The sequence below is a fragment of the Rhipicephalus microplus genome, chromosome 3 (assembly GCF_043290135.1).
Source record: "Rhipicephalus microplus isolate Deutch F79 chromosome 3, USDA_Rmic, whole genome shotgun sequence".
Classification (NCBI taxonomy): domain Eukaryota; kingdom Metazoa; phylum Arthropoda; class Arachnida; order Ixodida; family Ixodidae; genus Rhipicephalus; species Rhipicephalus microplus.
In genome coordinates, this window is record NC_134702.1 from 230,178,900 (window position 1) to 230,250,988 (window position 72,089).

Consider the following 72,089-nt stretch of genomic DNA (forward strand, 5'->3'; position numbering starts at 1 on the left):
CAAGTGATTTGTCTCCTGCACTGCTTTGCCATGCAGCCGCACATACTTTCTTCTTTGTCTCGCATGAATATCGTGCACATTTTTTTTTGTGTTTACAACTGCGCAAGCGGCGATAACAGCGTGCAGCCAAGAAGCGCGAAATCCTGATAGGTTTTATCGCTTAGTGCTGGTATTGTTCACGTGCACTTAAGAACTAAAGGGCGAGGAGCATGCCTCATTTGTACGAAAGAGAGGAGAAAATCACCCCCTCGCCTGTAAACGCGGGGTGGTGAATGGCATAGAGTTTCCTATTATACACAAAAAGGAACTCTGGCGCTATAGTGTCTATGGGAGCTGCAACGCACGGCGCTTCAGCGAGCATAGGAATGATGGGTAGTACACACATTTGTCTAATATTCGTACTTCTGGCCTGCTTTTGGCTCTGTGTGTGTTCGTTTGGCTTGGAGCTGTTTTTCCCCAAAACAAAAAGCACGAAATGTTCAGCGGTTGCGCTTCACCACCTTATTCTTTTAGACTTACCTTTCCAGATCTGGTCACGAAGTTCAAAAGGGTTGAATTTTTCTTTCAAAACAAAACCGAAACAGAGCAATAAACGAAGCCGCAAGTACGATTCGCCACCCGCAAGTACGAAGACTAAGCAAATGTGTGTACTACCGACCATTTCCATGGTCGCTGAACGATCGCAGCGACAGAGTTCCCTCCAGTTAATTTTAGGAAACTCGATGGTGAGTGGCCTTTAAGGCATGGGCTGAGCGTCCCGTCATAATCGTATGTAGCCACATCTCTTTAGTTTTTTAGTTTTTAAATCGGCCGTAGAGGGTGGTACTTGTACGTATAACGAAATGCATATACGCTGAAAAAGGCAAATGCACCATAATAGAGGACGTTACTAGTAGTATGATAAATAATAAAAGTCACAGCATCTCTACGGAGCGAATGATGATGAGCGGGCGAAGCGCCCTTCAGTCCGTCCACGCTTCCGTCCGTCCATTCGTTCGTGCTTCCGTCCATCCGTGCGTTCGTCTGTCCACGCGTCCGTCTGTTCTTCCGTGCGTCCGTCCATTCGTGCATTCGTCCATGCATCCGTACGTGCGTTCATCCGTTCATCCGTGGATGCGTTCATTCGGGCATCCATCTATGCGTCCACCTGTGCGTCCGTCTGTCTGCTTCGCCCCATTCCTCATCAATTACCTAATGGAAATACTGTGAATTTTTTTTTTACCCCGAATCGGAGCGAGATACGAGACTGTACTCGGTGGCAACTCTTCGTGGAACTGAAGGGAAAGCTACGGAGGTGGAGCTGCTGCACATGCAACATGCACTACGCGAAGCAGTCCAATGTGGCGCGTGTCTCGTAATGTCGTGGAAAGTTACGTGGGTGTATCACCAGCGTTTCATATAGACGCAGACGCCACTTAGCGTACGAGGTACATGTAGAAAAGCGAGACTTTCACGCGCGTTCAAGAACTTCAATTCTCTACAATAAATTGAAGGAAATACGAATATTTTACTAGTGTAAGGCGTATCCTGTCCCAAATAGCTCCACGTAGAAAACAAAGCAAGAAGAAGAAAATGAACTTTATTGCTGAATCAAGAAGATTCGTGTCCGGCGTCTTTTATGGGCCTAGGCACCCACCGCGGATGCGGTTCCGAGACCTTGTCTCGAAGCGGCTTCCTCGGCACGCTGGACAGCCCAGAGTTGTGCTGTTAGGTTCGAGCTTAGCAGTGCGGCCTTCCAACGCGAGCGGAGTCTGGTGGTATAAGAGTGAGACGATCGGCACTGTTCGAATTGTTTATTAGGCCCTGACACTCCCACAGCATGTGACTAAGGGTGGCAACCTCGCCACATGACGTGCATCTGTTTGTAGTGTATATGTCTGGATACATGGCGTGCATGAGTCTGGGGTTCTGTATGAATCTCTGTAATTGTCTGAAGTGTACCGCTTGCGCTCAGTTTAGCCTTTGGTGAGGGGATGGGTATATACGTCTCTGTAACTGGTAGTGTGTGGTGATATTGTGAAACATGGTCATATGATCCTCTAACGTCCTGTCGTTAGCAGTACCCCGCGGGGGCTCGTCGTCCTCCGGCGATGCTCGGTGTGTGATGTCTCGAGCAACGCGGTGAGCTGCTTCGTTGGGGGCATAGAGTTTCCTAAATTTAACTAGAGGGGACTCTGCCACTGCAATTGTTCAGCGACCATGGGAATGATGGGTAGTACACAGATTTGCCTAGTCTTCGTAATTACGCGCGGTGAATTGTACTTGCGGCTTCGTTTATTGCTGGGTTTTGGTTTTGTTTCGAAGAAAAAACGAACCTCTTTGAACTTCATGGTCCGATTTTAAATGGTAAGCCTAAAAGAATAAGGTGGGGAGGCAGAACTACTGAACACTTAATGATTTTTGTTTCGTGAGAAAGCAGTTTCAAGCCACATGAACACACACGGAGCCAGAAGCAGACCACAAGTACTAATTTGTGGGGGTGCTAATACCCCCTCTAAAGTTGTTTGCGCCGTTTGGCGCACAAGTCTCGCCCAAGGCCGCGTTTTAGGTGACGACCGCCGGGCAATAGATGGCGTTGTGCTCGCGTTGAGTACCACTGTTGGTATATTGGTAGCGCCGGCGGTGATCCCTGGCGGAAAGCAAGCCATAGTGGCAGGCGAGAGTTGAGGGAGTCTCTTCTGCGCGTGGCGGTTGCCGCGAACGGTTGTCTCTAGCGTGGGTCCTCGGCACGTGGCACCACGGGCCTGCGCTTCGGGGGGCCCTCGTGGTAAGCCAAGCATTGGCGCCGCCGCCTTGGGTGTGTTATTGTGTTTGCCATGATTTGGAGTGTATGAAAATTGTGTGTTAGAATGTCTGAGGGCGCTGATTCCGATTGATGTATCATTCAGCGGACAATATCATCGTCTTAGTTAGTTAAATAAATTTATGTTGTTTTGTTTGTACAGACCGCGTCTACTGTGTCCGTTCAATCCGAAAGCCCGGCTCTCGCAATTTCGAGACCCTACGAATTTTAGACAAATACGTGTACAAGTCATCATTCGCATGCTCGCTGAAGCGCCGTGCGTTGCAGCTCCCATAGACACTAGTGCCAGAGTTCCCCCTAGTTTATGTCAGGATAGTTGGGCGTGTGTGACGCGATCCATAGCTGGCGCCTTATGTTATTGAAATCGACCTTTCCTTAATGTATGAGATGACGCTGGAGTATGTGGAATGCCTCTTGCGCCAGTTGGCAAAATTGTGAATTCCTGTTTGCAAATCGCTAATCACGTATGTGGTCTTGGTCTGTGTCATAGCCAGTGCTATAGCTGCTTCCTCTGCCACTTCGGCGTACTGTGTTCACAGTGAGGCTTGTGAAATGTTCGCCACAATGGTTGGTAACTACCGCCACGAAACTTCTACGGTCGGTCTAACGCGGCGGTATCAGTAAAATCCGCTTCCGTGTTGTTGGAGTAGTATTCGATAATGTGTTGTGCCCTGGCTTTACACCGTCTCGCATGACATCGGGGGTGCAATTTGCGAGGCAATGGGCACGTATACTTGCTCGCGTACCATTCTTGAAATTGTGACCCTGATGCCGTGCTGCGTATGGTATGTGATGCCGAGTATTAGGGGCGCAGCTTTTTAGGGTCTAGTAATGTCACCTGTCCGTCGGCGTGATACGCTTGGCACATACCCGCTGTAGAGTGGGTATGTGCCACAGGAGATGCGAGATGGCAGTACATGGAGTGTTAACTAGATGGACGCACAGACGGGCGCACGAACGGACAGACAGACTAGCAGACGGATGGATGAATGGACGCATGAACAGATGGACAGACGGATGGACGTACGCAAGGACAGACGGACGGGCGCATGGACGTACGCACGGATGGTCGCAAAACCGAATGCAAAGCCGAACGGACAGACCGCTGACGGTCGGTTCGCCTCACTTATCATTAGCCCCGCCACGGTGGTCTAGTGGCTAAGGTACTCGGCTGCTGACCCGCAGGTCGTGGGATCAAATCCCGGCTGCGGCGGCTGCATTTCCGATGGAGGCGGAAATGTTGTAGGCCCGTGTACTCAGATTTGGGTGCATGTTAAAGAACCCCAGGTGGTCAAAATTTCCGGAGCCCTCCACTACGGCGTCTCTCATAATCATATTGTGGTTTTGGAACGTTAAACCCCACAGATCAATCAATCAATCATCACTTATCATTAATCACTCTGTGGATATCCGGTGATTTTTTTTCGAGCACCTGTCGGCCCGGGCGGTTCTTGTATAGCCACTGGAGCTGGGAAACTGGTCGCGCGTCCTCAAGTTCCTCGAGCGTGTTATGCAAATATAGCTCTGGGAGTTTGCTGGTGCTGACTCCGGGCGCCAGTACCAAAGTGAATTTGTATGTCTTGCGTATCAGGGAGTTAATCGAGTCTTTACCTGCAACCGTTCATTTGTGAAACGGTGCGATGTACGGTGTACGTTATTTTTTAAATGACAAATGTTTGTATGAAACGAGTGGCACTGTCTTCGCGCATGCACACACGTTTGTTTATGATGCGTCGTATGAGTTGCATCGTGCTGGTGGTCTAAGCTGTTATCTTGCGCAGTTCATCGCCATTGCCGCAGTTCTGTGCAATCAACATCCCCAGTAGGCGGATCTTCTTTACCATCGAAATTCGTTAGCCCTTTGGTGCTGTTGATATGATTTTTTGTTTTCCCGAAAGGACGTAGTTGTTAGGCGGGCGTCTCTATCTCATCAGCCTATATAGCAGCAATTTGGATTTTTTGACAGAGCAGATGAATCCTGTGTCCACGAGGTAGTGTTCCACGTATCTTATGGCTGCCCGTTAGTGGTCCTCGATCACTTCGTTACTGCCAGTTTTCGTCGAGATTGTTATATTATCCGTGTATTGCTTGTGCTGCAGTCCATCCCTTTAATTTAATCGTTCGGCTAACTCCGGCAGAACGAGGTTTGGAGAGCATCGGTGAGGTCAACGAGCCCTGCGGGGCGTCCCAGCTTCCAATGTTGATTTAAGTGGACTCTAGTTGTCCCACTCACATGCGTGCGGTTCTTCCAGTGAGGAAGCCTCGGCTGTAGTTAATTGTACACTCGCATTCCGGCATTCAGTATATTTGTCACAATATGGCACCGTGATGAACGTTATCGAAAGATCAGGTTCAGGCCAATGATAGCTCTCGTTCAGCGCTCAGAAATTTCTATGATTTGATGTTCCAGTTGCTGGAGGGCGTTTTGTGAGGAGGAAAAGATGTCTTCTGTGGTAATAGGTTGTTGACCATGAGCTAATCCGTGAGTCTATCGAGAAACGCATGCTCCTTCAGTTCATTCACACAAGAAGGGAGGGAGATAGGACGCAGCTTCTCCAGCTGCAATTTCTTGTCGGGTTTCGAACACACAGTATGACCTGTGTTCCTTTCATTGCTGGGTAACTTTCTACGCACCAAACACTCGTGAATAAAGTCTGTGAGTTCGTATAGTGATTTGTAATCGAGATTGCGCAGTCCCCTGTTGGATATTTTATCAAGGCCTGGGGCTGAATTGGTGTTAAGTTTGACGATCAGCTGCCTCGATTTCAGCAACAGACTAGGATGGCGTTGCTTTCTGCCTTGTAGTCCAAATGTGCTTGCAGTGGCTTTTGGGATATGTAACAGACTCCTAACGGACGCTTTCCGTAGGAAATGTTGCTACGTTCTCCCGTAAGTGCCTATGATTTTGCATATACCTTGCCTCTGTGTGGTTTTGGTGTTGGCGGGATCTATTACGTACTGCAGTATCTGCCACGTGCGACTTGTAATGAGTTGACCATCCATATCCAAGCATTTCTTTTCCAACTGCTGTTGTTGCAGGTTAAGCACGCACCTTTCTATTTCTCTGTTCAGCTGTTCTATGCGTTTCGCAGTCTCCGATTGTGTCACTGTTGTTTCGATCCGTGCTGCAGTTGGTTCTTCGTTTTTCACATGTGCAGTAACGGGGTGTCTATTCTCTCAAACCCAGCTGTAGCCGGCATTGTTTGCGTCGTTAACTCGATGTGCGGCCGAAGTTGCTCAGTCCACCGTTGTGTGTCTTTAACGTCCTCAGCCTGCCGCGTGTCTCAACTTTTGCGTCGTACTCCCCTATTGGTGGTCTTCATTTGATAATTGATATGTGGAGTTTAACGTCCCAGAACGACGATATTATTATGAGAGATGCCGTAGTGGAGGACTCTGAAAGTTTCGACCAACTAGGTTTCTTTAACGCGCACACAATTATGAGCACATGAGCTTACAGCATTTTCGCCTCCATCGAAAATGCAGCCGCCACAGCCGGGATTAGATTCCGTGACCTGTGGGTCAGCAGCTGAGTACCTTAGCCACTAGACCATCACGGCACGCACGGTGATCTTCATTTGGCGACTGGTATTGTGTTCATGTTGGCTGCCTTCTGCTTTTATAGAGATAGTGTAATGGTCACTGCCCAAGTCTTGCATGGTGTTTCTCCAAGCCACTTTTTGTGTATTGCTTGTAAGATAAGGTCCGGTGTAGTGTCGGTGCTGATGCTGTCGCCCTGCCTAGTTAAAGCCGCTGGGTCAGCGACGAGCTCGAGGCAGACATGTTGCGCCGCTGCCCGTAAATGCCTGCATTTCGTGTGATTGTGTTTCTAACCACACGCAATTTGCACTGCGTTGAAGTCGCCTCTAATGAATAGTTCTTGCCCCAGGGCAATATAGAGTGCTAGAGCGTTCGAGGAGGATGTGAGAGTGGTCTTTGTGGCAGCTGGGACTGCTGTAGACGTTGAGTACGAAGATGCAGTCGGCCATCTTGCGCGGTGGAATTAGCTCTACAAGGATGTCTTAAACATTCTTCACCTGGGTGTCGCGTTCGATAACCATGAGCTCTCTCTTCACCAGTGTCGTGACGTATATATTCTGCGCCTAGCCTGTTATAACTCGGTACCCTGAAAGTTTGGCAATGCCATCAGTTTCTTGCAGTATGATGACGTCTGGGCATTCGGGGTTGTTTCAAAGTATTGTTGTAAGTGCGTTCGTTCGTTTTGACAACTTTTGCAGTTCCACTGCCGTATCATGTGTTTTTTTTCGAAGACTGTTGAACGCCGCCCATGTGGGGCGCCGCTTCGCTATGCGACGTCACTAGCGCGCTATTGCCAGCTTCTAATCTGGACAACCTGAAATGGTGTCGCCTCTTGCTGCACGCGTACGCTTGGGACGTACTGCTTTTGTAAGCGAGATATTGAGTCTGCACTTAGTATCCAGGGCTGTTGAAAATATAATAAACGCAGCCAGCCAGTGAAGGCCAAGCAGAAGTAGTAGATCGCGTTCAAGCTCCGCCGCGGTGGTCTAGGGGCTAAGGTACTCGGCTGCTGACCCGCAGTTCGCGGGATCAAATCCCGGCTGCGGCGGCTGCATTTTCGATGGAGGCGGAAATGTTGTAGGCCCGTGCGCTCAGGTTTGGGTGCACGTTAAAGAACGCCAGGTGGTCGAAATTCCTGGAGCCCTTCACTACGGCATATCTCATAATCATATGGGTTTTGGGACGTTAAACCCCACTTACCAATCAAATTAGAGCCCTCATGGCGACGATGGCTTCTGCCTAGATTCTTTCGTGCCAGGTAATGTCATAGTATCCATGTATTTTGGTGTCGAAAACACACGCGTGGACAAGCCTCCCCTCTACGCGTGGCGCATAGGTCTCGTACTTCTGCTTCGCGTCGTGCGTGGTAAGGACTTGACGGATCGTGTATGCGAGGATCGGTGATGGTGTAACAACTTTAGCTAGCATCCGTGCTCTCCCAATGAATCGACTGAAAGTCAAGCAATCTGCACAACACGCACAGAACATGAAGATTATTCACAAAGCGCTTATTTTACTTGACTCAACTAGTGTCGACATCGCAAAGCTCACAGCCGTAAAGCAGCAACTCTTAACTCGCAATGATGAGCTATCGCAGAATAACGAGCAGTATGAGTAGTATATCCCGACCGAACGTATCAAAGAGGACTACACAGCTCTCGCGGAATATCAAGATGAAGTGATCTGCATGCTCGCCGAGATAGGTAGTAGAATGTCGCAAATGGAACGAGCTCAGGCCGGCCATGCGAAAGCTGCCAGTGGGGAAAAAACAGCAACGGCTTTCAGCCACTAGAGCTCAGCAATATTTATGACACCCCGGTTTCCACAGCTGCAGATACCAACACTCAAAGGTAACATCGCACTGTGAACAGGCTATTGAGAGCAATTTGAACAGCCTATTTATCTGAGCAACAACCTGACGCAGTCAACTAAAGTCTACTATCTAAGTCGTTTGCCGTGTGGTGACGCAGTATGTGTGCTAGCGGGTTTTCCCACGACTGAAGCTTGCAACGCTGATGCCATCGCTATGTTGAAGGAAAGGTTCGGTGAGAAAACTAAGATCATCAAGCACAATTTCACGGCACTGAAAAATCTACCGAACATGACATCAGCCAACGAATTCCGCAATTCGCGAAGACTGTATCATGCCACGCAACTGACTGCGCACTGCCTTGGAACCCTGAATGTACCAACAGGGGCATGTTCGGCTATGCTGGTCGGCATCTTTGAGCAGGCTTTGCCGTAAGACAACAGTCTGCGCTTCACTGGAGAACAACGGTGCCGCACCTTGACACGGCTTACTGATGTACGGGCTGCTCAACTTGCTTCGTCAGTTTCACCAACAGAACTGTTAGCAGCGTTCGACGCTGGGATGAACGAACTGCTGCTATTGGTACTACTCAAAGTTGAAAGTAGAGAGCAGCACGCTCTGCACCATAAGTGACATTCCTTCGATGATTGGCAGGATCGAAAAAACAACGATATCTCAATGGCATCAGTTTTGCACATCTTGTCTGACAGAATATTGACGTGCTTTTTCTGCCACACTGATAAGCACGGGACCAGCAGCTGCAACGCCGATATTCCTCTTGCGGTCAAAAAAGAGCAGCTGCAAAAATACAACTGGTGCTTCCGCTGCACGTCAAAGCGCCACCGAGCGAAATATTTTCACGTCAAGTTTATCTGCAATTCATGCCACGGAAAACATGCTTCAAGCATGTGCCACCCCGATTACCGGAAGGTTTTGACCACAGAACTTCAGGAAGTGCTACAGTGCCTGTTTCTTTGAACGCTCTTTAAGACTCATTGCACACCAAAAAAAAAAAAGCGGTGTATCTCGAGAAATTTCGCGTCGAGATCATCAGCAACAAAAGCAGCAAGTGCGTTCATAGTATTTTTGATGGCTGAAACCAAAGAAGCTTCATTTGTGTAAGCTTAACTTAAAGGTGGTCAGAGAAACCCGGTTAGCATTGAATATCTTCGGAAGCACTTGCTCTTCAGCTGCAGAAAAGTGGAACGTGGTTGAGATGCAGCTACGAAGCCGAGACGAAAAGGTTGACTTTCGTATAGAAGCTGTAGTCGTCCCTGACATCTGTCATGACGTAGCTCTGCCAACAGATAACTACGCATTCATTCAAGATTTAAGGAGACAAGGTAAGGTGTTCGCGAACGACTACTGGCATAAGGACACAGTCGACAACAAAATTGGTTTGCCAATAGGTTCAGACTAAATGTAGCAAGTAATCACCGGTGAAGTCGTCAAATGTATAGACGTACCAGGTCTAGTGGCAATGGACATTATCTTTGGTTGGACAGTACAAAAATCTATTAGTCAGAAAACTCTTTGTGATTGTGGATCTCATCTCCTCGTCAGCGCCTTGCACGTAGATGCACCAGAAGAGAAATTTGCAGCGGAAATCTTGCAATCTTTCCCGAAACGTCACTCGACGAACATCATCTGCAGCCAATGCCCTTCAGATAGGTCTATACAGCGCAAGCAGTGACACGCACGTTGTTCACATTGAAAACAAGCTCTTTTTAACAAGGTTACCATAATTTTAACAGGACGAGTGGCGAGGACAGACCGCATGTCCGAACGATGAAGCAGAGCATATCTGTCGACGACTTGTGGCGTGGAGCCGACACTATTGACGAAAGGCATGCGTACTAGGCCAAATGTGGAGAAATCCGAATTGAACCTTGAGAAATGGAAGGCAAGTCCTTCAAGGATATCCAGTTTTTCTCCTTTCTGCCCTGCAGTCCGGCTCGTCGGGAATTCAGTTTCTTTTCATCCAGATCCCAGCTCAAGTAATGCATCAACTGTGCCATTGTCTCCCAGGAATGATTCTCTCGGGAAGCTAAGGTACCGTCAGAGGCTACCGTATTGTCATTGAAAGGAATGGAAATAAACTAATGAAGAATGTAGGCCTCCTTACGAGTATCATCAAACTTCGAATCGAAGTGAAATCAAGACTATGTCATTGAGTGCAACACGATCGGAAGGGCCAATGTTTTGGGCTCTGTCTTCAGTGACACAAGTACATTCTGGTTATGGTGGACTAGTGCTTTCATGTTCTACCAGAAAAGAAGCCGGCACTGTATTTGAGAGGCCCGTCCATGGTGCATAGACCAGACGTCATCGTGCTTCTATGGTGAGGCAGAATCTTTCAAATATAATAAACGCCGTGAGCCAGAGAAGGCAAAGAAGAAAAAGTTGATCGTGTTCGATAATGGATTCTGGCCGAGTACTCATGGTGTAAATGGCTTCTGACTAAACTCTACCGTGTCAGTTAACGTCATAGCGTCTACATAGGCCTTCGACCTCATCGTCCTCTATGGTATCTGTTTCCTTCATTGCCGGTTGATCAGTCTGGCTGTTAGCGGCAGACTGGAGCTTTTTTATGAGTTCATCGCTTACATGAATGTGTGCCGGCATGTGTTCGAATCGGTTTTGCATCGTTTTCATCGTCCGTGTTAAATGAGCTATCTCCGTGTCTATCTTAGTGTGTGTTTTGCTGCCAGCATCCACGTTTGTTGTGCGTTTTCCTTTGACCAAATCTGCAAAGCTCACCGAATCATTTGCCTTGGCGTCCCTCGTTGAGGTCCGTCCAGGTGTGCGGCTGCGAGCCCGGCGTTCCTGCTGCTTTCGAGGTCCTGGTGTGCGGCTCCGAGATCGAGAGTGGCTTTGACTGGGGGCCTGCCAGCGGGATCGGTGGTGGCAGTGGCCTCCTCAGTGGCCCTGCGTCGTTCCCATTGCTTCTTCGTCACAATGTAGGGCGTCTTGTACTTCGCGTGGTAGTTCTGGTCTGGCGTCATGTGTGCGCCCCCACACAGCTTGCGACGGGGGGGGGGAGCAGTGGTGGTCGGGCTGGAGTTAGGGGCGTCACAACAATAGCACAATTTGCCCTGCGGCATTGGGCTCGCGTTCATGCGGCGATCAAATATTCCGCAGCAGTGATACATATTGACTAGCTTGCGATACAAGGTGCAGCGAAGGAAGGTACCACTTTACCGGACGTAGGCGGTACACTCGCAGTCCTTCAAACGCCACGATGATGGTCGAGGTGTTAGTGAACTGTTTGGCTGCTAGGGCTCTGGGGTTTCGTGCGTGTACAATGTTAGTGCGAATGGACTTGGCATCCTGTTCCAGCGTCATGACCTTGATTACTCTCTTCACCATGTCGTGGGGGGCCGTCTCGTGGGCACTAACTTCGTGGCGGCGGTCGCCGATTGTGATGGCTTGTAGTTGTCTGTACTTAGCAATGTGAAAGGCATGGGGTTCGCTCCCGACGATGATGTTTTGGTACTTGTTGGAGTCCACCGCGTCCTCCCCTGCTTTTTTCACCAGTACGTTGGCCGCGCGGTACGTCCACCATGCGAGGAGCACAGTTCCAGCGATGATCACGTCGAGGCTTCCTTAGGGTCGTATCGTGACCTCGAAATCGTTTCGCGGCAGTAGGGGCTTTTTGAAGTTCTTTGAGGCTTACTGTTTGATGTTATGTTGTAGTCAACGCGAACGCCGTCGGTGGCAATCCGCTCCCTCGCCGATGCAGGAGGGGGCTCCGTGTTGCTCTGCGCGTTCATGCGGTTAACTTGGGTCTTGAATGCGATAGTGTACCAGTCTGTGCTCTCTAGAAACTCCTCAGGAGAGATATCCTCTCGATTCACTTGAGGACTTCCATCGTTGATGGGCGAAGCAAGCGCCCGCGTGAGAGCGAAATCGCTCAGCGCATCTTCTTGGGTAGCTGGCTTGCGTGAGCGTCGGGTCAGTCGGGTGCGAGTAAAAAAAAAAAGGAAGCATATCCACGGGGTGATTGGTGGAGAGTGGGGCCCATTCGTGCGTCCATCCCAGCATCCGTCCATGCATCTGCTCCTGCGTCTGTCCACGCGTCCATCCGTCCGTGCAGCCATCCATGCGTCCATCCATGCATCTGTCTGTGTGTCCATTCGTCCATCTATGCAACAATACAAGTACCACCATTTCGCATATTTCATCATATATTCCCCACATAGAAGCACCGTCATCCAGCGGACATTCCAAGGACTAAACGAGAGGTGGCACACGCACACTTTCTTATGGCTGCGCTTCGTGCCTACTTCCCACCTCAAACCACCTCGACTTCATGGTATATACTAGTTCACTGTATTCATTGCACTGCGGCCCAACGTTCGCTAACCTTTTTAAAACCAGCGAGTATAACGTAGCAACCCTTTCTTGTCAGATAGTGTTCAATGTACATGCAAGTGGCTGTTAATGGTGAATGAGAGACAGGAAAATTCAGCTTTTAGTTAACGCGCACGCTACGAATTTTTTATTGTTCACCAAAGCACAGGAGAAATCTCCCACCGGCACCACCTTACAGGTCAAAGTGTAAGACATGTTATGCACTACTACGAGGAACGAAAGGGTGCGGCTTTGAAAAGCTTCGCACCTCTCAAGTTCGACAAATAAATCCTTTCCCACCTTGAGATTTGTTGTCAATGGGAACCTGGTGACATTCCACAGGCATTGTTGTAAAATTCATTGGCTGAATGATCAAAAACTATTACCAAATTAGTCTTGGAAGATGGAGCCGACGTGATGAAGGTCCGCTTCCTTCTGCGACCCGCGTGTTTCTCCAAAAAATGAGAAGGATAAATTCTGATAATTCACGGTTAAAAAAAAAGAAAATGGCAGATCCCACGTACAGCGGGAATCGATAATGTGCGAAGCATGAATGACAAATGTTGATTCAACCTTCACCGTCTATTCACGTCACGTGATGCCATATTTAGTATATGTGGTCCTTGCAAAAACGGCCGCGTACGCGTATGAGCACGGTGCGTTGTCATGTTCTCACATGACACGCGCGTCAGGATTATCATGTTTGCACCAGTCATATATTTCGTCATCCATTGACGTCACGTAACACCAAATTCGGTATATGTGGAGCTAGCGAAACGGCCGCAAGCGCATCATGAAAGGCCCAATATACTTCAATGTAGCGTTGACGCATGCGCACACTTGGCACAGCGACGCTACGTTAGCAAAACGCGAGCACTCGTATTCTTACGCCAGACAGGACATGCGTCCGTCAACACAGCCTGACGGCAAACGGCACGAAATGCGACGTGCTGCATTTCGCACCGATGCGTTACCCAAACAACACTGCGCCTGCTTTTCGTAACGGAGGGATGCCAGACGTGCTGAAACGCTCATGCGTCAAAGCAACACAACAGGCGCGTGCCTGGGAGTATATGTTAGGACCGGCGCCTGGCGTGGCAACGCCGTCGTGACGCGACAAAATGAACGCCGGCGAGCACGCGCACCACCTCATGTTGAAATGTATTGGCGCCTTGACTGTAGCATATAGTCATGGTCTTATATGACATACATCTCATGATTATTATGTCTGCACCAATCACATACCTTCTTCATCCACTGGCGTCACGTAATACAAAATTTGCCATATGTGAAGCTAGCGAAGTGGCGGTGAAGGCATCATCAATGTGGCATGTCGTCATGTTGTTACATGACACGCATGTCGTGATTATCATTTTCGGATTTGTCATTTACCTATGTCGTCCGTTCACTTTGTGTAATACCAAGTTTGGTACATGTGAAGCTAGTGAAACGGCCACGAGCACATCATAAGCGTTGCTTGTAGAACGTTGTTACATGTCACGCATCTCATCTTTATAACTTTTGCACCAGTATCATACCGGCGTTATCCAATCACGTGCCGTAATACCGAATTTGGTATAAGTGAAGCTAGCGAAACGGCCGCGAGCGCATCATGAGTGTGTCATGTAGTGATGTTACATGACACGCATCTCACGTTAATCATGTTTGCATCAGTATCATATCTTCGTCATCCACTCATATCCCGTAATACCAAATTTAGTGTAAGTGAAGTGAGCGAGACGGCCGCGAGCGCATCATGAGCGTAGCATGTAGTCATGTTCTTACATGAATACGTCTCATGATTATCATGTTTGCGCCCCGCCGTGGTGGTCTAGTGGCTAAGGTACTTGGCTGCTGACCCTCAGATCGCGGGATCAAATCCCGACTATGGCGGCTGCATTTCCGATGGAGGTGGAAATGCTGTATGCCCGTGTGCTCAGGTTTGGGTGCACGTTAAAGAACCCCAGGTGGTCGAAGTTTCTGGATCCTTCCACTACGGCGTCTCTCATAATCATATGGTTGTTTTGGGACGTTAAACCCCACATAATAATCAAATCAATTATCATGTTTGCACCAGTCACATACCTTCGTCATCCATTCACGTCCCGTAACACCGAAGTTGGTTCATGAGAAGCTAGCGAAATGGCCGTGAGCGCATCATGAGCATGGCATGTAGTCGTGTTGTTACATGACACACATTTCATGATTATTATGTTTGCACCAGTCACATACCTTCGTCATCCATTCACGTCCCGTAATACTAAATTCAGTATATGCAAAGCTAGTGAAACGGCCGCGAGCGCATCGTGAACGTGGCATGTCGTCATGTTGTTACATTGCACGCATATCATGATTTTCATGTTAGGGTCTGTCGCTTGTGTTCGCCATGCAATCATGTAATACCATACCATTTTTGCAATATGCCATGTGAACAAAACCGCCACGAAAGCTGCAGGGCCACCGAATGTAAATCATGACATTCATGACATACATGTCACGATTTTCATGTTATGACTTGCCAAATATGTTTTTCATACAGTCATGTTGTGCCATACCAAGATTGGTATTTATACCATTATCTAAACAGCCAGGAGAGCTAAAAGTCCTAGGCAGCTAGATAGATAGATAGATAGAGAGATAGATATAGATAGATAGAAAGAGAGAGATAGACAGATAGATAGATGATAGATAGATAGATATATAGATTGTAACGAAGAGCGGCGTGGCAGCTGTGGGCCATGGGCTAGAAAGCGAGGAAGAGGAGGCAGAATAGAACAGAATTCCTGACTTTACAGCTTGCCCTACGAATGGGTGTTGTGTCTGTCTCGCTTACTACAATGGCGCAGCCGTTTAATGAACCTGCGTGCGACGACCCGCGTGAAGAATTCGTCCTACGGAGCGGACGCACTCTCCAGCAGCCCGCAGCTCCTGCTACCGTGGCCATGGCATCCGACCTGGCCACCACGGGTACCGAAGCCAGCGCGCTGCCTGCAGGCGTCCTTGCCAAACCACAAGGTGACTTTACTGACTTGGCTTCGCAAACCGCCTCCTTGCCCAGGGACGCCGTGCACGCTCCCTTGGACTTCGCCTCAGGTACCTTCCCTGGAGCAACGTCGGTACCGTCGCCAGAAGACAGGCGTAATTCCTCGCCTGTAGCCGCCAGTGAACTCTGCACGGTTCTGCAGACCATCGCTACTTCGAGCCAGCGTCTTGCAGACGCCACCGTCACCTTCTCAGCAGCCTGTGCACGCACCACGTTGCCTCCTCCGTCTATGGCAGAAATTCCTGTCTTTACTGGCGCTGATCAAGACCCAACCGTCTGGCTGGATGAAATCCATTCGTTGGCCCGTCGACATGCATGGACTGACGACGTGACGCTATCGCTAGCCGTAAGCCGACTGCGCGAGTCCGCCAAAGCGTAGCAACAATACGATGACTGCAAGTACAAATCCTGGAGTGACTGGACTACAGCCTTCGTCACGGCCTTCCCACCACTTCCATCCGCATACGACGACCATTTCATGCGCATGCGATCGCGTCGGCAGGCTCCATCGGAAGACGCCCGTAAATACGTCTACGATAAGCTCGGGCTTCTCGGCAAATGTGGCATTACATGGATCTCTCCCGCTGCCCGCCAGTATGTAGTTGATGGCTTGGCTGACCCTATCTATGCTGCCATGTTATCTTGCCAGTCACCTGAAGCGTCACCGCAGGTTTTCGCTCAAAAGGCAGCCGAACTTCAGCAAAACTTTCGTCGTCGGCTTAGCATGGACACATTACCGACTGTCCGTTCAACCTACGCTTCCACACGACACGGATGCTTCAAGCACGAATGCGGTCACATTGGCCACAACACCAAAAAGTGTCGTCAACCTTTCCCGACCCGAATCCACTACCAAGCTTGTCAAACTCCTCAGATGTCCATTCATGTTGAGGGAATAGGTGACCTATCTGCTCTGCTGGATACCGGTGCGGAATGAACGGCGGTACACCGACGTCATGCTCCGGACACTATTCGACCGTGGACGCAACCTCCCCTCTGCGGACTTGGAGGAAGTGCCATGCCACTCGGAATGCTCGACATTTCAGTCCGTATGGCAGCGGGCACTAAAGTTCTTCCAGCCATTCCCGTCTTTGAAGACCTCCATGCCGACATGATCCTTGGTGCTGACTTCTTGCTATCTGATGATATTGAGCTCACCATACATCGTGGCCACGTCGAGCTCCGGTGTTCGACAGCTGGGACTACCGCCACAACCCTGCCACCACCGACAGGTGAAACGTCCACTCCGCCTACCTTATCTTATATATTGGCTCGCCATCAGCCAGTATTCGCTATTCGCTAGCAATACAGCAGAACTGCCAGGCACTAATTTGCTGCTTCATCGCATACCAACGGGAGATCATCCACCAATATGCGTACCACTGCGACGATACGCTGAACGAGAACGCGCAGTGATCGCAGAACAAGTAGATGAAATGCTTGCCGCGGGCATTATTAGGCCGTCATCGATTCCGTGGGCAGCGCCAGTCGTCCTTGTTCGCAAGAAAAACGGATCACTACGTTTCTGCGTGGACTACTGGCAGCTCAATAAGTGTATAATGCCTGACTCCTACCCTTTACCCCGCATTGATGACGCTGTTGATACAGTACGTCACTGCAAGTTCTTTTCGTCGCTTGATTTACGCGCAGGGTACTGGCAGATTAACGTCGCGGAGGAAGATCGATGTGAAACGGCCTTTCGCACACCTTTCGGGTTGTATGAATTCAACCGCATGCCGTTTGGACTATGAACGGCTCCTAGCACTTTTCAGCGTGCGATGAATTCAGTGCTCGGACCATTGTAAAACCAAGCCTGTGTGGTGTACTTAGACGACATCCTGGTCGTTGGCAGGTCGGAGGATGAACACTTTCGCAATTTGGACGAAGTACAACACAGACTCTATGCAGCAGGGTTTCGTTTGAACAAAGAGAAATGCCAGTTTGGGGTGTCCATGATTTCGTACCTGGGACATAATATATCTCCTGTCGGCATTCAGCCACTCCCGGAGCGAATAGGTGCCGTGTCGCAGTATCCCACACCAACCTGCTTGAAGCAGATTCAGTCATTTCTGGGTATGGCGTCGTATTTGCGAAGGTTTATTCCCCACTTCGCTTTGATCGCAGCTTCCTTGAGCGGTCTTTTTAAAAAAAAGACGCGCGGTTTCAATGGGGCGTCTCACAAGAAAATGCTTTTCGAGCCATGAAACAAAAGCTCACTTGTTGCCCCATACTAAGTCACTTCAATGAAGACTGGTCCACCGAAGTGCACACTGATGCCAGCCAAGTCGGCCTAGGAGCTGTGTTAGTGCAGCGCGATCCAGATGGCGTGGGACACGTGGTCGCTTACGTCAGCCGAAAACTTTCAGACGCCGAGCGCCACTATCACTCCAACGAGCTTGAATGTCTTGCAGTGGTATGGAGCGTCGATGGTAAGTTTCGACATTTTCTTTTCGGGCGTAAATTCACTGTTGTGACTGATAATGCTGCTAGAGCATGGATGTTCTCCAAGCAGCAACTTAAGCACAAATTTGCCCGGTGGATAATCACGCTGCAAGAATAGGATTTTGACGTGCGCCACCGCGCCGGGGTGCTAAACAACGTCACCGATGCACTGCCACGGAACCCCCTTGACTGCGCGCAACAAACCAGGTAAACCCACATTTTTTTCGCCCAGATGGATATATCCCGAGCCCAACAGGAGGATGAAGATTTGGCATCCATTATTGCATTTATTACTGACAAGGGAAATCACAGTACTTTTGTGATGCGCAATGCCGAATTGTACAGGCGTCACTGGCGAGCGAACCGATCCGAAGAACGTTACCTCCTGGTGATCCCGAAATCCCACAGGTCAGAAATATTTTGAGCCATTCACGATTCCCCAGAAGGCGGACACACCGGCCAACGAGCCACACTCCGGAAACTACAAGAACGTTTTTGGTGCCGAAGATGCAAAGTAGCGTCCGTTCGTATGTCGCCAGTTGCAAAATTTGCCAGCAGTTTAAGTGACTGCCTGGGTGTCAACCTGGATTACTAACACCAGTCTAGATACCCGAAACAATTTTCCACACGATTCGCATTGATTACATGGGACCTCTACCCACCACCACTGCAAGAAATCGTTACGTCATTGTAGCAGTAGGCTACCTGTCAAAATACGTGGTAGTGGACGCCGTGCCATCTCTTGCATCCACTTACCTAATCGACTTCCTCAAGCACCGATTTGAATGGAGACATGGCTTACCAATAAAGTTAATATTTGATCGGGCTACAACGTTTCGTAGCGGGGAACTGAAAAAGTACCTTTGCATGGCAGGCGTGCAGCACCACTTCGCATCCACGTTACATCCTCAAGCAAACGGCCTTATTGAGAGAACAAACCAGAACATCCAGACACGACTCGCTCCATATACGAAGGCAGGGACAAGAGGAGAGGCCGAGTGGGACGTCCACCTTCCGTCAGCCGCTTTTGCGATTAACACGGCACTGCAGACGTCTACCGGGGAAACGCCCTACGAAATTGTGTGTGGGAAACTACCACAGCTGAAAGCGGTCCTCAGTCTGGATGCTCCCATTGTAATTCCACGTGCCAACGATCGCAAAGCGGCCTGTCAGAAGATCCGAACTGAGGCGATCAAGAAAGCCACCTACGCACAAGAAAATCAAAAGCGCCACTATGACAGACGCCGTAGACCCTCTCCTGCTTACAACATCGGGGACGAGGTCTGGGTGCAAAGGGGCACCAGCGGGCCTGGCAAGAAGCTACTCCCTAAAATCGACAGGCCATTCATAATTACTCAGCGTGTAAAAGAAAATACCTGGCGTGTGAACACCTCAGATGCGAACTTTACTCTGGATAAACGCAAAAGGCTTGGTGTGCCATTGCACCTTAATACGCTGACATGCTCTGCAAGTGCGAACACATTCATGAATGTTAGCGTGTATGCACGGCCAGGCATAGCGTTCAGTGACCAGATGTTGCCTAGCTCTTACGCCTGGATGGCAGCTTGAGTGGAGGGTGTCAAAAACAACTTTGCCGTGCATGTGTCGCGCTTGAAAAAAGCAGTCGGACCGCTGCAGGTACAATGGACTGTAATTTCTTTTTTTTTGTTGTCAGGTCCGCAGTGGGGCTGAATGTAACGAAGAGCGGCGTGGCAGCTGTGGGCCATGGGCTAGAAAGGGAGGAAGAGGAGGCAGAATAGAACAGCTTGCCCAACGAACGGGTGTTGTGTCTGTCTCGCTTACTACAAGATAGATAGATACGCTCAAAATCACCAAAGTTCGCTAAGAATTGCTTCGCATTTAATACGGGTGCTATTGTGGGATTACATGCGTACGCTCATATTCTCGCACTTCGCGCATCGCGCAGACGCTATCTATGTCTCATCATCATCATCATCATCATCATCATCATCATCATCATCATCATCATCATCATCATCATCATCATCCTGACTACGCGCACTACAGGGAAAGGCCGCTCCCATGAAACACCAATTGACACAGTGTTGTGCTTTCCGCGGTCACGTTACACCTATAGCACTCTGAAACGCGGTTCCGATAACACAGCGCGGTTTATTAATGCATCTCCGCCATTGTTCCAACTCCTTCTTCTTTCTCTTCTGCAGACTACCCACTACTAGCTTATGTCCCAAGTGTGTCGTGCCAGAAGAAGAAAAAAGTATGCCGCAGATAGGCCCCCCTGCAGACAAGTGGCCGTGGGCAGTTGAAGAAAAAAAAATATCGGACGGAGCTTGTCAGAATGGGTGCCGGCTTGATCCTTCCAATGCTAACTGTGTCTTCATGCCCATTACGCAGGGTTGTAAAATGATGTTCAGAACGCTTGATGACTGGGGAAGGACCGTCATAGCGAGGCTGAAGAGCACGGTGAGACGCATCGACACGAACAAAAACGTGTGAAGATGTCTGTAGGTTTGCCGGCAGAAAAACGTCGTCCTTAGTGTGAGCTGATGTTGGTGATGGGCTCAAGTTTTGCGTGAAGATCCGCAGACGCTGGACGAAAGAAGATGGATCCGAAACACTGAAACACTCTGTGTAGTAACGGGGATGACGAGGTCACCAGGCAAACGGAGTGTGCAGCCATAAACCATCTCGGCTACAGAGCAGGCAAGTTGTGGCCGTAGTGTTTAACGCAGGCCGAGAAGCACGATGGGGAGGTGTGATACTCAATATTCGGCGTGAGGCTGTGAGGCGAGTGCTGCTTTCAGATGATGGTGGAGTCTCTCCACTAAGTCATTTGATGCTGGATGATACGCATTTGTGCGAATACGCCCACAACCAAGTAGAGATGTGACAGAGGTGAAAAGCGCGGACTCAAACTGTCTACCTCGATCAGTAGTCACCGTTGATGGTACACCGAAACGGGTAATCAAGGTAGCAAGAAAGGTACGAGCAGCTGTTTCTGCCGTGATATCAGGCATTGGAGCTGCTTCAGGCCACCTGGTGTACCTGTCAATACACGTAAGCAAATACGTATTTCCCCGACATGGAGGTAATGGCCCGACAATGTCCAAACGAATGGTGTCGAAACGTGCATCAGAGAGAGGGAATTTTCCCGGTGGAGGCTTGGTGTGCTGTTGCACCTTGATACGCTGACATGCTCTGCAAGTGCAAACCCAGTCACGAATGTTAGCGTGTATGCACGGCCAGGCATAGCGTTCAGTGACCAGATGTTGCGTAGCTCTTACGCCTGGATGGCAGATGGAGGGGAGGATGTCAAAAACAGCACGACGAAGCTGTGAAGGAACATAGCTACGAGTGCAGTTGTGTGAATCATCGCACCAGAGCGTAACGTCGTCGTTGGGGAAGTTGACTTGTTCCAACCAAAGGGAAGTAGAGGATCGCAGTCGTGGAAGCTCATCGTCTAATGCCAGTGCCTCCACGAGCGAGGACAATGAAAGGTTGGTGGTGCCTGTCGTGGCATTGATGGTAATACGACTGAGAGCGTCCGCTGCACTGTTAGAGCTGTCTTTTACATAACGTATGTCTTTGGTGAATTCGGCAATGAAAGCAAGGTGTCGAAGTTCTCTAGGAGTGTGCGTGGCACTGCAGGAACGTAAAGACGAAACAAGGGGCTTGTGGTGGGTATGAATGGCAAATTGTCGCCCTTCAAGGAAGTACCTGAAATGCTTCACCGCAAGGTAGGCCGCGAGGAGCTCCCGTCCGAAAGTACTATATCGGCGCTAAGTGTCGCATAAATTGCGGTAAAAGAAGGAAATTGAAGCCCATGCACCATTGTTTTATTGATGAAGAGCGGCCCCAACTGCTTCTGAAGAAGCGTTCACCATGAGGCTAGTGGGAGCAGTTGGTGAAAGGTGGTGCAGGAGGGTGGCCTGGGCGAGTTCGGTCTAAACGGCGGCAAGAGCATGATCCGTGACCGTGTCCCAGGGAAGTGCGGCTGACTCGGCTTGCAAAGTTGAGAGTAGTGCTTCCAGAGGCTGCAGCAGTGTAGAGCATGTAGGGATGAAGCGGCGATAAAAATTGACGAGTCTGAGAAAACGTCGTAGATTGCGTATGGAGGTGGGAGGCGGGTACTCGAGGATGGCTTGAAATTTGTCAGGTAGAGTGATGCCATCTTTAGTGATCTGATGTCCGAGGAATGGTATCTCCGAGACTCCAAACTGACACTTTTCTACATTGATGGCAAGGTCGTTATCACGCAGTCGAGTGAAAAGCTGATAAATGTGCCTTCTGCGTTTCAGCGTCCTTGCTGGCAACGAGAATATCGTCGATATAGGCGAAACAAAACGGTAAGCTTCTTGTGACTTCGTCTATAAAACGCCGAAATGTCTGAGCTGCGTTTCTCAAACCGAAAGGCATTAGTAAATACTCATAGAGCCCAAATGGAAAATTATTGCAGTTTTGGGAATGTCAGAAGGCTCAACGGGGATCTGGTGGTAAGCTTTCCCAAGATTAATCTTCCAGTATACAGTTGTGCCGGTTAAAAAGGCAGTACAGTCCTGAATATTGGGTAGCGGGTATCGATCTGGAACGGTGACTGCATTGAAAGCCCGATAATCACCACAGGGCCGCCAGTCATTGTTCTTCTTAGGAACCATGTGTAGCGCCGATGACCACGGGCTTGATGACGGACGAATGAATGATTTGCAACTGTAACATATGCTCAAACTCGTTGCGAGCAATTATAAGTTTATCAGGGCCAAGTCGGTGAGGGCGGCCATGAACCGGTGGTCCGGTGGTAACGATGCAGTGGGTCACAGTGTGCTTGGGGGTCTTATCCATGGGAGACTGCGTTGTAATCTCCGGAAACTCTTTGAGCAGGGCTGTATATGGTGACGTGGGCGGTTTCACGAAAGTGGTGATTAGGGTCGTAGCGCGTGACCGAAAACCATTGACCGATAAGCCGGTATGTCTATCCACCAGGCGACACCGGTTCATATCCACGAGGAGATGAAAATGCCTTAAGAAATCGGCGCCTAAGATTGCGTAGCGTACGTCTGTTATCCGAAATAACCACTGCAGTTTCATCTTAAGACCCAGATCAAGGGTCAGAGAATTCTGTCCGTAAGTTGCGATGACCGAAGAATTGATCACTTGCAAAGAAGTTGACTTCTCGCGAAGACGCCGGTCAGTTTTGGACGCTGGAATTATGCTGACTTCTGCTCCAGTGTCCACCAGCAAGCGCAGACCTGTAGTTCTGTCGGTGATGTGGAAGAGGCGGCTTGATGCTTGGCCTTGATCGCCCGCCGCTGTTATCGACGATCGATCGGAACGTTTCCGATGCGCCATGAGCAAAGTGGCACACATCTGCAAGCCGCGGCATGAAAACGCCGGTGATAACAGCATGTGTTCTGCGGTGAAAAGCAGTGCTCGGGCTGGTGAAGGGGCCGTTGCGGGGCAGCCGACGTGAGAGATGGTCTATGTGGACGAGGCTGGTCATTTAAGTTGCGAATGCTCAGTAATTGTAGACGCAAGTCGGTGACTTCAGCTGCGAGTTTTTTCACCGTTTCTCGAAGGGAATCTGCTTCGGAAATCGGAGAGGTGTGGGCAGCGTTTATGACTGCCAGAGCAACGTCCATCATGTCGTCGGCCATTTCTGCCAGCTACGACAGCGGCTTATCCTGAGCTGAGACAAGAGCCATTCGCATGGTAGGTGGCAGACGCTGTAAAAACAACTCACGTAGTATGGATGTTTCCGAGCCGTCCGGCTGGTCCCCAAGCAGGTGCTGCAGGTGACGTAGAAACTGTGGGGGACGGTGGTCCCCGAGCTCTTCGTTGCACAGAAGTTGCTGAATGCGCCGATGCTTAGGCGGAACGAGTCGGTGAAGAAGAGCCTGTTTGACTGTCTTATGGAACCTGCGATAAAGTAGTGGTGCAGGCTCTTCTCACAATCTGTCGTATATGGAGTGTCACCAGGCAGGCCCACGAGGATGTCGCGTATTTCGGCCATTTATTCTTTATTCTTTATTCTTTATTCATACATATCCCCGCTTTGCCAGAGGCGTTACCGCAGGGGGGTTACAAAGTTGAAAAAAATACATCTTCATTAACACTGCACACTTGCTTAGATGTCAAACAATTCCATTCGTTAATAGTTTTAACAAAAAACGAGTTTGAATACAGGTTCCTGTATTGCCTGTGGTTCCATTGCCTGTGGCGGCAACGCTTCAACGATGAGCTCATGCTTGCGAACGTCAGACGTGATGCGATGAATGCGGAACTTGTTCTCGACTTGAATGAACCATAAGGAGGGATCGGCAAGCCACAGCTGTGGTAGCGTCATGGTAGTAGTACTTCCAACAACACCCGAAGAGGGTACATGGCCGGATGCAGTGGCAGCGGTACCAGGGCTGAGGCTGTCGAGATGTTCACGCTGCTCCATGGAAGGTCGCGTTCGTAGTCCGGGTCACCAATAAATATAGCACTCTGAAACGCGGTTCCGATAACACAGCGCGCTTCACATCTCTGCCATTGTTCCAAATCTTTCTTCTTTCTACTCAGCAGACTACCCACTACTAGCTTATGTCCTAAGTGTGTCGTGCCAGAAGAAGAAGAAAAGTATGCCACCCACCGTTTGACATTTTATACTCACCGGCCCACCTAACTTTCTGCCTCCCCTTCCTTCGTTTGTATTCTTTGGGAATCCAAGCTGTTGCCCTTAATGACCAGAAGGTATCCTGTCTACGTGCTACGTGCCCGGCCCACGTTCGTTTCTTCTTCTTGATTTCAACTATCGTATCCTGAACTCCGGCTTGTTCCCTGGCCCACTCTGTTCTCTTCTTGTCTTAAGGTTACACCTATCATTATTCCATTCCATCGCTCGCGTCGTCGTCGTCCATTTAAACCGAACCCTCTTTGTAGGTCTCCAGGTTGCTTCCATGACTATATCAATGCGTCTCAAGAAACGTTAAACTTATTTGACATCGCAAGGCCGAGTAACGTTTGCCAGAGCCGCCACCTGTTGACAGGAAGACAAAGAGACTTTGAGATAATTTTGCAACTCAAGGCGATCGGTTCATGATATGACGAGTTCGCCCTTGTAACTCAGTTTACGGTCGCTATCTTGCCCTCTGTGAAGCGAAGTTGTGCGAACGCTTAGAACGTCTTCAAACATGTTGAAAAATCAGTTCGATTTGAACTGCTAAAGTGAAAATATTTTGCCGGGTGGCAAAAGACCTTCAAAGAAACGATAAGAAATTATTTCATATTTTTATAATTGCTGAGGCTTGTGTCCCTGTAGACACGTGCCATTGAAGGTTCACATACGTGTTCCCGATATCAAAGAACCCTGCAACGCTTTTTGAGCAGGATCAGAAAACGCTGCCGATCGGTAGTAAAAGCTCCCAACAACATGCGAGTCAAATATTATAGCGCAGCACGCGGCCTGGAATGCACAATACATTATCAAAGTCAGCTGAAAATTACTTTCTCTTTTATCGACAAATGACGTAAGACGCTGAAGGACCACTCCTAGAAAGGCCATCTATCAGCCATTGGCTGATTTCAGCATTGGGCCCTCGGTCGCTAGAGATCGCCGTGGGAGGCCACGAGTTGTCCACGCGTACTCGCGCGATCCCACTGATAATGCCGCCCATTCAAGGCAAAAAAAAAAAAAATAAACGAATTAGCAGATCTCACGTACAGTGGGAATCAATCATATGCGAAGCACGAATGAGAAAGGTTGATATGTAACTTTAAAGTCAGCACAACGTTACGAGGTCGAGGTATATGATCCCGTACACGACTTCCGTGTCATGATTATCGTGTTTGGATGTGTCGCTCACATTCGTCATCTATTAAAGTCACGTGATACCAAATTTAGTATATGTGGTGCTAGCGGAACAGCCGCGAGCACGCTATGAGCGTGGTATGTTGTCATGTTCCTAAATGACATGCGTGTCAGTATTATCATGTTTGCACCAGTAATATATTTCGTCATTCATTGACGTCAGTAACACGAAATTTGGTATATGTGGAGCTAGCAAAACGGCCACGAGCACATAATGAAGGGCCCAATACACTTCAATGTACCGGTGACGCGCGCGCACGATGGGCACACCGACGCTACGTTAGCAAAACGCGAGCACTCTATAGTCTGACGCCAGGCTCGACCAGCACGACCAGCGTCCACCGGCGCGGCTCGACAGCAACCAGCGCAAAATGCGACATGCTGCATTTCGAGCCGATGCGTTACCCAGCCAACACTGCGTTTCCCTTTTTTCGTGACGGATGGATGCCGGACGCGCTGAAACACGCTTGCATCAAAGCAACGCAGCGCGGCGGGTGCCTGCGAGTAAATGGCAGACGAAATGACCGCTGGCGAGCACGTGCAGCGCGTCCCGTTGAAAGGTATAGACGCATTGACTGTGGCATGTAGTCATTTTCTCACATGATACGCATCTCATGATTATCATGTTTGCACCAGTCACATACCTTCGTCATCCATTGACGTCACGTAATACCAAATTTGGCATAAAGGAAGCTACCGAAACGGCCGCGAGCGCAACATGAGCGTAGCATGCAGTTTTGTTGTTACATGACACGCATCTCATGTTTATTTTGTTTGCACCACTATCACACCATTCATTCAGGGCCCGCAATACCAAATTTGGTATGAGGCTAGAAAAACAGCCGCCAGCGCATCATGAGTGTGTCATGTAGTGATGTTACATGACATGCATCTCGTGTTAATCATGTTTGCACCAGTCACATACCTTCGTCACCCATTCACGTACCGTAATACCAAATTTGGTATATGTCACGCTGGCGAAACGGCCGCGAGCGCATTATGAGCATGGCATGTATCATGTAGTTACATGACGCGCATGTCATGGTTTTCATGTTAGGGTCTGTCGCTTGTGTTAGCCATGCAATCATGTGACCCCATACTAGTTTTGTAACATGCCATGTGAACGAAACCACCGCAAGAGCAGCAGGAACATGAAATGTAAATGATGAATTCATGACATACATGTATGATTTTTATGGTGTGACTAGTCAAATACGTACTTCATACAGTCATGTTATGCCATACCACCATTTGGTATTGATACCATTATCGAAACGGACAGGAGAGCTAAAAGTCATAGGCGGCTGGATAGATAGGTCGATACGCTTAATGTCCCCGAAGTACGCAAAAAAAATGCTTCTCTTTTAAAAGTGTTCAAGGTCACTAGGCGCGCTTGACGTAGTTTTATGCGCCTTCCATCCATCCCTGCTTAGCTTACATCGCTTTCGTCGGAACGAAAGAAGAAAAAAAATGCAATTGCAGCAAGCGGCAAAGCTTTGAACTTCACTGGCACTGGATCAATTCCTAAACGTTTTTCGGCGTTAAATTTGTGAGGGAATAAGCTTTTCTAGGGAATTCATTTCATGGCTACTTGAAAACTTGTTTCAGGGCCATTTCAAAATGATAACAAAAATTGACCACACCTCGCAGAAGAAAATTGTGAGGAAATGCGAATTCATTTTTTGTGTCGAGAGCTCATTGCGTAGCAATTTTAGTAGCGTAAATTAATGACAAGACGAAGATTTGTGCCCCGTAGCCACTTATTCAGACATTCATCAGCCAGCCAACTATCAAGAGTGATGCGCGCGCTTGACTCTCCCCCCCTCTCCCCCCCACACACACGCACACGCACACGCACACGCACACACACGCACGCACACACACACACACACACACACACACACACACACACACACACACACACACACACACACACACACACACACACACACACACACACACACACACACACACACACACACACACACACACACACACACACACACACACACACACACACACACACACACACACACACACACACACACACATTGTTTATTCGCCTTGTCAACTTGTGTGCAGCTGACGATAAGGGTGACGGTGATGGTGGCGGCGGCGGCGGACGTTCTACGGATCTCACGAAGCAGACTTACCTCACGGATCCGATCTTCAAAATGGGCCAACCGCGCCAGCCAATCACACGGCCAACGCCTGCATCAACGCCTTCTTCACCAAAGCCCGTTACCACAACTCCTCTGCCCACGCGTCCGCCCGTGACAACTAAGCCAACCACAGGTGTGTTCGTTGTCGATGAAAAAGATTGTTCATCGACAGAGTGTTACGCCTGTAAAAAAAAGTTTCGTTACGTGTGGTTACTATGGCTAATGCGAGTGGCTATTCTGATAATTGCAAAAAAGCTGTCATTTTGAAATTTCAACTACTCTTGTTTAGACATTTTGGCTCAGAGGTATTCATAAAAGCCAACCACCGCCATTAATAACACCTCAATGTAACGAAATGACCATAACGTGATATTTCACAGCTTAAACATTAGGATGATGATGATGTCAGTAATGCATATATATCGATCAATAAACAACGGCTTCAGTATTGAAGATTGTAAGCTGAAACTGTGTGCTGACAACCGATTTCACTTGCTATAATAATACATGACGTTGAGGACGTTTTCAGCGGAGATTACCAGATGATGCCTTTCACAGGTCTGAATGTGCAGCCTTATTACCAAACTGGCGAAGCGTCGCCGCTCGCAGGGTGACATGAATGTCGAAGCAAGAAAGTTACGTTGACTCAGTGCGTGCTCGAATAATTAGAAAGAAAGATGCTTCGCCCGCAAACTTAGGGGGCATGGCACCCTGGATAGGCCTCATAAAATAACACAGGTGCAAAGCGCTTCTTAATACCATGAACCGCTCTCGTCTTTCTTAGTCCTCCTACTGCAGTTGTTTGTTCCAAAAAATAGGAAAATTGTGGGGTTGGAGGCCTCAGTCCGGTCAGTTGGTTCGGTGATCGGCGATCGGTCAAGCGAAGTCAGTCAGTTTTATTTTCGTTGCAATCAATAAAATACATTGTCTTTGCGAATATAGGCAACCGAAGAAAAAAAATTGCCCGCAGCTTCCCTCGGGGGAACACTGAGGAGGATGCGGAGCATATAATTGGTTAACGGGGTGTTAAAGTGCGACTTACTTGTGTCGATGGCTAAATTGGTTAACGTGGTTGTGAAATGGGGTGTTAAATTGCGACTTACTTGGGTCGATGGCTAAATTGGTTAACGTGGTTGTAGGAGGGGGTGTTAAATGAGTGAACACGTACACACGTATGCGAAAGGGCGGCGCTGGTCGAAGGGACGTCGATCATTGTGTTTGTGGATTCGTTGGAATTCATTTCACCGCGACCTTGGACGTCGACGCGCCGTACAAACCAACCGACGAGCGGCAACTGAGCGAGCGAGCGCCGACCTTGAGTATATATACAGCTCGACGGCGCATGCACTGTCAGCTGTTGAATGGTCTCGAAGCGCGACGCCACATGCGCGTCCACTGGAGAATCAGGAGAATTGTAGATGTCGAACGCGGTGTGTAGAGGAGGAAGGGTGCACAGATGGTGGAGGAGTGAAGCACGCGCGGTGTGTAGAGGAGGAAGGGATGCACAGATGGTGGAAGAGTGGGCGACGGCGCGACGGCGCATGCGCGCGCGTCAGCTGTTGAATGTTCGAGAAGCGGTGCGGACGGCGCGGACGGCGCGGACGGCGCACTACAAGGCGCGAGTATAAGATGCTTCCGCATCTAAAAAAAGCAGCGTTTTCGCAGCTTGACTGTGTTCTGGTTCAGAGGATCAGATGTTCGTCGGACCCTCCGCCCCTTTGGCTACGCTAGTAATTACTACTGCTGTTTTTTCTAAACGTCTAAATACTTCAGAAGAAGAATGAATTGGTTTCATTTATATTTGATAACGCCTGCCTTGTGTATTTAAATGCCAGTGCAATCAAGCACTCCTTAACTGGAGTCGTTGGTCTGCCTATTATAAGTTCAGAGAATGGTCGTGATGCGACGCCACATGTACGGTAGGGCTGCCTGCGTCACAGGTGCGTTTTAGCACTTTCGCACGGGCGGAGATACGATAAACGTGTTTTACTCTCAAATGTAATACGTCAGTCAGATTTGTTTCTTCATGATCAGTTTTTGTCTGTAGAAGCAAGGACGCCACATTCTCACAGCGCTCTTAAAGTCAGCGCACACAATCGATCGAAAGATGGAACCGAATACCAATCGGTAGAATAAAGTATATAAAAAAAATTGCAGCTGTCCGTTTCATCAAATGAGCGGCTGTTGAAAACCAGACACAGAAATAAGTTTATTCCTTTCTAAGAATGTGAAGGCGCATGCAAGCATTATCCAGATGAAATAGTTGCGTGCCATAAAACTGTATTGCTATAATAAAACTACTATAGCACTAGCGTAGCAAGAGGGAACTGGGAGTTCCCCCCCTCTGAAGTTTTTCTATCTGGTGTGCATGTCATCATCATCATCATCATCAGCCTGACTACGTCCACTGCAGGACAAAGGCCTCTCCCATGTTCCGCCAGTTAACCCGGTCCTGTGCTTGCTGCTTCCAATTTATACCCGCAAACTTCTTAATCTCATCTGCCCACCTAACTTTCTGTCTCCCCCTAACCCGCTTCCCTTCTCTGGGAATCCAGTCAGTTACCCTTAATGACCAGCGGTTATCCTGTCTACGCGCTACATGCCCTGCCCATGTCCATTTCTTCTTCTTGATTTCAGCTATGATATCCTTAACCCCCGTTTGTTCCCTAATCCACTCTGCTCTCTTCTTGTCTCTTAAGGTTACACCTACCATTTTTCTTTCCATTGCTCGCTGCGTCGTCCTCAATTTAAGCTGAACCCTCTTTGTAAGTCTCCAGGTTTCTGCTCCGTAGCTAAGTACCGGCAAGATACAGCTGTTATATACCTTCCTCTTGAGGGATAGTGGCAATCTACCTGTCATAATTTGAGAGTGCTTGCCGAATGTGCTCCACCCCATTCTTATTCTTCTAGTTACTTCAATCTCGTGGTTCGGCTCTGCGGTTATTACCTGCCCTAAGTAGACATAGTCTTTTACAGCTTCAAGTGCACTATTACCTATCTCGAAGCGCTGCTCTTTGCCGAGGTTGTTGTACATTACTTTCGTTTTCTGCAGATTAATTTTAAGACCCACTTTTCTGCTCTCCTTGTCTAACTCCGTAATCATGAGTTGCAATTCGTCCCCCGAGTTACTCAGCAATGCAATGTCATCGGCGAAGCGCAGGTTACTAAGGTATTCTCCATTGACTCTTATCCCTAACTGTTCCCATTCTAGGCTTCTGAAAACCTCCTGTAAGCACGCGGTAAACAGCATTGGGGAAATTGTGTCCCCCTGCCTTACACCCTTCTTGATTGGTATTCTGTTGCTTTCTCTATGAAGCACTATGGTAGCAGTTGATCCCCTGTAGATTTCTTCCAGAATGTTTATATATACTTCATCTACGCCCTGATTCCGCAGTGTTTGCATGACGGCTGATATTTCTACTGAATCAAACGCCTTCTCGTAATCTATGAAGGCTATGTATAGTGGTTGGTTATACTCTGAGCATTTCTCTATTACCTGATTGATAGTATGAATGTGGTCAATTGTTGAGTAGCCTGTTCGAAATCCTGCTTGTTCCTTTGGTTGATTGAATTCTAATGTTTTCTTTACTCTGTTAGCAATTACCTTTGTAAATAGCTTGTATACTACAGAGAGCAAGCTGATCGACCTCCCACATGGTGTGCATGTATACGCAGGCATATATACGAACTCACGAACGTACCTATAAAGTATGCTCTAACCACTGTCCCCCACTGCCCATAAAAATTTGTCTGCGCTACTCATCATAATTCAACCATGACCCTGAATAGGCATGTTCAAGCCAAATTTTCAGAAAAAGAACAGAGGTCTATAGTAAATACCAGACGTAATTCGGAAAAAGAACAATTGAAATAATCATATACTTCTGGTCAAGCAGCAGTTTCTTTTTCATCAGATGCAGTGGAGCGTCAAAAAGACCTACGTCAAGAAATCGAAACTTAGGAATGATTCACACATCAGTACTATGAGAGCTAAGCGTGCACAAATGATTTGGATATGCGACGTATGAGTGCAGTGGTGTAGTTGAAGGTCGTCTTAGCAGCACTTGATACCGTATGAATCTGAGAACGAATGAATTATCATCCGGCCCAACATGGCCTTCTTACCATTTAATTATTCTCAAACACTTCACCATACTCTTTTTTCCTGTGTCATTATAACGAAAATGCCACCACATAAAGTGCAATGTGAAACCTGTGTTTAAATCTTTGCCGAAACAGCATTCGCTAAAGCGATACTACTCAATTAAAATATGTATTGATGCTTACTGTGCGGAGTAGTAAATCTGAAGAACCAAAATCAGGTTTCGGTGATCTGTGATCTTCAGAAAATATTTTTTTCCTAAAAGTCATCGCCTTAAGTGCTGCCTATTTTCAATCAGTACGCTATTAAGAAAATGCGCAGCATTTCACTACATTTGAAACAGCCGCTTGTTATAACTGCACAAGTAAGGTGCGTTACGGCTAGAATGCGTTCCAAGGTATGGTGAAACAGTTTTATTCATGAATGAATGCTTGCCCAGTCTTTCTATTTTCTGAAGTTACTGGTTAAACCACGCCAGGAGAGCCCATACTCTGGTCCCATGATGTGAATGGCAAACATAGTCGTTCGCGGCCTTCTAAGTGTACGAGTACACCATGGCACATGTCCAGCGAGAGAACAAAGAATATAATGTGCTTGACGATGGATGGAGTGATCACGTATTTTTGCGCGATATCGCAGGTGCTCCGACGACTACAACGACCGCGAAAAGGACGACTACTAGAAGGACTACGACCCCCACAACCACCACTACGACCACAATGGCTACCACGACTAGTCCAACAACTACTACGACAAGCACTATTACGACGACAAGCACGACGATGACGACTACTACTACGACAACCACATCGACAACTACGACTACCACGACGACAACTACGTCAACGACTTCAACTACTACGACAAGTACGACGACTACGACTACCACGACAACTACAACTACGACATCCACAACTACGTCGACGACGACTTCAACTACGACGACAAGTACGACTACCACGACGACTACTACTACTTTTACTACTACAACTCATATTTTTTCGTCACCCTACTGCAGCTGCTTGTTCAAAAAAAAAAAGAAAACTATGGGGTTGGGGGACTCAGTCCGGTCAGTTGGTTCGTCGATCGGTCAAGTCAAGCCAGTCAGTTTTATATTCGTTGCAAACAATACAATGCATTGTCACTGCGAATATAGGCAACCGGAGAAAAAAAAAAGCCGCGTTTTCGCAGCTTGACTAAGCTGTGGTTCATAGGATCAGACGTTCGTCGGACCCTCCGCCCCTTTGGCTACGCTAGTCATTACTACTGCTGTCTTTTCTAAACGTCTAAATACTTCAGAAGATGAATGAAATGGTTTCATTTGTATTTGATAACGCCTGCCTCGTGTATTTCAACGCCAACGCAAGCAAGTGCTCCTTAACGGGAGCCGTTGGTCCACCTATTATAAGTTCACAGAATGGTCGTGATGCGACGCCACATGTACGGTGGGGCTGCCTGCGTCACACGTGCGTCCTAACGCTTTCCCACGTCCGGAGATGCGATATACGTGTTTTCCTCTCCAATATCATACGTCAGTCAAATTTGTTTCTTCATGATCAGTATTTGTCTCTAGAAGCAAGGCCGCCACCTTCTCACAGCGCTCTTAAAGTCAGCGTACACAATAGATGGAAAGATGGAACCGAATACCAATAGGTGGAATAGATTATATACTTAAAAACATTTAATATGTCCGTTTCATCAAATGAGGGGCTGTTGAAAATAAGACATAGAAATATGTTTATTGCTATCTAAGAATACGAAGGCGCATGCAAGCATTTTCCTGATGAGATAGCTGCGTGCCATGAAACTGTATTTTTATAATGAAACTACTATAGTACTAGCGTAGCCACAGAGAACTGGGAGCCCCCCCCCCCCCCCTCATAATGTTTTTCATTCGGGTGTGAATGTATACGCAGGCATATATACGAACGCACGTATAAAGTATGCTCTAACCACTGTCCCCCACTGCCTATAAAAATTTGTCTGTGCTACTGATCATAATTCAACCATGACACTGAATAGGCATGTTCAAGCCGAATTTTCAGAAAAAGAACAGAGGTCTATAGTAAATACCAGACGTAATTCGGTAAAAAGAAGAACAATCAAAAGAATCGTATACTTCGGGTCAAGCAGCAGTTTTTTTCATCAGATGCGGTGGAGCTCTAAAGAAACCTTCTTCAAGAAATCGAAGCTTCGGAATGGTTCACGCATAACTATCACGAGAGTTAAGCGTGCACAAATGGTTTGGATATGCGACGTATGAGGGCGGTAGTGTAGTTGAAGGCCGTCTTAGCAGCACTTGAAACCGTATGAATCTGAGAACGAGTGATTGATCATCCAGCCCAACATGGCCTCCTTACGATGTAATTCTTCGCAAACACTTTACCATACTCCTTTTTTTCCTGTGTCATCGTACCAACAACGCCACCACACAAAGTGCTATGTGAAACCAGTGTTAAAAGCTTTGCTGAAACAGCATTCGCTAAAATGATACTGCTCAATTAAAATATGTATTGATGCCCCCTGTTCGGAGTAGTGAAGCTGAAGAACTAAAATGAGGTTTCGGTGATTGGTGATTTTAGAATTTTTTTTTACTAAAAGTCATCGCCCTAAGTCCTGCATAATTTCGAATGTAGTGAAATGCGCAGCATTTCACTACATTCCAGGCAGCCGCTTGTTATAATTGCACGTGTACGTAAGGTGCGTTACGGCTGGAATGCGTTCCAAGGTATGGTGAATCAGTTTTATTCACGAATGAACGCTTGCCTAGTGTTTAAATTTTTGGAAGTCACTGGTTAAACCACGCCAGGCTATCCCATACTCTGATCCCATGATGTGAATGGCAAACATAGTCGTTCGCGGCCTTTTAAGTGTACGAGTACACCATGACACATGTCCAGCGAGATAACAAAGAAATAATGTGCTTGACGAAGGATGGAGTGATAACGTATTTTTTTTTGCGTGATGTCGCAGGTGCTCCGACGACTACAACGACCGTGAAAAGGACGACTACTAGAAGGACTAAGACCCCCACAACCACCTCTACGACCACAATGGCTACCACGACGACTAGTCCAACAACTACTACGACAAGCACTATTACGACGACAAGCACGACGATGACGACTACTACTACGACAACCACATCGACAACTACGACTACCACGACGACAACAACTACGTCAACGACTTCAACTACTACGACAAGTACGACGACTACGACTACCACGACAACTACAACTACGACATCCACAACTACGTCGACGACGACTTCAACTACGACGACAAGTACGACTACCACGACGACTACTACTACGACAACCACGACGACTACGACTACAACCACAACTACATCAACTACAACTACGTCGACGACGACTACAACCACAACTACGACTACCACGACTACCACAACTACTTCGACTACCACGACCACTACCACTTCAACCACCACGACTACGACTACCACAACGACTACGACTACTTCGACTACCACGACCACTACCACTTCAACTACCACGACTACGACTACCACAACGACTACGACGACTACTACTTCAACAACCACGACTACGACTACCACGACGACTACGACCACTACTACTTCAACTACCACAACCACGACTTCCACAACGACTACAACCACTATTACTTCAACTACCACGACTACAACTACCACGACGACGACGACCACCACGACAACTACGTCTACCACGACTACTACCACAACAACTACGACTACCACAACGACTACGACAACCACAACCACCACGACAACTACGTCTACCACGACTACTACCACAACGACAACTACGACAACTACAACGACAACTACGACTACCACAACGACTACCACGACGACTACCACGACGACTAGTACGACAACTACAACTACGACTACTACGACAAGCACGACATCTCGCTTCCCGGCAGGTAAGCCACGCATCATTTACATCGCGCTAGAAACGTGCGTAAGGTCGTTTGCTAATAACTGTGCTGACAGACGGTAAAGACCAACATTTTCTGAGATCAATAGGAAAAGTGGCACAAAAGCTATGGAGCTAGGAACAGTCGATGTGCTTCGAATCTTAACTGCTATGCCTTCTGCCACCGCATTGGCGTTGCTACCGTTGCCTTTACATCGGTGCCTTCGCGTTCGATTTCGGCTACCCGTGCGCACGAGAGTAATGGTTTACATGCCGCCAGTCGTTTCGATAATTAATATTACATGCAATAGCGTCAGCGTTAGGGTTGGATACATCACGTACACAATCATATACACGTTCACACGTGCATAGAGAAAGCGAATAGCCGCTGCGGTGGTCTTGCAAATATGGCGCTCGACTATCGAAAGGTCGCGAGATTGAATCGCGGCCGCATTTCAGATGAAGGTGAACATGCATGCGGCCCGTATGCTTACATTTATGTGTACGATGAAGATCACCAGGTGGTCTAAATTTTCGGAGCCCTCCCCTTCGATTTCTCTCGTGAACATGTCGTCGTTTTTGGATGTTAAACTCCATAAATAATAATATAGAAAAGAGAGAAAGATAGTTAATTGCGTTTGACGTCCTAAAACCATGCTATGGTTATGAAAGACGCCGTAGTGGAGGGCTACAAAAATTTAGGCCTTGTGACGTTAAATAGCGTGCACTGATATCGCCCAGCACACAGGCGTCTTTTTTGTGTGCTACTTTATTGTTTAGTATATTTTGCGGTGCGTTCTGTCGGCGACCATCCTGAAATAATGTGCCACTCTTTAAATCACCTTTATTCTGGCCAACTTCTTTACCTACATTTATCAAAAAATGAATGCTTCATAAGTGACGGTTGCAAGCGGCCAATAAACAATTATACTTATTTGCAGTCAAGGAGCTGTTATGCACCGTGGGTCATACCGCCGTCACTGACAACATGTACCCGAATGATCATATTTGCCAATATCTGTACTACAGCGATGTTATCATCGTGGACGGCAAGATTCGACCCTCTTTTGAGCGGAACAGCTGGATTCAGTTCCAAAGAAAGGCAAAAGCGTATGTCAAGGTCAAATCTGGGATTGCCTTCGACCACTGGTGAGAGAACAAAGACCTCAGTGCATGCGTTTTTTTTTTGTCAAGTTAGATGTCACCGTCTTAGATGCGTGCTTCGCCCAGCCAACTGATGATACTTCGATCCCAAGAAAGATGTTTCTTTTTATATGCTATTGTTTCAACTTGTAGATTGGCCGGAATAGTAGTCGTAAAAAAATGTCGTGTTGGCATTACAGGGTGGCACAAGATCTTCTCGTGCCATTAGCAAGAAAAACCTTGAATAGCAATCACGACTGCATCCCGCCTCCTGTATAGCTGCATTTGTACTTTCAAAGGCACTTCTACATTCAACGCTTTATTATTGCGATAGCAATTATATCGACACCCTAGGCTGGATTTCGCCGCCAGCGTCGACGTGGGCGTCAGCGTCGAGGCCATGCACCATATATGTACACGTATCTATATATATGAAAGCACAAGAAATAAAATCCTGAAAGAGGACTCCGGTGCGCGGAATTGAACGTGGGACCTCCGCGCGTCGTGAATGCGAGGCATTAACCACTGAGCCACTGAGGGGTACCTCCTTAAACGTTCAAACGAACCTACTTATACCTACCACTTACCACTGTTGGCGGGCATCTCGGAGGGGGGGCTATCGTGTTTTCAATAATATCAGCAAGATGACGCAATGAGGGCGCGGCAGCTCATCTCTCACGCGTACTTTGGCCCACGGACAGGAGGGGAGTGGACGATCTCTCACGCACTCTTAGCTTTTGGTGGGGAGAATCATGCGTCTTGGCTGGCGTTGGGCATGCACTCCAACAATTCTATTGTAATTAAAGGACGCAAAATGGTCTCTGAAATCGTTCCACAGCCTCCGTTTGCGAAAAGGGTGCGCCTCTCAGACACAGCGAAGTAACAACTCAGATGCTTATTGGCGTTTATCTGCACCTGTAAGTATGTTTCATGCGTCATTTGTGCGTGAGAAACGCGGGGCTGGTTTCGATCTGCTCGCCATTCTGTGCGTAATTTGCAATTTGTTGCTATCGCGTTCATTGCTTTGTCTTTGGGCAAAGATGTGACTTTTTTTTCAACTTTTATGACATGCTCTTCATTTAGGTTTCCATTCACTGAAGTATTTTATACTTACTATTTGCACTATGAGGTGTTATCACCACTACAGTTTTCTGATGAAAACAACGAGTCAGTAGTTCAAAAGCTCACTTGCCACCTGGCGGTACCTTGCAAGGAAAAACGGTGCGACTATTTTCTGCATTCTCACGACCTTTGCTCGCCTAGCCGGAAGGTGTAAATTATTTGTCTTGCAGATCATTTAAAAAAAATTCTCGCTAGTATGCTCGACAGCCAGTTGGGGGCATTTTGGTCTCCTAAGCCTGCTGATCAGTAACTGTTACCAAAACAGGGTTACTCAAGTAACTTGGGGTAAAAGAAGAAAAAAATAAGGAACATGAACACGGAAAGAAAACAAGGTGAACAACAATAGCAATAGTGCTGCTGAAATAGTCTGGTGTTTTCTTTTTGTGGAAGTGTTTTTTTTTTGCTGTTTATCATAAGTATGCACAACCAGATAACCCAGTAAGCTGCTTTATCGCTCGCAATTATGCTGGGAACCACTGGCAAAGTTACATTTATCATCAAGCATCATTCACAGCTGCTCTGCGCCTTCGCACTCGTAAAGTTGGCTTTGCCGCAGCAAGCTTCATTCCAGGACCCTTATTTTTTATTCTTTACAAAAGTGATATTAAGAACATGCCGCGAACTCCCGACATAATTCTTTGTGCGTGCGACACGAGTAATTTTTTTTCAGGTCAACATTCACTTCAATTTAAAAATGTAGCTAACAGATGGCTAACCGAACTGTCACGCTGGTTGCATCTAAACGAACTTCAACTTGATGAAAAAAACAACAACTGAATATAATATCTTCAAAAGCCGTAATAAGCCTGACGATCATAATGCTCGTACAAGATTTCAAAACTGCGCTATTGAACGGACTTATAGTTACAAATTTTTAGTTGTTTTTTCTAAAGGAATTATGAAATGGACACCTTGCGTAAACAAGATCCATGCATGCCAATATGTGTAGGTAAACTCAATATTGTGTAATCTTAGCTCCGTGGTGCCTAAATAGTTGAAACTGGTGTTATATTATGCCCTTGCACACTCTGATTTGCCATACTGTCTCCTGATTTGGGTAGCCTACTCAAGCAAGTTTCGACGGAATACTAATTTTACAAAAAGCTGTGTGTTCTATCGACAATCTCAAGCGAAATGACGGCACAGCGCCTTCCTTCTTCAAGCTTAATATATATAAGAAAAGATCAGTTATTTCAACTAAAGCGCGCTATACATACACACAGGCAAATTTTACGTTACCCCCAAATCCTGTCCCCTTCATTGTCATCTGACCATTTACAATATAACTGGAGGCACAATTGACTCAGAACGCCTATGTTTCGAACTAAATATAATAACCAAGCTCTCGCCTACTTATTGTCACATTTTCTGAATAAAAACCGAGTAATCGCCCTTATGAGTCCAGACAACTATTCGACAGACGGCTTCTGGAAAATAAAAGTTAAAGAGATTATCATTTTTAGCTCCTAATCCTCCTTTTTATATGATTAGATTGCCGTCTCTTGTTCTATTTTCCCTCTTATTTGTTTTATACACTTTTGTAGCATTGATCATCAGGACTTGTGTAAACATTTCCATGATACAGATGATTTTTGGTGTGTAAGGAATGTAACTCTTTTACTTATTGTGTTTGAAACGCCTGTAGGCCTGTATTTTGACCTTATTATTTGATACTTGTAATTGCACACGTTTTGTGGCTTTCCACTCAATAGCAAATTGTGGGTAGGTGAGGGGGAACATTGTCAGGCAGTCATATCAGCCTTAAGTGCCTTCGACATAAACAACTACTGTTTGAACATAATATAAACTTCAAATCCAAAAAAAGAACAATTGACGTCTTTTTTTACCACTTGACAGCGCTCACCAAATAGCGGTGCGAGTGGCGCAGGAAAAAGGTACGCGCAACTCTGCTATTTGTAATAGCATATACAAGGACACTGGCGCCGAGTGAAGTTTTCAAAAATAACTAAAATAGCGCCATTTGTGTCGGCGTGCAGGTTCCTCCTCTCCCCCGTTCTTGGGCGCCTTGGTAGTGCAAGTGCCCTCTTGTCTCTCCTCTGTGGCGTTTTTTTCGTTTGCTTTGTCATGGCCGGGCTAGACTGCACCTGCACGCGCTTTTTTTCTAATGGCCTTCTCACCCATCATGAATACAATGGGAGAGTTTCTCAGTATGTTTCGCCACCCATCGGCGGTAGGGGCGCAGTGACCCTGACATTGCATCTTGTGCGCCGCGCACACGGCACAAGGAAGTTTGTCAATGTGAAACCATGGAATAAGGGTTCTTGACGAAGAGGGGAAGGGGAATTATTAAAGAAATCGAGAATAGAGGGAGGATCGCCTACTAAAAGAAATGTAATTTACCAGACGGCCTGCCGCTTGATGTGGTGCTTGTAGATCATACAAGCTGAAACTCAGTGAAAATACGGAAGGATCTTCTAATGAGAGGCATGATTCAGAAGGCATAAAGTACTGGCAACAATCAGAGAGATATAAGTACAATGCTGCACCTGTTCTGCAATCAGAGAGTACTAAACACTTCTGGATCTTGGTGTCGTTGGGCAACGACGTCGCAATTAAGAGAGGTCGCTCACTGAAAACGAGCGCGCCATCCTTTTTCTAGCCATTTTTCTTTATTTTTCCAAATGCATTTGGAGTGTTTTCAGGGCTCATAGCTGCTCTCTGCAGCTTGGCAACTCTCTTAAACACGTACGTTTGTTGTATATCTAACCGATGGAGGCGGAAATGTTGTAGGCCCGTGTGCTTAGATTTGGGTGCACGTTAAAGAACCCCAGGTGGTCGAAATTTCTGGAGCCCTCCACTACGGCGTCTCCCATAATCATATGGTGGTTTTGGGACGTTAAACCCCACAAATCAATCAATCATTGTATTATATCTAAATACGAAAAAACTGCGTATAAAGAGAAATAAAGTAAAAGAAAAGAGAGAGAGAGAGCTCTTGCTGCTGAATAACGTCTTCGGACGGCACGCACAGAGAGTGGTGGTGTGCAATGTCAAAATGTTAATACTACATGGAAATATTGATTCCGAAGACCCCAAGCGCTTTTGCACTCCTTTGTACTGCAAGCCACGTCCGTGGTGAGAACGAAGTACGCAGCTATTTACGCTCGCAAGCCGCTTGCCGCGTAACTAAAACTCTGGTGGAAATCAGTTCTGCGCCATCCTTCGAGTTCGTTGGCGAACATGTTTAGTAATAGAAACTAACAACATTAGAACTAACAGCTTTATTTTTCTGAAAAATCTACCCCGCCGCGGTGGTCTAGTGGCTAAGTTACTCGGCTGCTGATCCGCAGGTCGCGGGATGGAATCCCGGCTGCGGAGGCAGCATTTCCGATGCAGGCAGAAACGTTGTAGGCCCATGTGCTCAGATTTGGGTGCACGTTAAAGAACCTCAGGTGGTCAATATATCCGGAGCCCTCCACTACGGCATCTCTCATAATCATATTGTGGTTTTGGGACGTTAAACCCCACATATCAATCTATCAATGTTGAAAAATCTGTATAAATTTTCTTGTGGCTTATTGCTACATGCCGGTTGTTGTGAATTGCCTTTTATTTCTAGTGTGGCTTGCTTCACTTTAGTATTTACCCACCACGGCTGTATTTCATTCGGTGCTTTGTCACTGTTCAGTCTAGAGTAATTTTTTTAGTCGACGAGGCAGTCGCACAACCTTCAGTTCGTGCATTACGCACTTGGATATATATTAGCTGTGTGAAGGTGTATTAATGTGTTTCGTCACGGCTGCTCGATTGCCGTGGTTCTGCATTGCAAGTCTCGTTCGGGGAAAGCACCTGGTGTTCCTTCTCACCAATTCCCAAACCATACTGAACTGTGCGGCAAGTGGCGAAAGATTACTGTGAGAGACAACCTCATCATCGACGACAAGTCTGCACCGAAAGTCGTATGCAGCAGACACTTACACGATAAAGACTATGTGCCTGCGTTCCACACCAAAAAACTTATTCCTGACTGTGGGCGTGCCTACTCTTTTCGAGAACTATCTTTCCTACATGATTTAAAGTGCATAGAAGCCTCGCAAAGATCTTGTTTCGCGAGTTTGGCCTCTTCATCAAACATGAAGGAAGCGAGAAGCGGAGACCAACGAAACAGATCTGGATGTTGCAACTTAACAAGACGCTTTCCCTGTACAAGAAGCGGCAAGTGTTTGCACGCAAGCAATAAACATTGGCGCTCATTGTTCTCGTCAATACCAGACGATGATAGGACGATTGCGCTACCAAGTCTCGCATAATCATTAAAATGCGTTGAAGTGCAGCGATTGCTGAAAGAAGAAAAAAATGCGTCCCAATATTATCGCGAAAGCAAGCACCATGCATGTGCTCAGAAAATCACAACAGATGCGCAGAATAGAGAGAAAAAGGCGCAGTTTATTTTGCATCAAATAGAATGTGACCGAAGAAAGCATTCAACGTACCCAGACGATTTTGTAAGAGGTGTGTGGTATGCCGGTTTCTGTCACAAAGAGGCTACGATCATGCGCGCACTTCGGTGCTTGTGACACTGCCAGCAAAGTGTACTCTTCAGAGGTGTATAGTTTCAAGCGCAGCCTCATCAGATATGGGCAATGCCATAACCATTTGTGCGTCTTCAATTTTTAAGCAACTTTCAACGCGTGGTGAGTAGAGAAGTGCGCCTGAACTCATGTATTGGCCTGCTGTACGGAGTGGCGGAAGATGGCAGTGTTGTAGCGCCCCCTCAAAGGAGTGGCGAGAGGCATGTACTACACCCGTTGCGAAGGCCGTAAGAAGGGAGCGTGCAGGTGCAGTCTAACCCGGCCGTGGCCTTGTCTGTCTGGACGCTGTAGGGGCACTGCTGCAGTTGCTGAGAGAGGAGGCCGCAGTGAAGGGGTGCGGTTTGCGCTATTTTGGGTTTTTTAGGACTTCAGCACTGAATAGACCACACCGCCCCCAGCGGGCTCCAAACTACGTCGATGACTAATAGGCGGACATTGTTCGACCCTAAAATGTTTTGCCTTTTAATCTCGCTTTTTATTCGAGTAAATACAGCACTCTCATGTGGCACGGCAAACGAGTAATATCATTGTTCATCTTCGAAATATGCTTGTGGAGGACTTGCTTACGATCAATATATTCAGATAGTTTCAAAAAATAAAAATTAGTTGGAAAGTCAATGATACGGTTTTACGTGAGAGTTACATTGGGTACATATCCTTTTGGAGGATAAGGTCACTTAAATTGCCATAGATGTACTGTCGCGATAATTATGGAAAATAAATGAATGAGCTCACTGAAAGGGCTCACAATTTTTATTGCGAATAGCTGATGCATACTAGCAGCAACTGATGGACCAGAACTCAACCACGCGTTTGTTTCCCTATACATGATCTCCGATATCCGCTTCGGCCGCGTGAGAAACGCAGCAGAATCCAAGGTATATCACCGGGGCACACGAATGCTGTTACGCTGTTGCCGCTTACGGACGCCTAAGAGATGAATTGGGGTCACCTCCATGTTTTCTTTTCAACGAGCGCGCTGTCTAAGCAGCTTGGTGTGACTACAAGTTGGCATAAAGGAAGGTAATTTACGGGGGCTTGTTCTTGATTGACACAACCTTAAAGAATACTAGCAGATAATGAATGAAATGAATGTACAGAGAACGTGAATGGACGAACAGAAAATTTACCGCTGGCTGGCACCGAACCAGCAACATTCGGATTGGAAGTACACAGGTTCGAACTAGTTCAGCTCTCGACCTGGCTGACTATTTGAGTATTAAGGTGTTGATGATGAGATTACATAACCTAAAAATGAAAAATTCAATTGGGCCTGATGAAATGTACTCCCGCACCACCTGCCGACATATAAACTAAACCAGCATAACAGAAGGCAATAGTAGCAAATGACAAGAATATAACCTCAAAGCTTGCCCCTACTATCGAGGATACTAATATGACGTGCCGCTTTAGTTTGAAGGCGTTCACGAAGCTGATGAAAGGACGCACTTCGTGAAGAGTGGACGTGAGGCACTGTGCTTCCAGACACATTCGTTCAACTGCCCGCATTAACCAATCACTCTTTCTTTCTCGCCAGGTACATCACACCACAACTGGTACAGAGTGCCGTGGATGACCTCAACATGTTGGCACGAAATAAAATTGGCAGCTATGGCTTACTGAATATTATTAGGAGACCTAAAGAGCTTAAGAACATCGTGCAAGCCATGAAACCAGTTATAGAGGTAAGGGAAACTGCGAGTCTTCTCACGGGCAGCTCTACTCCGCTTTTTATTGAGAGCCCCTCTGCTGCCACCAATAACTGCCAAGGTACAATTTGGTGACGCTCCAGTAATGCATTGTCATTAAGTTAATTTATCCTCCAATGAGAACTTATTTCGCTCGTACACAGACTGTGTGGGACTTGAAGCCCCAAAGCAGATCTAAATGAAGGGCGCCTGCTTTGACTGCTCAATATAGTTCCCCAGGACGACCCCGGCTGCCTTCCATAATAACTCTTAATTTTTCTTTCTGGCTGGCGAGACACACAGAGCAAACGAATACGTGTTTTTACTGCGCGAAGTTCATTGTTGGTGCTGGACAGGCACTGTGCAGTATTACTTGGCACTGTGCCCGACCCAACGTATCACAATATTTCAAGCACATAAAATAGGCATAGTTATTTCAAACAGCAGAGAAAAAGGACAGAGAAGGAACCATACAACCCAGCCACTCACTTCCAACAGAAATTTGATGTGTAGCCCGATATATATGAAGGCAGAAAGAGACAAGAGAAGAAACGTGGCAAACACTAATACACGATAAAACGATGACTAGGAGTTACGGAATTCTGAAGATGTTATTCTTGCAGGTATTCGATTTCCTTGTTAAGTAACTGGATGGATGGGGAAATAACGCCAAAATGCCCCCGCTTGATAATGATGAATGCTTCAATGATCACGCACGTGCACTGGTTTCAATGCCTTCTTATCGTGGTGGCTTGAGTAAAATTAGGAATGTCACTGCAAGATTCTGCAATGTAGCGCCTAGTGGTGGCTTTGCTGTTGCTTGACATTGCGAGTGTGTCCCCTGAGGCGATCCCCATGTCATCATTTTTCGCTGTTTGGAATACCAATGTGTACGTACCAACAAGCCCTCTTAGCCACCATTCTAAAATGAACATCGTTTCTAGCAAAAGTGCACGCATTCAAACGCGTGAACTTGTTTAGTGAACGAGGTGGTCGCTGTCTTGGAGGGATCTCCGTGAGTTCTATTTCTTATGCTACTGATTACTCAATAGATGCCGCGACACTCATTTTACTACAAAAGTTGCGTTTGATGTAATCTAATTGAATAACTACGTGCTTAATATTAATTCTCAAGAGGTCTTTTCCCTCTCAAAATATGCGCGCCATAGTACAAATGACATATGGCTTAGAGAGAACCAGTCGTTTGGCAAGACAACCCTTTCATGAAGATGTCTTAGTGCAAATGCTAGAACTAGAAAACGTTACCATCACACGTGTGACGCACATGGGACGAGCTTTCTAGCTGTTAGGCACTGGCTCTATGTAATCGATATACCAGTAAATGCCTCCATTTCACCACTAAACATGTATGCCATGGAGCGACATGCGACATTAAAACAAGTGTTAGTGCCACGAAGACAGCTACCTTCGTTTGGCCTGTATAAGTTTGCTCGGCTTTCTCAGCTGCAGTGCTCTAGCAGCTAAGGCACTCGGCTGCTGACCCGCAGGCTGCGGGGTCAAATCCCGGCGGTGGCGGCTGCATTTTCGATGGACGCGAAAATGCTGAAGGCCCCTTGTGCTCAGATCTGGGTGCACGTTAAAAAACCTCAGGTGGTCGAAATTTCGGAGCCCTCCACTACACCATCTCTCAGAATGATACGGCTGTTTTGGGACATCAAACCCCACACATTGTCAATTTTTTTGGCTCCAAGATCCCGCAGAGCCACAGTTATCACCTCCGTCAAATTTGTGTCTGCCATAATTACGGGAGATCAGAGATATTATTGTGGATAGAACAAACATGAGTTCCCTGAGGAGAGATACAAGCAAGTCACAAGCACTTACTTTAGCTGGAAGTTTTGGCGAAATGCGCATGCATGTATGGTACACGTAGAGGGGCACAATAGAGGGACACACAAGGTACAGTGACACGAAAAAAAAAAAACATGACTGATCCCTCTGGCATGGTAATCGCTACAACACGAAAGCGAAACGTGTTTACAGAGATAGTTGAGCGTTTATTGTACATTGTGTCGCCACAAGGTCGTAGGAATCAATTGTATAGCGACAAATCGTAACGTCACGCGAAGGAAGGCAACGTGCTCGAAGATTGCCGCACGTTATTTAAGCAGTAAGCACGCACGGAAGAAACATACACAGGACGGGGGCGAACTAACAACTGTCAAGCGCTCTGCTCAAGCAATGAAGGGCGTACAAAACGAATGCACAAGCACACACAAGATGAACATGCGAACAACTGTCACAATTGTAACATTGCGAGATCTTCGTGCTCTCTGTAACTTCAACGCACCCTTGCAGTGGAAGCCCTAGACGCACAAAGCACCCTCATCACGAGATGAGCGCCCGAGCCAACGCGCCCTGTTTTGGCGCGCGCGCGCGGGGCGACGATATTTCAAGCGCGCCTTACGCACGATCTCGCCAGTCATGACAGTAACGCGCTGAAGTTACGAATATTTCAGTACCGCCAAAAGTAAATGGTGTATATAAATAGCTGGCTGCTAGCAAGATGAACAACATTCACTTTATGACCTTGTTGGTTACCTCAATGCGCTACAAACTGTGTGGTCGTAGGCTCAATTTCTGACTACGGAACATTTTCGTTTAGTTCTTTGTGAATTCATAGAATGCATTTTACAACGTGAGTTCCGTGACGGACTGCACAAAAATTTTTGTTTAGGAAGAAAATCCAGTATGGTGATTATTGAACCATTCGTAGCGAGCAGCCCATTAAAGAGACACTAAAGAGCAAGATGTTTTTTCGCTTATTAGTAAAGCTTATATCCCAATCCCCAGAACACCACTTTTACTGCGACACGACATTTGGTAAGCGAGAAAACGCAGAAAAAGAAACTTAGAGTGGAGACGCCTCTTTCAGGTTTTCGCACCAAACGCTCTGACGTCCTCGATTCTTGAAGGCGTATAACTAGATCGTGCGCAGCTCCTGATCGATAAAATTGAAGTACATTCTAATCTGTGGGTGACATAGGCTTAGCGTGCGAATTCTCATGAAATTTTCATCAAGTCAATGTCGTGAAAATACTACAACGAACATTCAGGCAGCCCAGAGAACACTATTTATTGTGGATTACCTAGTCGAACACAAGGGAAAAGCAAGAAGCGTTCTTTTGCATGCTCTGGCAGCTCGTCACTTCTTCCTTTCTTCTGGCTCAGTCCTCTATAATCCGGTGCCGGGCTCTGAAGCCGCGTGTAGTCGTGGCCGATTTTTGTGGCCAACGAGTATGAAAATGTTGCGCCACTGTTCGCACCAAAACCGTAGTTCCTCGCTTACAAATCGCACCTGCATACAACCCACACCCCCAACTGTAAACCACGCATAATCGGAGCATAAAGGAATGCCCACGTAATGTGGCGAAGATTTCCTGCGTGTTATTTAGTGGTGTCGTGAAGCCGATTTGGGCAGCAATCTTCACACCGAATTCGTGGTGAATTTTTACAATTTTAGACTAAATTCATGCGTTATTTGAAACTGTTTCCTGATTCTTCATATTGTATGTTGGTGTGACTGTAGAGCGAAAATGATGTATATTTTTGCCATCAGGCATATGAATCGCTGTTTCTGGCGGGTAATGGGCGGGTGGCCATTAAACTCTCACCGTACTTCCTTTCCCTCGGGGTGAAAAACTTTAACAAAAACACCGCCATATCCAGAAACGGAGTGATGTCAGAGGAACTTGCTCGGAGATGATCGGGTAACCCAGGGATCCTTCGCACACACCTCCTACCATTATATATAAATTTGACCAACACTGTTTCATATCCCAGGCTGTTACGGCAGGGTCTTGCTGGCAAGCAAGAGCTGCTGCTGCGTGGCGAGCCCGCAGTGCTGTTGCCTTGGCTTCTGAAATATTCATGTGACCAAGTGGTTACAAAAGTGTTCACTCCGTGATATCACGGTGAAGAAAAAGGAAGCGCACGTGCCGAGAGTGGTGTGCGCTGGCACGCTATCTAGTGAACATTCTTGATATCACCGTAAAGCCGATGAATAGAAGGATGCTGCGAGCGTCCCCTTTACGATTGGGCTGTGATGTGTGTACGACCAGGCTATAAAAAAAACGAAAGCCTTATTTTTATGCTAGCCTAATGCTTTATCTACTTCGATTAGGTCGGTCTTAAAACAAAGAAAAATATGAATTCATGGTCCATATTTGTGCCTCTTGAGGCATAATGACCTCATTCGCCCACCATTTCTGTCCTTTATTTCTACTTTTCTGTAACCAATACTCCAACCGTCTCGTACTTGCTTCTATTGCGGACTTGTTCAGCTTTCCGTGGTTGTCCCGAAAACCCAAAGCCTCGTGTAGGCATTTACCCACACGTATACCTGGGTGGAGATTGCCACATTCAATGGATGGATGGATGGATGGATGGATGAATGGATATGGCTCTGCCCTTTAGGTCGGGCGGTGGCAAGCGCCACCAAGCCGTAATACCTAATGAACTAAAAACTAGACTTTTTTTTCTTTAAATAGTGAGGTTGATGATTTGTACTTTGCCGTGAAAGGTTTAATTTTCACTTGTGTCTTGACTTTAGCTACCAATCAGATAACCTCCTTCTAGTTAAGTCTACCCGCTTAAAGTCTAGTTTGCCCTCCCTGTCCCTAAACTCCATTGCTTTGAAAAACTCTGCGCCATCATCCTGAACTATAGGGTGAAGCCCTTTACAGAACATTATCAAGTGTTCGGCAGTTTCTTCTTCCTCTCCACACGCACTGCATACCGTGTCTACACCTTCGTATTTGACCCGATTTATCTTGGTTCGCAATACTACCGTCCTGGGCTCAAACAGTAGAAAACTACCCCGAGTGTTATAATAGATTCTTTCCTTGGTATTTTCTAGCTTAAAAGTTTGATAGATCTCTAGTGCGGAGTTCTTAAACATGCCATTTCTCCACATATCGGTCTCAGCTTCCTTCACCTTCTTCTTAACTGATAATTCTTTTAGGTTTGGCCCCCTGCTGTTTTTTAGGTATTTACCAGTCAATATTCTGGTTCGCTTCCTCCACTTTTTATCAACATTCTTCATGTACAAGTACCTGAAAACCTTCTTAGCCCAACGCTCCTCCCTTATTTCTCTCAATCGCTTCTCAAATTTTATCTTGCTGTTAGCTTCCTTGCCCTCAAATGATGTCCATCCCATATGACCTTGTACTCCCTGATTTGGTGTATTCCCGTGAGCTCCTAAGGCAAGCCTACCTATTCCACGTTGCTTAATTTCTAATCTTTCTTGAACTTATGATCTCATGCACAAGATCGCATTGCCAAACGTCAGACCAGGAACCATGACCCATTTCCGTATTCCTGTCACAACATCATACCTAATGTAATTCCGCAGTGCCCTGTTTTTCATTACCGCTGCATTCTTGTTACCTTTAGTCGTCACGTATATTTCGTGTTCCCATAGGTACTCGGCCCCATTGCTTATCCATACGTCCAGATATTTGTATTTATCTGTTATCTCTAGCATGACCTCCTGTATTCTAAGCTCACTACCTTCATTGTCATTAGGAATCATGACAGCTGATTTTTCCTTACTGAATCTGAAATCTGACCTATCTCCCTCATTACCGCAGATGTCCACAAATTTCCGCAAATCTTCCTTGTTGTCGGCCATTAGCACTATATTATCTGCGTACATCAATGCTGGTAGTGCCTGTTCAATGAGTTTTCCTTGTTTGACGACAGAGAGGTTGAAGCCCAGTCCACTTCCTTCAATTTGGCCTCTAATCCTTGTAGGTACATCATGAATAATAAGAGTGACAGGGGGCACCCCTGCCTGAGCCCCCGTTTTACCTCTGCAGGCTTGGATACCAGTTTTTACCACTTTATAACTACCTTGTTACCTTTATAGATATACTTTAAAAGATTAGTGACTACATCTTTCACGCCTAGTGTGTCCAGTATTCCCCACAATTCCTCGTGAACCACGCTATCATACGCTCCCTTGATATCCAAAAAGGCTAGCCACAGGGGCCTGTGTTCCTTTTCTGCTATTTCGATGCACTGCGTCAGCGAGAACAGATTGTCTTCTAACCTCCTGTGTTTCCTTAACCCGTTCTACAGTTCACTCAGCATCCCCTCATCCTCTATCCATGTCTGCAGTCTTTCCTTTGTAATCTGCATCGCCAGTCTGTAGACCACTGATGTCACTGTTATAGGTTGGTAGTTCTTTATGTCAGCTTTGTCCTCTTTCCTTTATAGATCATGCTCATCCTGCTAAGTTTCCATCCATCGGGAACTTCACCATCGATTATTATTTCGCTCACTGCCTCTCTCAAAGCCTGCTTAGGCTTCGGACCTAATGTTTTTATGAGCATGATTGGAATGCCATCTGGGCTAGTTGATGTACTACTAGGAACCCTCTTGTCAGCCCTTTCTCACTGTCGTTTTGAAAACGGAGCCATTGCGCCACTTGATTCATCCTTGTCTATTCTGGTGCATAAAGCACTTCTTTTTTGACATTTTTCTGTCACCCTTGTTCTTATATATTAAATAGCTTCGTCCTCTTCTAGCCTAGCACCTTTAGCTGTAGGTATAAACCTCTGCTCTAGGCTCGTCTCATTTCTTAGGGAGTGTAGATGGTTCCGAAAATTTGCAGCTGCCTTTCTATCTTTTTTATGTACTTCTGCCAGCCACTGAGCTCCCTTTCTTGTAATCTTTTCATTGATCAGAAGGAAAGCATCCCTTCTACAGCTTAGAAAGATTTCCCATTTTCTTTCAACATCATCTGTCGGTTCACCCCGCTGCTTAGCATGTCTGTGCTCCCTAGAGGCTTCCCGACGTATGGCTCTCTTAACTTCCTCATCTCACCAACTTTTGAGTTTGTGTCTTCTTTTCCGGGGCGACTTGTCACGTGCCTTAGCAACCTCTAGCTCAAACAGTCTAATTAGAATCGTGTATGTCCACACTGTTTTATTATCGTCAGTCGCTACTTTCTCAATTTGTTTAGTAGCTATTTTTATTTGCGTTTCTGAATACAAACATTCCTGTAGTTGCTCATCTTGTCTCCTTCCCACTTTCACTGCTCTTCCAAAACTTAGCTTGATACGTTTGTGATCACTACCCAGACTTCTGGAGCCACCTTCATCTATGTGCATTCTCCTGAGCTTATCATATATCTTATGTGACATCAGTGCGTAATCTATCGTCGACTGCAGCCTTCCTACCTCCCATAGTATTTGCCCTTCACACTTCTCGGTACTGTTGCAAATGATCAAATCAAGCCTTTCACACATATCCATGATCATTTTGCCTGTCGGGTTGGTATACCCATCTATATCTTCTATGTGTGCATTCATATCTCCTAGTATAATTATCTCGCACTCTCCTCCTAACTCCTGAATGTCATTTGATATACACTCTACCATTGCCTGGTTTTCTTCTCTGGCCTTTGCTCCCGTCTACAAGAACACGAAACAAAGGAGCGTCATTTGCCCTGCCGCTTTCCCTTTTAGCCATAAATGTTCCTTGCACTCCTGTTTGACCCTTTGCTAGTCTGTACTTTTATGAATGAATGCCCCAATACCTCACCCCTTTCTGCTGCCTTCTGTTGTATTACAATATTCTCACGCGTAGTCCGGATTGTTAGGAGGTTGTTCCATGTCGCTGAAATGTGTTTCTACAAAACCGTATACCATCGGCCTCTCCTCCCTTAGCTGTTCTTCTATCTCTTCCCACTTCAGCCTGTTCCTACTACCCTGCATGTTGATATACCCTATGTCTGAATTGGCTCGGTCGTGGCTACGTCTATTTCTGCCCCGGACTCTACCCATCTTAGATACTGGTGCCACTTTGAAATCGTATCTGTCCATACCACTTGTCAGAGTCTCCCTGGTTGTTTTCCTCGTTACTAGCTATCCTGCACCTCGAAGGGCCCGCTTGCCCCCCCCAAAAAGCTACTGCGCGTCCCGCAAGTCGCCAACCTACCTCATGACCTAGCCGCCCATCGAAGTGAATTCTGCCTCGTTGAAAACCACCCCAAAGCCTTTCTCTCGACTCATCCACCATATCTCTTGGTTTGCGTTGACAACCGCTCTTTGCAGGTTGCTATCACGCGCTGGTACCTCCGGTGTTGTGCATATCACTACCTGTACCTGAGGAGAAGTGGCGCGCATGTCATCGACGCCTTTCACCAGTGTGGTTGCTTGTCCTGCTGAATCTTCATTTAAGACATCGTTTAAACCACCTGAAATTATCATGGGGTTTCGTCTATCAGCTGTAGTTTCGAGTTTTGCACTCGCTTGCCTCATGACTGCTTCCAGCTTGCGTCCTGAGAACGCCCCTACTGCAACCCTCTTGTAACCTGTTACCCTCTCTTTGATGGCTTTTCTGCATCGATTTAAATTCGAGTCCCCGGCGATTATCACATGCTGTGACTTTTCAGCTGGATCATTCTCTACCTGGGGGTTACTTGCACCTGTGACGCCGGCTGCTTTGTCTCCTCCCAGCCCCACCACTACTTCGCTGAAGCTGGGCCTTGCGACAATTGAACCGGCTGAACCTGTTTTTTCCAAACTTGCTTGCTCTTTCTTCTCCGCCGTTCTTGTTGCCGGTTCCGTACTGTTCTTTCCGTAGGCCGCTCCTCTGTTCACCTTGGCAAGTGCTTCCTCGGCGGATTTCAGTCTTTCTCCCATTGCCCTCGTTTTCTCTTGCTCTGTCGTCAACACAGTTTCGAGCTCGGTGGTTCTCACCAGCACGTCACTCTGGGCAATCATCATTTTTTCCATTTTTTTCCTCGACTTCACATTGCCTACATTTCGTGTCAGCCACTTCTCCATCCGCTTCTACACTTGGGTCCACTTTCAAACCCACCCCACATTCTGGACACTTTACAGTCTCCTTAATCATGTCTTTCTGACATCAATTGTCCCTATGACTTGTCTCACTCGATAATTACAAAACTCGAGCCCTGCCCTACGAACAAGAGAAAGTCTAAGCTTTACTACAAAATATTGCGTGTTCAGTGTACGTGCATCTCCCCTACGGGGTGGTAAAAAGAACAACAAAAACATAAAATTCAAACACACACACTCACACAAACTAATAAATGCCTGGTGACTGACCCCCGAAAAAGCCGTTTAATAAAATAAGTGCTACAGTGATATTACTGCTGCCTTATAATTATAAAAAGAAGCTCAAAACATGCAAAACAACTTATCTGCGCAGTTGATCGGGAGCGCTCAAAAAAACACGTCCACCCACCGTGACAGTACGAACCGAACCGAACCGAATGCCTTGAGCAGCGGCGTGCCATCTAGTGAGCATATCTGAAATCATCCACACACCGTCACTGAACAAGGCGCGAGCATAAGAAGCTTGCCAAATAAACTCCTAAATGTGCCTAGTGAACTTTCAAACTTTACCCTTTCCGACCGTTCTCTTTTTAAAAGCAAAGGAAAACATTCATGGTTAACAAGAATGGTGGGTCAAAGGGACTAACTACACTTACCACTGCTTTCCCCATTGCGACAGGCACTTAAGGACCTACAGGGCAGCGAAGCCGACAGGAGGACTGTAATCGCTATCGGATCCTATGATTACCGTGATTTTATGAAGACGTACAAGGAAATAATTAGAGATGTAATCAAGTAAGTATGACACGCTGGCTTGATGCTGCCTCTACTATCTGTAAAGCTAGAATACTTATGGGTGCTCGAATGCTAACGACGTACCTTACAATGAACGTTTAGGCTTTCGGCTCATCCCAAGTTTAACCGTCATTGACTTTGCAAGTTTCTTGTGTAGTGTAATAGATATAACATGTATGGAAGTGAATTAAAGATGACGAAAGAAGAATTTTGCTGTCACTAGCGTCCGAACCCGCAAAATATTTGAATTACGCGTCCGGTACTCCACCATAAAACTACGGGGATCCTTCATTCTCCATGTCTAATTTTCCATCGTGTCATTAATAATACATTACATGTGAAATTAACAATGCTTCCTAGGTGTCCCTAGCTTTACTGTCTTTTGGCTGCATAATCAATCATAACCGTATATGGGGGCTTGGGCTTTCCTCAAGCGAATTGTTTCGCTTTTCGCCCAAGCTTGCCCACATCTTCAGGATGTAAATAAACTTTGATTTGATTTGATTTGATTTGAACCGATAGTCGTTTTTGTCACATTCGGAGCCAAGATATGGCCATGCGTGCTTTCAACTAATTATGTGACCGTTTTTTAGGCGTTTTATGGATGTTCCTTATGAAGCATAGAGTGAAGAGGAATCGGGGTTGGTGCGTGCGTACGGCGATAATAGTTGGGCTCGTTAATTAATTTACATATGTTGCAGCTCTAGTTTAGATTTATAGCAGAAGTGGGAGGATATGCTCTAACTGCAAGGGGAAAACGCCAGGAAATACCAATAAATTTATTAAAATATATAGGAAGGGAACGGGTAACAATTTAAACGTTTTAAATGGTAGCGACATGCTCGCAAAATGGCATCAAAAAGTTGTTGGCCGTGAAGGTCTTGCGTCAGTGGACGAGAGCTTCTTGGCTGAAGCGTATGTGGGGAAAAATGCTTAGCTCTGTTATTATGAGTAAAGAGACCTGTTATATACAATTCACGGGAGCTATTGCTACACTTTCGCTAGTGAAACCATGCAGACTCGAGTAGAAAAGCTCATGGGAGGAGTTAATGATTGCATTGCAAAACTTAAAGATTCCATCTGAGAATGCAAGATCAGTAGTTTTCCCGGCTGCGGCGTCTGCATTTACGATGTAGGCGGAAATGTTGTAGGCCCGTGTGCTCAGATTGGGGTGCACGTTAAAGAACCCCAGGTGGTCGAAATTTCTGCAGTCCTACACTACGGCGTCTCTTATAATCATATGGTGGTTTTGAGACGTTAATAACCACATATCAATTGAGATCAGTAGTTTTATATCTAGCGAATGAATACGTAGTGCTGGTGAGAATGTGCTACTGTAGTCGTGGAAAACGAAACGGTAATATTTTCGTTGGCACAGTAGATAGGGTTTATTCAATTGTTTTTGCACGGGAATCAAAATATGTAGGCATATTCTAGGAATGGGCTAATGAATGCTATAATATAAAATCAGTGTAGTATAACAATATCTCCCATATGCATTGTGCGGGGAAGGTAACCTACTTTTTGAGGTGATTTCCCGTTTACGTCTTCAGTATAGTGGTAGGCCATGAATGAAGACCCATCAATCATGGCATTCAAATGTTTTTGCCGCGAGATCATTCAAAATGAATGTCATCGATTAAATGGTAAAATGATAGATAGGGCAAAGCTGGTAGCTAGACTGCCAGATGAAATCACGACTTTATTGTAGTTGATGTTCTAGAGGGGACAGTACTCACAGGAGTAATAATAAAAGGATATTGTCGAGAACATTTCTGAGAAAGACGCTTGAAGTAGCAAGCAAATTGACGTTAAAAGCACTGAGACGTATACCTGGCAGCTAAATGCAGTAACGCACGCTGTAGAGCCATTTCGAACATGAAATTGGTCTTTAGTTACTCTGGAAATCGGGACAGGAAAGTCAATGCATTCATTGCTTGTGCTAGTGACAACCGAATACACATTTTCGCCCAATGAGATAAGGCGCCTCTGAGTTAACAATGTATCTTTACCGAAATGTGAGCACCAGTGTGGCACAAGACATCCTCTAGATAGAAGCCTGCTCACAAAAAAATTGTGAGAGCTGTTAAGATGAAATGATTTCCGGCCAAGCCAAAGTCAGGTGCGTATATGGCCGTCTTGATGAACCCGACACATGAATCACTTGAATGAACCGACGACCTTGAGCGCAAATGAATTCAAGAATATTTGTTCGGCCTGTTTGTGTGTGATCCCGTGAGGCGCATGCGCGCCCTATATACTTTAGAACGAACCAAGCGTTTGCACAGCGGTATTACGTACACAGCACCTGCGTCGTCTCTTCTTCACTACTTGTCTCTATTTTGCGCTGTTTTTACATTCCAAACTCTGTTTTTGTTCTGAGAACTCAGGCGTCGATATACCACCTTTTTTGATGAAGACATTTTTTTTAACATGGGGAGGCAGTGAAGCTATTGAGTTGCAGCTTTTGCTACCGCCTTCCTTAATTTCAAATTCTTGAAAATAAAGACTCTATTCAATTACGTGCAACCCTGCGTTGCCGTATTTGCCTGTGAGCAGCCGCAGGCTCATCATGCTGCTCGTTCTGTTTTACTGCTTTATTTGGCAAGAACAGAAGTACAGCAGTAAAGTAACAGCGCTGTATGTGTTATATTCGTCATTGTCTGTTGCACGGTTCTCATATTAAAGTAAAACACTGAACGGGAGTAAGTACATGTACACCCTTGCATCAACAGAAAGAAAGTCTGCTATTTTGTACTGAGAAGTCGAGTGTAAGGTGCGCAGAAAACATGTTGTAATCAGTGTTAGATTAAAATTCTTATTCAGTACTTACGTGCATAGGTCGTTAAAGTTGTTGCGCTCACTAAGACCAACTTGTAAAATATATATTGCGCGTAAGGCCCACTTGGTCTCAGGCTCACTGAAATGTTTTTAGCCGAACTCACCCGGGCTTAAACTTGACAAAATACTACTTATCCGGACTCAACCACATTCTGACTCACTTCTTCATCTGAGTATGAGTGCGTCAACTAATGATTTCATTGACGTATCAGTAGGTTTCTACCGTAGTCTCCATACTATTCAGCACCAATATTTCAATATTTCATGTAATCGGTGTTCGTCATGAGGCTTTTCGATATAATACCGATATAATACCTTGGAATGAAAGTCGCGAGTGTCATGAGGCTGGGTGTCCAAATGATCATGTAAATCGAAGCGGTGGTTCTGTCTGCTCCAACCGACGTAGTAATCTCACGTTTTTTTCAGTGAAGCACAGCTTTCGATACAGCTAATAGTGACCGTAGCCTAAAATGTCTACAGGTGGGGTCATGTTGCGCTCAAAATGGCTACCTTTGCGAGCTCTAGCATCCGTTGCATATGCTATGCTCGTGGCGTAATTCGGTTCATCTCCTTTTTCGCTCCAGTACGTTCAAGGCTGACGCGGTCATCGCTATATCCTCGGTGAGCTCAATGGAGGATGAGGCAGGATGCTTCGCTGTGCCGCCTAATGTCTTGAGGGCACAAAAGTCGAAGTTCCCGAGCCTGGTATGTACCTTCCGCTGTCTTATCTTAAAGTGCTAGCAGTTATGCTATTTTTAGTTGCGCTTACTTTTGAAAACTCTCAAAGCATCCGATGGTCTGAAGCACACAGAAAAATATCATGATGGCCATGACCAGGATTTGGGAGACACGTCAACGCGATCTCTCTTCGGTGGCATAAAAAATTATTTCTAACAAAAAAATGGCCCCGTATTTGCATGTTAATCTGCACATGTCGTCGAAAGGCAATAGTCCTAAGTCTGGAGAGAGTGACCAAAATGTTTATTTGATGTTCTACGCAAGAACATCGGTGAATAGTATTCTAGAGGCGCTGCGTTAAAGTGACTCGAGCGTGCAGCGGAGGCTAACGAGCGCATCAAATCACGTCACACGTGAGGCATGAGCGCTTTCTGGCAGTTATGTTAAAAAACGAAACCCGTGGCTCTGAAATGGGCGTGCGTGCCCTTCTTTGAGCCACGTAGTCTTAGCAAAGCGTTGGAAACACTTGCCTTTTCGTGCAAGCATTGCATGGTGAGCGCTACGTGATAAATGCCACGGTCCTTCGAATTAGTTACGTATACATTTTTTAGTAAATGACGCACCTACTGAATATATACGTGTTATGGTCTTTCACATATGCGCAATATTTGCTTTTTAATTGACAATCGCACAAGCATGAACGCTGAATCTTGAGCAACATTGGTGAGCGCTGCGGATGGGGTCGGCCATTTAGAATATCGGCGGGTGCCGTTTAGAATACCCGGTACCGTTAAGAATGGACAAACAGACAAATGTACGGACAGATCAAAAGTTTTGCGTCGAAGGTCCCCAAGACAGACTATAGTCTTGAAAAAAAAAAAACTGGTTACTAAAACAGAGATCCGTTTTCACACATCAGAAACTTGCTTACCGAAGTGCTCAGATATGTAGCCTCCAATGTCTTCAGATACGTGGACGACTACCTTGATCTGTTTGACTCTACTCAACTCGAAAAAATATCATTTGGTTTTTAGACCTAAACGTTGTTTTGTCCGAACATCATATGTGTTGAGATCGTCACCCTTGAGACGAGATTCTGCTTGCGTATCAATCCCATTCTAATCTGGGGAAGGGAGCAATTGATAATCTTTGTTTCGACAACACGCTTCGCAAATCATGCCCCCAATATATGAAAAGTAGTTTCATTTATCGGAAGGCGCGCCTTCAATTAGCAAGTTACTCCGGCCATGTTAACTCATCTAGGTGGCAAAAACTGCGCGAAAAGTGCAATATGCAGATTGCTGCGTGTGTCTACAGTTCTGAAAGACACACTCCTGCCTGCGGGAAACTCGCAGCACATCCACAGCAAAAGCTGAAAGGGCGACCTTTCTAGGGCTTTTTTTTAAACACTCGCGATGAAAGTATACCACAAGCACAATTTCATGGTACCCAGTATGCCATAAGTTTTTTGGGGTGTAGTGGGGCGCGTCTGCTACGCCATTATTTGTTATTCTTCATTAAAGCGTAGTGCCCGCTACACACTTGTGAGTAATAACGTGCATTTTGTCCATGCTGTGTCTGACGACGTTGAAGAAATATGCATATGGTGTCTGTAACCGGTGTGAGCATTAACGACCCACTCGTTACGCAAGTAACATTTTGTGACGACTTTTTTTACTTTACTGTTCTAAAATGATTTATTACACATATTAACGCGATTCATTACCCGTTTTTGCGAGCTGCATAATGCCATTTTGCAACGTAGTTCCGAGCACCGGCATTGCCCAGTGATAGAGGGTCCGGGTTTTATTCCCGTTCGATGCTCAAAATTTTTTATTTATATGGTTTTTTCTTGGCGAAGACGGCGGCGGAAGACAGCTATGGTGACATAATCAGCCCTTGTTGTGATCTCGTAACCACTTTCGCTGTAAAATGTTTTAGTGCCGTATATTCACAACGTGTCACAGGCCCTTTGGAAAATTGGTCGGAGGGTAGTATGGATGTCCTTGTTCCCACCTTACAAGAACTAATGAGTATTTGCAAAGCCACAAGTACGCTGGTCAAGAGACATGCATAATGGGCGAAGAAACACTTCTCCTTGTGTTTTGCGAGTATACAATGTAGTGTATCAATTTACTTTGTTGTTTTTTGTGCTGCTGCAGTTGTACGTCAGTGGCGTTGACTGTAAATAAATTTTCCTTTCTTGACATCTCAGGTTTTCTCAGTGAATATTGAAGCTTTGTGTATGAATATTTATTTATTTAAAAGTACCTTTCAGGCCACTAGAGGCATTGTGTAATGGTGTAATACAAAGAAAATTTCGAACTTGAATATTGTACAAAACGATCAAAAATATATGAGAACATAAAAAATGTTACTGAAACACAAGTGACAATACATTATGTAATGTGATGGCGTTATGTTCTATACAACAAAAAGAGGCGAGAAATACACACTTTAAATCATGACAACTCATTTACCCAATTATTACTGAGCAGGTGCAACGTCAGATGCAAGGTGAAATTGCACACATGACAATAAGGGATCTGAAAAAAAATAATATAGTTGTGGATTAAAACATTATTTTAACAAATGTGAGTTTAGTAGATGCCTAAAGATTGCTTGGTGATCCCTGGGAGCAATGGGGTTAAGAACGTCATTCCGAATGCGGATGGCCTTTGGAAGAGCGGAATAGTTAAGTGAGTTAGTCTTTCCGTAAATGTACATGAAGCAAACGTATTATATAAACGTTGTGACCTATACGGGAGAGTTTGCAGCAGTAAAAACGATGACGGTGCGTTATACGTGTATTTATGAAACAATGTTAGAAGCAAAATATCTCGACGATTATCCAATAGATGACGAGATGAGTCGAGTTCAATTTGAGTGATGCTTTTGTTATAGTCGTAAGAACGTGAAATGAAACGTGTAGTCCTACTTTTACAGATTCAACTTTTTATTAGATATTTTTCATGGGGAGACCATATGGCTGCCGCGTATTCAAGCTGAGGTTGCATAAATGTTTATTATGCTAGTTTACGAATATCATTAGTAGAATGATGTAACTTGTGACATATGAAGCCCGAATATCTGGAAACATTGGCGCGAAAGTATTCAATGTGAGTTGACAATGAAAAGGTAGAAGTTAGAGGAACACCAAGATATTTGTATTGTGTGTAATGCAAGATTGTCGTGGAATTTATATGATACGTACGTAAAAATACATGTAGTATGCTTAGGGCTAAAACTAATAATTTTGCATTTAGCAGCGTTAAGCTCCATTCGCCAAGTGGTACACCAGAGATAAACAAATTCAAGGTCTTTCTGGAAGGCCTGGGGATCATCACCAGTTCTAACAAGACGGTAAAGATTGCAGTCATCTGCTGAAAATGCGCACGTGTGAGGAAATATTACTCGGTAAGTCGTTATTATATATATAAGAAATAGTAACTGCCCAAGGACGCTTTCCTGTGCTACACCTTACTAGATTGATTGATATGTGGGGTTTGATGCCCCGAAACCACAACATTAATATGGGGTACGCCATAGGGGAGGGCTCCGGAAATGTTCACCACCTGGGGTTCTTCAACGCGCACCCAAATCTGAGCACACGGGCCTACAGCATTTCCGCCTCGTTCGAAAATGCAGCCGCCGCAGCCGGGATACGATCCTGCGACATGCGGGTCAGCAGCCGAGTACCTTAGCCACTAGACCACCCTACTAGACCACAATACTGCCGGGAGAACATTACTACCATGGTTAGGGAAACACGCCAACACATAACTGTCTGCCCCATTCCACGAAACATGAGTAAGTTGTACCATGGGGCGAGAAGACAAGCTAGAGCTCGTCACCTTCAAAGACAGTTTCGCAAAAGCCACGAAGTAGTATACACCGATGCCGCTAAACCAAACGAGAGCTGCGTTATAGCATCAGTTCAACCAATTCCGCATACCGCTAAAACTGTCGCAGCGTCAATAAAAACAACCTGTACAGTGACGGCTGAGGCGGTGGCGATTACGCTAGCTATTCAAACTAAACAGGCCGAGAACGCCACCGCATTAGTCTTGCCTTATTCCCACGAAGCCTGCTGAATGTTTCTCCGTGGTGCACTACCGAATGTCGCCTTGAAAATACTAGATAACAGGCTGATACAGAACCATGCTATAATTTGGTGTACAGGCCACGAGGGTATCTCGGGTAATGAGCTGGCGCACAGTTTCGCTCGTTATTTGAGCAACGGAGTTGAGCAATGACACCGATAATCAGTACGAACCATGCACTGCACGCGATATACTCGAGCATCAACGGAAGACAAGAAAGTGGTATGCCTCACCACTCAAATCGCTTAAAGTTGATGAAGCTCGCCAGCTAAGACAAATTAGGGTAAACATCTATCCACATTTGGAAAGGTGGCATCACATAAACCCCAATGCATATGCAAACCAATGTCCGAGGTGCGAGTCACGACCTACGTTGCAACATGTCACATGGGACTGCCGGAACAAGCCTATGGAGGTTCACTCACCTCTGATACTCACGCTACTGGGGGAGCCTTGGGAAGACGTCCTCGCCCGACCTGACCTGAAGACCCAAAGGGGTCTCCTGGATCAAGCCGGTCGAGCTGCAGCGGCCACTGGTGTCCCGGAATGGGGAAACCACCCTTGACATTCTCTCCTCTATTTTTTCTCTTTTTCATAAATAAAAATGTTGTATCATCATTAGACCACCATGGCGGGGCGTGCTACACCGGAGGTGACGTGAGTAAAATGAGATGAATGATTATTAACAATTTTGAATTGTTTAAGACTGCGCAAGGAATTTTGAATCAATGTTTGTGTAAAAGAGTCTATAATTTGAGAATTAAGCGGCGATGTGCAGTAAGCCTAAATGCTTTTGAAAATTAAAAAAAGCACAATAAGTTTGCAAATCTTCATTCATGTTAGCATGCAGATCAGTTGTTAGTTCAAATAATTAAGTTTTACCATGTTATTTTTGTAGATAAACGATCAGTTGAAAGTTGGCGCTTGTCTTGTCTTCTCGTCGTCCATGTGTGTTAGCGCCATGCCACGTTCTGAACCCTGAAAAGCTCCAGATTCAAAATTTGTTGGGTTTGGTAAGTTTTACCGTCGTTTCTCACTTCGCTGTGCCCGAACTTTCACACATTTCCGCGACGAGCTGGTCACTTCACGAAACTGCTCAGGCACCCTATCCTGGTCTCGAGAGGCAGTGAAAGCCTTCTGCAAGATCATGGGTGTCTTCGAGAACACCGCACTGCATGACTAACACAGGCCCGGTATTACGCCGTGTGTAGTGGGGGGGTGCCTCTGATTCAGCTTTCGAGGCTGTCTCACAACAGCTTGCTGGTGGAGTCTGGCACCACATCTTGTTTTTTCCCGAGAAACACAGAGCACCGCTGCAGCATCTTCGGAAGAGAACTGCCAGCCATGTATGCGGACATTTGTAATTTTCGCCATTCCCTGGAAAGTTTTCAGCTTTTCGTCCTCACCGACCAAACTCGACGGTGGCGCACACACAGGACGGGAATTGAAATCCACCTCATCTTATCAACCCCATCATACCTGCACCGCAGATTGATTGTTTCGTTTTGGCAGCAGTTTGTATCGTAGTCCTAGCGGCGGCCAGTCAGCTAGAGAAAAAGATGACGAGCGCTGAGGGCTTGTGGCGCGTGGCGCCGAGAATATTTGTTTGCTCCTGGCTGGCTGTACGCCATGGCCACTGCTCAACTTCGGCACCTCGCTTCCTCCTGTACATTTTGTCTGCTCATTTAACCTGCGACGACGGCATGTCTACGTCGGACGCCGTCACGTCGCCTACAAAGTGGTAACCGCAGACGCTCGGACAAGCGACTAGCGCTGCACTACGGCCACCAAGCTCTGCGACCAGTTCCAGCCAGCGCAAGCCTGGCAGCCCCAATACGAACCGCCACTGCCAAAGTTCCGGACCTCTCGCCTTGAGTCATGGTACGAGGAGTTTGCGGCAGCCTTGGATCGCAACTGCATCTGGATCCAAGAGTTCATGAATGAGGTATTGGAATATCATCTTCCAGATGACCTCAAACGCCGCCTCACATACTTCTCCTGGAGCCCTCACCCATACTATGACCTGCGAAACGCCGTTCTCAAGTTTTACGACATCAAACGGGATACTTCTCCCAAAAGCGACACAACTGCACCTACTCATCACCATCCAGGACGCCTCCCGCACCACAGCCAGGCCAGACCATTCCCCTGCCGACAACTGGCCACACAGGTGACGGAGCCCACCCTCCTGCGTCCGTCAACCTGTCCATGGAGAGACCCCCAAACACGGAATACACGGCTTCTGCCTTCGATGTTCCGGTTCTGACTCTAGAGCCATTGTCCCAGCTCTCCGTTGCACATTCGTTGCCGGCCACTGCTCCGCGCACCGCCAGATTCGCTGCAGATACTTGCTCAGCTGTACCATCTGCCCCGAGAGATTCGACGATCCCCGCCCAGCCAGCTGACCCACTTGCAGACTCCACACCTATACCAAAACCTGTGGAAGCCCGCGACGCCACATGAAACATGCATCCTGAGCCCACTCTCACTGCGCAAGGCGTCAGATTTACCAACACATCGGCACCTGAACCTCCAGCGCTCTTAGACAGTCCACCTGATCATGAACTCTCTGCTAACGTCACAACTGGTAGCCAGAGTTTTCAAAATCTCTATGCGACGATTTTCTATGATCTCCCTGAGCAGCAACGCCTCACGACTTGTTGCCAATCCATTACACCGCCACTATCCATTGTCATGGACAGTCTTTCCTCATTACCTCCGTCGTCTTATCAAGTGAGAAAAGGCAGCCTCACGTCTATGCCCAGCGCACGACTCGTGCTACATCCAGAACACACATCGCGTTTTGCACCGACGAACTGTTGTAGAGGCTCAAGGAGCTGCAATGCTCGAAGCTTGGATAGTCGTCGGCCATGGTGTGCACACAAATTTCATCACCAGCATTTCGAGTGCACTTCTTTTCCTTGCTCACTGCTCAAAGCAACGCACAGTCATCGTGGTCCTCGCCCACTGGGTGGTTCTCAGTGCCGCCCCCCGGAACTGTCGGACTCTTCCGTACGCCTTCCAGCCTGACGACCTCAGGACTTCCCAGTAGACACTTGCATGAACTGACGAACTTGTACATAGTGTTTATGTTTTTTCCCACCTCTTCTACATTTATGTTTTTTATCGCATAACACGCTAGGCGGGGAGCCCTCGTAGCGTAGCGCTAGTGCCGGCCAGCCAGCTAGAGGAAAGGATGACGAGCGCTGAGGGCTTGGGGCGCGTGGCGCCGAAAATGTTCGTTTGCTTCTGGCTTTCTAAACGCCATGGCCATTGCTCCTTTTCGGCAGCTCGCTTTCTCCTGTACGTCTCGATCATCTGCTCATTTAACCTGAAACGATGGCACGTCTAGTTAGACGTCGTCACATCGCTACAAGTTCAACGCGTAGACGATGAGCTGAAGCACCCCTTGACCGTGATCCTGAGATCCAAGGCTCCAACCTTGAATCTCAGGAGAAAGTTTGCTGTGACACAAGTTCCAGCAGAGCTCGCTCGTTTGTGTTTTCAAGCCTTGGTCACCCCGTGTTGCAGTCCTTGTACAGACTGACTAAATCAGTGATTAGAGCCACTAAGAGTGGTTATAGTCAGACTTGTGTGGTCATTTTAACCTGGGCGTCCGACGCTGGGAAGGCACATGTGTAGCTTGCCAAAGCTTTAAAATAGAATGCCACACCTCGACAGCACTGGAAACTACAATGTGGCTTTGATCATGCCCACGTGGACATCGTCGGCCCACTGCCAACCTGCCACAGAGAGACCTACCTGCTGACCTGCATGGACACGTTGGCCCGCTGGGTGGAGGTCTATCGCGGAAATCACTGCCATGACGGTACTGTCTTTCACCACTGGGTAGCCCGCTTTGGGGCCTACAATAAGTTCGCGCTGTCAAGGTGGATGGACGTGTTTTTTGAGCGTTCGGATCGACTGCGCAGATAAGTGTTTTTGCATGTTTTGAGCTTGTCTTTATAATTATAAGGCAGCGGTTGAAATCTTCGTAGCACTTATTTTATGGTACGGATTTTTCGGGGGCCAGTCACCAGGTATTTATTAGTTAGTGCAGGTGTGTGTGTGTTTAAATTTTTTTGTTGTTGGTTTTTTTTTCTTCTTTTGCCGCCCCGTGGGGGAGGTGCGCGTACATTGAACACGCAAATTTTTGTAGTAGAGCTTAGACTTTCTTTTTTTCGTAGTGCAGGACTCGAGTTTAGTAATTATCGAGTATAGGGACTATTGGTGTCACAAAGGCATGGTTAAAAAGACTGTAAAGTGTTCAGGATGTGGAGTGGGTTTGAAAGTGAACCCAAGTGTAGAAGCGAATGGAGAAGAGGCTGACGCGAAGTGTAGGCAATGTGAGGTCGAGGAGAAAATGGAGAAAATGTTGGTTGCCCAGAGTGAACTGCTGATGAGAATCGCCGAGCTCGAGACTGCGTTGGCCACAGAGCAAGAGAAAATGAGGGCAATCGGAGAAAGACTGAAGTCCGCCGAGGAAGCGCTAGCTTAGCTGGACAAAGAAGCGACCTACCGAGAGAACAGTAGGGAACCGGCAACCAGAACGATGGACAAGGAAAAGCAAGCAAGTTTGGAAAAAACAGGTTTGGCCGGTTCAACTGTCGCAAGGCCCAGCTTCAGCGAGGTAGTGGTGGGACAGGGAGGGAACAAAGCAGCCGGCGTTACAGGTGAAAGTAGCCCCCAGGTGCATAACTCTCAAGCTGAATAGTCACGGCATGTGATAATCGCCGGAGACTCGAATTTAAATTGATGCACAGAAGCCATCAAAGAGAGGGTAAGAGGTGACAAGAGGGTTGCAGTAGGGGCGTTCCCAGGACGCAAGCTGGAAGCAGTCATGAGGCAAGCGAGCGCAAAGCTCAAAACGACAGCTGATAGACGAAACCTCGTGATAATTTCAGGCGGTTTAAACGATGTCCTAAATGAAGATGCAGCAGGACTAGCAGCCACACTGGCGAAAGGCGTCGGTGACATGCGCGCCGCTTCTCCTAATGTACAGGTAGTGATATGCACGATACCGGAGGTAACGGTGCGTGATAGCAACCTGCGAAGAGCGGTGGTCGACGCAAACCAAGAGATATGGCGGATGAGTCGAGAGAAAGGCTTTGAGGTGGTGGAAATAAACAGAGAGGTGCATAGGTGGGGTGGTTTTCAACGAGACAGAATTCACTTCGATGGGCGGCTAGGTCATGAGGTGGGTTGGCGGCTTGTAGGACGCGCAGAAGCTTTTTTGGGGGGCAAGTGAGCGCTTCGGGGTGCAGGATAGCTAGTAACGAGGAAAACAACCAGGGAGACTCTTTGACAGGTGGTATGGACAGATACGATTCCAAAGTGGCACCAATATCTAAGATAGGTAGAGTCCGGGGTATAAATAGACGTAGCCACGAGCGCCGAGCCAATTCAGACATAGGGTATATGAACATGCAGGGTGGTAGGAACAGGCTGAAGTGGGAAGAGATAGAAGAATAGCTAAGGAAAGAGAGGCCGATGGTATACGGTTTTGTAGAAACACATCTCAGGGACATGGAACAACCTCAGAACAATCCGGACTACGCTTGGGAATATTGTAATAGAACAGAAGGCAGCAGAAAGGGGGGTGGTATTGGGGCATTAATTCATAAAAGTACAGACTGGCAAAGGGTCAAGCAGGAGTGCAAGGAACATTTATGGCTAAAAGGGAAAGTGGCAGGTCAAATGACACTGCTTGGTTTCGTGTACTTGTGGACGGGAGCAAAGGCCAGAGAGTAAAACCAGACAATGGTAGAGTGTATATCAAAGGACATTCAGGAGTTAGGAAGAGAGTGCGAGATAATTATACTAGGAGACATAAATGCGCACATAGAAGATATAGATGGGTATACAGACCCGACAGGCAAAATGATCATGGATATGTGTGAAAGGCTTGATTTGATCATTTGCAACAGTACCGAGAAGTGTGAAGGGCAAATAACATAGGAGGTAGGAAGGCTTCAGTCGACGATAGATTATGCACTGATGTCACATAGGATGTATGATAATCTCAGGGGAATGCACATAGATGAAGGTGGCTCCAGAAGTCTGGGTAGCGATCACAAACGTATCAAGCTAAGTTTTGGAAGAGCAGTGAAAGTGGGAAGGAGACAAGATGAGCAACTACCGGAAAATTTTTATTCAGAAAGGCAAATTGAAATAGCCACTAAACAAATTGAGAAAGTAATCACGGAGGATAATAAGACAGTATGGACATACACGAATCTAATTAGACTCTTTGAGCTAGAGCTTGCTAAGACGCGTGACAAGTCAACCCGGAAAAGAAGACACAAACCCAAAAGTTGGTGGGATGAGGAAGGTAAGAGAGCCATAGCAAAACGTCAGGAAGCCTCTAGGGAACACAGACATGCTAAGCAGCGGGGTGAACCGACAGATGATGTTGAAAGAAAATGGGCAACCTTTCTAAGCTGTAGAAGGGATGCATCCCTTCTGATCAATGAAAAGATTAGAAGGAAGGAAGCTCAGTGGCTGGCAGAAGTACATAAAAAAGATAGAAAGGCAGCTGCGAAATTTTGGAACCTGCTAAACTACCTAAGAAATCAGACGAGCCTAGAGCAGTGTTTTATAACTACAGCCCAAGATGCTAGACTAGAAGGGGACGAAGCTATTGAATATATAAGAACAAGGGTGACAGAAAAATTTCAACAAAGAAGTACTTTATGCACCACAATAGACAAGCACAAATCAAGTGGTGCAATGGCTCCATTTTCACAACAAGAGTGGGAAAGGGCTGAGAAAAGGGTTCCTAGTAGTACATCAACAGGCCCAGATGGCATTCCAATTAGGCTGAGAAAGACATTAGGTCCGAAGTCTAAGCAGGCTTTGAGAGAGGCAGTGAGCACAATAATAATCGATGGTGAAGTTACCGATGGATAGAAACTTAGCAGGATGAGCATGATCTATAAAGGGAAGGGGGACAAAGCTGACATAAACAACTACCATTCTATAACAGTGACATCAGTGGTCTACAGGCTGGCGATGCAGATTATAAAGGAAAGACTGTAGGCGTGGATAGAGGATGAGGGGGTGCTGGGGGAACTGCAGATTGGGTTTCGGAAACACAGGAGGCTGGAAGACAATCTGTTCTCACTGACGCAGTGCATCGAAATAGCAGAAAAGGAACACAGGCCCCGGTGGCTAGCATTTTTGCATATCAAGGGAGCGTACGATAGCGTGATTCAAGAGAAATTGTGGAGAATGCTGGACACACTAGGCGTGGAACGTGTAGGCACTAATCTTTTAAAGGGTATCTATAAATGTAACAAGGTAGTTATAAAGTGGGAAAAACAGGTATCCAAGCCTGCAGAGGTAAAACGGGGGCTTAGGCAGGGGTGCCCCCTGTCACTCTTATTATTGATGATGTACCTACAAGGATTACAGGCAAAATTAGAGGGAAGTGGACTGGGCTTCAACCTCTCTTTAGTCAAACAAGGAAAACTTATCGATCAGGCACTACCAGCATTAATGTACGCAGATAATATAGTGCTAATGGCCAACAACAAGGAAGATTTGCAGAGATTGATGGACATCTGCGGTAATTAGGGAGATAGGTTAGATTTTAGATTCAGTAAGGAAAAATCAGCAGTCATGATTTTCAATGACAACGAAGGTAGTGAGCTTAGAATACAGGAGGTCACGCTAGAGATAACAGATAAATACAAATATCTGGGCGTATGGATAAGCAATGGGACCGAGTATCTGAGGGAACACGAAATATACGTGACGACTAAAGGTAACAGGAATGCAGCAGTCATGAAAAATAGGGCACTGTGGAATTACAATAGGTATGATGTTGTGAGAGGAATATGGAAAGGGGTCATGGTTCCTGGGCTAACGTTCGGCAATGCGGTCTTGTGCATGAGATCAGAAGTTCAAGCAAGATTAGAAATTAAGCAACGTGGAATAGGTAGGCTCTCTTTAGGAGCTCACGGGAATACACCAAATCAGGGAGTACAAGGTGATATGGAATGGACATCATTTGAGGGCAGGGAAGCTAGCAGCAAGATAAAATTTGAGAAGCGATTAAGAGAAATGGGGGAAGAGCGTTGGGCTAGGAAGGTTTTCAGCTACTTGTACATGAAGAATGTCGATACAAAATGGAGGAAGCGAACTAGGAAGTTGACTGGTAAGTACTTAGAAAAGAGCAGGTGGCCAAACCAAAAAGAACTATAGGTTAAGAAGAAAGTGAAGGAAACGGAGACTGACATGTGAAGAATGGGCATGATTAAGAATTCCGCACTAGAGATCTATCAAACTTTTAAGCAGGAAATCGCCAAGGAAAGGATCTATGATAATACTCGGGGTAGTTCTCTACTGTTTGAGGCCAGGACGGGAGTACTGCGAACCAAGACATATCGGGCCAAATACGAAGGGGTAGACACAGTATGCAGTGCGTGTGGAGAGGAAGAAGAAACTGCCGAACACTCTATAATGTTCTGTAAAGGGCTTCACCCTATTGTTCAGGATGATGGCGCAGAGTTTTTCAAAGCACTGGGGTTTAGGGACCGGGAGGGCAAAATAAACTTTAAGCGGGTAGACTTAACTAGAAGGAGGTTATCTGATTGGTGGCTAAAGTCAAGGCACGAGGGAATATTAAACGCTTCACTGCAAAGTACGAATCCTCAAACTCTCTTTTTCAGAAAAATAAATAAATATAGTTTTTGGTTCATTAGGTATTACGGCTTGGTGGCGCTAGCCACCGCCCGATCTAAAGGGTACAGCCATATCCATCCTTCCATCCATCCATGAAGAATAACCGACACTGCAAACTCTGCTTTTGCACTGCTATCACGAGCATAACTACGACTCCTTACTTCACCCCCACCCCTCCGCCCTCTATCATGAGCGTGGTGGAGTGGTTTCGCCGCCAGCTGAAGGCCGTGCTCACGGCAACCGAGGAACACAACAGGGTGGAGGCCTTGCCGCTGGTCATTTTAAATGCGAAGTCTACTATAAAAAAGAACATTAGCTGCATTGGCTCTGAGGTGGCATATGACATGAGATTCAGGTTGCAGGGAGTGTTTCATATACGTGACTCAGAGGAGGCATAGAGGAGGCATTCATAGCTGGCACTTACTACACACTGAGCAAGAATAATGTTTTTTCGCGGTCTCCATGGTCGCGTGTGGTGCACGTCGACCCGCAGCTCACATCGTGCCCATGTGTTAGTAAAGAACTACTCTGTGAAGTGAGCACTTCAGCCATGTGGTAGGCCGTTAATGGTCCTACACTGGGGGCACAAACATTTCACCATCAATAAAGGCGGTTGTGAGGAAGTGGTGCCGCTAGACTGCATCAAGCCACCACACATGAATTGCGAAAACGCGAAGGTGTTACCGTCATGGGAATCCTCGCCAAGGCCACCAGCTGCAATGCCAGCTAGAGCTACCGCCTAAGCACTAAGTCCTCTCACTTTGCAAACGTACGATGGACGGCTCTCAGAAGCACCTCTTCACCTGGACCATTATCTCTGTACGGCATTTCACTAAGGGTAGAGTGCTGTGGTAGCCGCAAAACAGGGCAGTGGCACTTCATCTAACCGATTCTCTCCTCGCTTACTCAAATTCCTCACCACACGAAGGAGAAGGTGAGAAAAGAATACAGAAATGAGTGGTTATTCCCGTCGCACCGTTGCTTTTGTTACCGCGCGTACTCGTGTCTCAACAACAGTTTGCAAGTACCAGGTAAAAGAAGCCTTTGTATCTGTATAATTAGTGGATTCTTAAATAATTATAAAGTAGTGATATTAGTTGCCCGTCTTAATACAGATGCCAACACCTTTTAGGGTTAGTTTTAAGAGGCTTGGTTGATTTCACTATACCAGGTGTTCAATGTTGTGCTTTATGATTTTCTTGAAATTCAGCACTGGAAAGAACATGAATGAGAAGCACCTTCACAGATAACGTGACGATCCATGGAAACACAAAGTGAGACAACGAATATGGCTGTCAATGACCTACTTTACTCATCTTTATTAATTACCTTTTCAGTAAGCGCAGCAAGCGGGCACATTTGCATTGAAAATTCGGAGACAGTGGAGTTCCTACGCTGTTACACTTCGAAAATTATTCAAGCATGTCTGTGCTCAGCGATATCACGCGGCAAAGTTTAATTGTGGTTTGCATGCAAGAGAGGAAGTCTGCACAGGCGCGAAGCTCCTCTCCGATGGGCCGCGGCAGTTGCATGTGTAGTTTCATCTGACTGCGGGTAGAAGCATAGCCAATGGTGATAACGATTACCCTTTTGCTACAGCGGCTGACGATAAGCAAGGTATGACTGTTTGTGACATTGGGG

At 46.6% G+C, this 72,089-nt stretch overlaps 1 protein-coding gene across 1 annotated transcript; it reads left to right on the plus strand.

The window, feature by feature from the left end:
- Positions 1 to 21,055: 21,055 nt before the first annotated feature.
- LOC119168584 (uncharacterized) lies at positions 21,056 to 44,491 on the plus strand. The gene is made up of 5 exons (XM_075888255.1): positions 21,056 to 21,061; positions 32,820 to 33,152; positions 35,157 to 36,016; positions 36,951 to 37,158; positions 44,365 to 44,491. The coding sequence occupies exons 1-3, from the start codon at positions 21,056 to 21,058 to the stop codon at positions 35,958 to 35,960; spliced, it is 1,143 nt and encodes a 380-aa protein (XP_075744370.1). The 3' UTR covers positions 35,961 to 36,016; positions 36,951 to 37,158; positions 44,365 to 44,491.
- Positions 44,492 to 72,089: the final 27,598 nt, after the last annotated feature.

Excerpts from the sequence above, each read along its gene's own strand:
- LOC119168584 (XM_075888255.1), top strand. Across the intron at positions 33,153-35,156 it reads GGGTTGGGGGACTCAGTCCG|TCCAACAACTACTACGACAA; the intron begins GTCAGTTGGTTC and ends CACGACGACTAG.